This window comes from Typha angustifolia, chromosome 8 (genome assembly GCF_048772165.1).
Source record: "Typha angustifolia cultivar Huaian chromosome 8, ASM4877216v1, whole genome shotgun sequence".
Taxonomy (NCBI): Eukaryota; Viridiplantae; Streptophyta; class Magnoliopsida; order Poales; family Typhaceae; genus Typha; species Typha angustifolia.
In genome coordinates, this window is record NC_133246.1 from 8823978 (window position 1) to 8896066 (window position 72089).

Here is a 72089-nt window from a genome sequence, read left to right on the forward strand (position 1 = left end):
TCAGCCCACCACGCTTCCCCCACCTTGCTCTCAAGGTGAAAAGTAAGGGAAACGCTCCAAGATATCAGTCTCCAACTCCCATATCGTCTCATCAGATGACTTGCCAAGCCACTCAACTAGAATCTCCATCTCCAATCTAGTACCATGTCATCGTCGGCGTCTACCAAGTACTCGAACTGGCTCTACGATCTCTATCTCCTCCAATGGCTCCGGTAGAACCGATCCAACAATCTCATGATCTCCAATGCGCTCTCTCAATAATGAAACATGAAAGACAGAGTGCACTCTCGACCCCTCTGGCAGCTCCAAACGATATGCAACCGGACCAATACCCTCTAACACCCGAAACAGACCGAAGTAATGATGTGCTAACTTTTGGTTTCGCATCAGACGTAAGGTCTCCTGTCGATACGGTTGCACCCTCACAAACACCCAACTACCGATGTTGAACTCTTGTTCCCTATGGCTACGATCATAAACTTGCTTCATGCGGTTTTGAGCAAGTTTAAGATGAGCACGCAACCTCCTCAATGTGGCGTCTCTATCCATCAATGCTAAGTCCACCTCCGTCCTATCTGCCGATGCCACTAGATCATAAGCGCGTAACGTCGGAGCCGTGCGTCCATACACCACCTCAAATAGAGTCATGCCAATGCTGCTATGGTAGGCGGTGTTATAAGACCACTCCGCCCAAGGTAAGAACTTCAACCATCGTCTCGGCAGCTCTCCAACAAAGCATCTCAAATACTGCTCAATGCCTCGATTAACAACCTCGGTTTGGCCGTCTGTTTGTGGATGGTAGGCCGAACTGAAATTCAATCGAGTCACTTACAATCTAAAAAACTCAGTCCAAAAGTCGCTCATAAATACACGATCACGATCCGAGATAATCGTGCGTGGCATGCCATGTAATCGAGCAATATCTCTAACAAAAATTTCAGCCACCGTCTTAGCTGAAAACGGATGTGATAATACCGAAAAGTGCGCATACTTGCTCAATCTATCAACCACCACGAAGATAGTAGAATAACCATGTACCAGTGGAAGACCTTCTATGAAGTCCATAGAAATATCCTCCCAAACATAGTCCGGTATAGGTAAAGGTTGTAGTAATCCGACCGGTTTCAAAGTGGTTGTTTTAGCCCTTTGACAAACTTCGCAAGCACGGACAAAACTCCTCACATCCCGTCTCAATCCTAGCCACGTGCAACTCTGAGATATCCTCCTATAAGTCCTCAAGACACCCTCATGACCAACCTCTGGAGTTTGGTGAAAGTGCTCCAACAATTTCTATCGCAATACATTATTTGCGGGCACTCGAATGCATCCGCGGTCCAGCAGCAAACCGCCTCGATTCTCCAACTTGGGATGGTGCTCCGTATCATCCATCACCTCCTGCAACAATCTCAAAATATCTGGGTCAGATGTACATGCATACCTCAGCTCATCAAGGAAGGGAAAGGTAGGAGATGAATAGGCTGCAAGCTCGGCGGTATCGGGTTGGCGCGATAGTGTATTTCGCCACTCTATTTTCCGTTCCCTTCTTGTATTGAATTTCATAATCATACCCCAGCAATTTTGTGACCCTTCACTGCTGTGCCAGAGTGTGTATGCGCTGTCCCATAAATTATGGAAGGCTCCTCTGATCTGTTCGAATAATGAATCGTCTACCGATCAAATAAGGCCTCCACCTTGTCACCCATGTAGAATTGCTAGCATCTCTCTCTCATAAGTCGATAATTGCTGAGATTTTTGCGATAAAGCCTTACTAAGATAGGCAATGCAACATCCTTCTTGCATTAGTATAGCTCCTATGCCAACACACGATGCATCACATTCAACAATGAATTCTTTGGTGAAGTCTGGTAGCGCTAGAACGAGAGCCGTCATCATTGTTGTTTTCAGTTTTTCAAAGGCTAAAGTGGCTTCATCCGTCCATTTAAAAGAGTCCTTCTTCAACAAAGAAGTGAGAGAAGCAACGATCTTGCCATATCCGGCGATAAATCGACGATAATAACCAGTCAGCCCCAAAAATCCTCTCAATTCAGTGATAGTAGTAGGAATAGGCTAAGCAGTCATACATGCAACATTTTGAGGATCCGTCGCTACACCATCCGCTGAAATGATATGGCCTAAATACTCCACCTTTGGTACTCCCCATAGACACTTAAATTTCTTGATCTTCAATTGGTTTTACTCCAACAAATTCAGCACGTCAAACAAAGGCGGCTAATGCTCCAATTCAGGCCTGCTATACACCAAAATATCATCAAAAAATACCAAGACATACATTTGCAAGAGAGGCTAAAATATATCATTCATGAGGCCTTGGAAGGTAGCCGGAGCATTAGTGAGACCAAAAGGCATCACTCGGAACTCCTAATGCTCGTTCGGAGTCTGAAATACCGTTTTGTGCACATCTATCGGGTGAACTCTAATTTGATGATACCCAGCCCTCAAGTCAAGCTTACTAAATATAGTTGCCCCTGTAAGCTCGTCCAGCAACTCCTCGATAATCGGAATGGGATATCGATCATTGACGGTAATAGCGTTTAGTACTCGGTAGTTGACATAAAAACGCCATGTCCTATCCTTTTTTCGCACCAAAAGCACTAGGGATGAGTATGAGCTATGACTTGGTTGTATGAGGCCTTGCTCCAACATCTCGGCTACCATCTTTGAGATAACTTTTTTTTGCACATGTGGATACCGATATGGCCTCACGTTCGCCGATGCAGCCTCGGGTACAATCTCTATGCGATGGTCCGCCGCTCTCCTCGGTGGCAACTCCTACAGCTCCTCAAACAGTCCAAAAAAGTTATCTAATAAATTGGACAATTCAATTATAGTACATGAACTCGTTTGAGGCTCATCTCCTGTTGGTCCTAACTGAAGAAGATAGGCCAAATCAGACGCACCAAGCAGCCCCACCATAGGCTGCATCGCAGGAATTGGCAAAGTCCGTACACCATCAAGCCGCACATCTTTCTTTCCTTGTTTATACTTCATCCACATGCTCCGGAAATCAAATATGACGGGTCCCAAATTTGTAACCACTGAGCACCAAGGACAACGTCCGCTCCTCGTAGCGCCAACGGATACAAGTCCACAATGATGTCGTGTCCTTACGCCCGTATACCGACTTGGCGACACAAGCTCTCAGCCCTAAGCTTCGTGCCATCTCCAATAGCAACGTCAAACCCCTTAATCTGGTTCAGCATCCAAACCCAATCTCCTCACTAACCCTTTGTCTAAAAAGTTGTATGTACTCCCCGAATCAATGAGGATGTGCACACAATGCTTTCTAACAAGTCCATCTACTCATAGCGTCCTCGGCGCAGAAGTACCCGAATATGCATGCATCGATATTTCAGCTTGGATATCTTCCTCAACGCCCTCCTCAACGGTCTCCTCATGGGTCTCTTCTGGACACTCTCCATCATCATCAATCTCATCATCCTCCTTAGGACCAATGATAAGCATCACACTACCGATCGGTTTAGAACACCGATGACCGGGGGTGAAACGCTCATCACATCGAAAGCAAAGGCCCTTCGCTCTTTGCTCCTCCACCTAGGCAGGTGTGAGAGTTCGAACGGGGGGTCTAGTGCCTCGTCTAACATCGGAAGAAGGTCTCAAAGGTGATCGTAGTCTAGTAGTCGCAACCACTGTTTTTGAAATCATAGAATTTGCAGCCGGCGTTCTAGGTGCAAACAGCACATCTCGGTTGCCCCAATTGGTTTTCGCTGCCATCTTTAGAGCCCTATGTTTTTGTTCCGTCCTCACGGCTTTCTCAAAGGCCTCCTCAATAGTAGTAGGACATAGAGCATGAACATCCGCTTGTATCTCTTCTAGCAGCCCTGAAATAAATGTACTCATCAATGTATGTTCAGCCCACGGTGGCTCACAACGACTACTAACTCTTTCAAACTCAGCTTGGTACTCCAATACGGTAGTCCTTTGAACCATCTTGCTTAATGTGGCAGCAAAATCTTTATAAGCCGCTGTCCCAAATCTGCGTGTAATCCTCCTACAAAAATTAGCCCATCCGGTAAATCCACCACCACGAATAATTGATCTATACCAATGCAATGCCATTCCTTGGAGGTGAAAGCTTGCCATCTGGACTTTTGCATCTTCCGTTGTACCTTGACAATCAAAATATTGTTCAACTTGAAACACCCAATCTATTGGATCACCGCCTTGGAATTTTGGAAAGTCCAAACGTGCAGTTCTCCCCTGAATAGCATTGTCAGGTTTGCGAAAGATCCTTGGTACAGGTCTAAACCTTTGTGCATGTTGATCACCTTCTCTAAATCCTCGAGCACGTCCATCACCATCCCCATAGGGATCAAGCTCATCCTCATAGTGCCAATCCTCCTCATCGACGAAGCGCACCGGTGTCTCACGCCTCTCGGGTTCCACCACCGCTGGTCTTGGGTTTTGTAACGGAGGTGGGGGATGATACGAAGGCATAGGTAGGAGGGGATCATTGACACTCATATGACGCACCTGGACCTGTGGGGTATCGATTCAATGGGGTCCCACCGCTGGTCCTTCTTGAAACTCCATTCGTCGTCGAGGAGATGATAAACCCAATCGATTCATGACATATTCCTTAAATTCATTATGATCCTTTTGTATGTTGTCAACTCTATGAAACAATGTTTGGAACAAGCCCCTTAGTTCATCCATATTCGAACCCATAGACGTTGGTTGACTTGGTCCTGCCGTGGTTGCTTCAAGGGAATCGGCCTCACGATTAGGATCATCGTGTATTGAGTCCTCCTTTGTCGGTGTGCTCTCCATAGGTCTCCTTGTTGATGTCATCTTTCTTGTTTCAACCATTAATAGAGGTCTGAGGTTCGCCTGTTCTGATACGAATTGATAGTGCTCTGATACCAATTTGTTAAAGCTCGGATACCAAATTGATGGGATCTAAACCAAAAGATCGGCTACGGAACAATTCCTTAAGATCTAAATTTATTGTAGGAAGCAGTCCGCGCAACTGTAGAAAAATATTCATCAGATATTCTCCAGTAGTTAGAAAATTATGAAACTAATTGGGTTAGATCCGTATCTTCCTAATCAACAACGTTTGTATTTACACCCTTCACAGATTCAAACTGTACCGGGGACAAAAATACAGAATAACGTGGGTGATGGTGGTGGTGACGAGTGGAGTGGATGTTAGGGTTATGGATGGGTATGGAGATGAGGGTGGATTGTGGAACTGATTAAGGGAAGTAGACGAAGGGAACGAAGTGGCCGAGATCCTAAAGAAGAGGGGTGACTCGACAGTCGAGGGAGATTAGAAGCGAGGAGAAACCTTGCCAACAGTAGAGGTGGAAGGATGGTGAAGAGGGAGGAGGGAGGAGTCTAGAGAGAAGATAGGAGGCAAGAAATCAAGAATCCAATAGCCATATGAAGTTGGTTGCCATTCACATATTTATAGAGGCTAGCCAAGAAATCGTAAAACAATATGAAATCCTAATTCTAGAGGATTCCCGTCGATTGCGTTCGAACGCGCCCGATCACGTTCGAACGCACTCAAAAAGCTCCTTCTCTGGATTTGTGAACGCGACACAAGCGTTCACAAGTCGTTCGAATGTGGGCGTTCACAAACGCGGGCGTTCACAAGGCGCTCACAAGTGTTCGAACGCGACTTCACCTGCGTTCGAACGCGACTTCACCTGCGTTCGAACGCGACCTCCAGGAATTTTATTTTAATAAAAATAAATATGTAATGCAATAAGAAAAGATCCTAACTAAGTGTATTAGAGAGAGAGGGAGAGAAAAGGAAAGAGGGGAAGTGAGAGACCTCATCGGCGGCAGCAACGTTTTTAGGGGAGGTAGCGACGGCCGGCAGGCCGATGGGGCAGCGGCGGTAGAAGTCAGAGAGTGGGGGAAAGAGAGTTCGAGAGAGAGAGAAGAGTGAGAGAGAGACCGAAAGAGAGAGAGTGAAGAGAACTAAAAGAAAGAGAGAGGCGGTGGGAAGAGGGAAGTCGGTGGTGGCGATAGGGTGGGTCCTGCTGTAGCCAACTAGCCGAGCGAGCAAAGCATGGCGCCCCATGGAGCGCCAAGCTGCATGGGTGGCGCTACATGTGTGGTCGGCCATGTCGTGCCCAAAATTTAATTTAATTTAATTTATTTATTTATTTATTTAATATTTTTAAAGGATAGGTTGTTACATTTTCCTTCCCCCCTTATAAAAATTTCGTCCCCGAAATTTAAATCACATTGGTATTGCAAGAAAATCAACATATCTAGTTCCACTACCTTCTATTTAAACCTGTAACTCATGTTTCGTTTACTAATTTACTCATTAACTCCTAACACTACACAACCATTAGTAACTTTCATATAAGAATAAATTCCTAAATCAATCAGGTAATCATACTATATCCATAGACATTGATTATACCACTAGTCTGCAAGAAAGAACGTACACTGATTCTACAATATAGAAAGTGTTGTTATCTATTAATTATATCATGTTCTACTCCAAAATACCTCAACCTGTCCAATTCTATCACTTTTTCTGCTAACTACCACCATATAACAACGTAATGCCATAATCACCTATGACAATACAATACAACCTATTTAAGTAAATTATCTCTAATCTACTGAATGAATACTCTAATACCTAAACATGCTCAAATCCATCAGTATTATCACTAATACTTGGTAGAACAGTAATTATATATTATACCATGGAATGGTCAAAACACTAAATTCTAACTTCTTTTCCAAAATACATTTCTCGCTCATTCCAATTTTCACCCATACCCACTCTACTATCATTAAATACATAGAAATTATTTTGCTCCTAGACATTAGTAGGAATTCTCTTATCCAAAGATAGACTGCTCATATACTTAAACTATCATGCAAATTAATAAATAAATCAATAGAGATCACACCTATCCATATAAGACTGCAATATCACTTGTATTCATAATACATTCTTTAAAATAATATACAGCATATTTGATCCAATCTGTCAAAGTTAATCATAATGCAACATCAAACAAATTTAGACACCCTTCTGATTCTCCACATTATCTTCCTTCTTAATCTGCAATATCTGAAAGGTTAAATTCAAACTACCTCAAGAAACATATATGATAAAATTTATAATGATCTTTCTATCGATCATTTTTTGTATCCAAACTATTTATTCTTCGATTCACGTAATTCCAATTTGATCATTATCTATTTAATTACTATCATTACTAGTATATCCACCAAAATATCACTTAATGATAACAATATTCAGATCCAACAACTATCTACTGAGTTCTACTAAGTAATTAAATAATCTCTTCAATATCTTGATAGATATAATGCTCAATTCATAATATTAATCCATTGCCACACGAATATTTACTAATTCATCATACTTGATCTTTAAGAATATCTAAACATAACTTAGACAAATCCACAAAAATATTGTATAGGAACTAAAGCTACTAAGATTAATCTTCCGATTTGGTCATGCTATTATGATCTGCCAATAAAATAACTAACACTAACTGATTCATATAGATCAGAAGACATTCAAAAATATAAATTACAACCTTACTAGTATATCTTCCATTTTACTTTAGATCAACTCACTACCTTAACTTTTCAATTCATTAAAAGATCAAAAAAAAAATTTCTTTTTAACAACTATAATGGAACCAATCATGAAATCATTATCTTCCAATCAAATATCTTTATCTACAGGATGGACAGGACTCGTCACACACAGATACACTCCTATGCATATATAATCATGACATCATCAAATAATACCTACTAACATATCCATACTCATATAATCCAATACCAAATAAATCATACTATTAACCAAATAAACTTGTTAACATATGAATATCCAAGTCCATAATAATATACACAAGGCCACTACATAATTTGACATGACCCACATAGGCCACGATAAACCATCAAGATACAACTAAATAACTAATACACAAGGACACTATAATCTGACATGTATTATACAAATCATCGTCTATTATAATAAAGTACAAATATAACAAACAACAATACAACTCAATTTCTATACAAATTACCATCTATACCGACTCGCATCTATAGCTCACCTCATCAATCTAAATATCTTCTCGGAATATCTCAAGTCGCTATCACGTACCACATATCTGAAGGGATTAATAAAGAAGTAAAGAAAGTCATGAGCACTCAGTGAATAGACCTTATCCCGAATCAGTGATGCCAAACAAAGAGTAAACCATATACTGGATAATATGAATTAGAAAGAGCATTATGTCATGAATAAGTATATGAATGTATCCTCAATAATATATAAATGAAAAGTAGATAACATGTCATAATTAATAAAAGTATATAATCCTCGATAATGAATAAATAGATAACCATGTCATACTATCATCATAACTCTCTCTCAAATATGACACGATGCATATCAACCATGACCAATTTATTGTACCAAATGCAACCATATATAATGTATATTGACCACTCGATAATAAGATAATCAAATGATAATGAAATCATATGTATTTCTCAACATCTCAGTCATCAATATCACCTCTATATGTCATCATCATACTAGACCACTGTGCACAGTCAACATCCAGTACCCAGTCTCAATATCATGTCCAAAGGCTTAGAGCATACTCTGTCACCCGCAAGAAGTATCTCAAATATAACAATATCTTGCCATCTGCTAGGATATCAACATCCATCCAGACCGAGCACCCTTCTAGTTGATAGAAACCTCATGAGGATAACTCGCCACATATACCCTAGCGAGCGACATGTGTTTGAATGTCTGCTACACACACAAACTAACGACCTTAGACGTAAGGCCAACAAAATCGCGACTATGTCGAACGATCAATCATCTACCAAACGTGTCCTAACCCTCGCACCCACTCTGGTATCCTCACGCTTTCTATCAACTATCCTATCAATTACATTTCATACTTTCCTTCTAAATGACATATCACATGCGTATATCCAGTACGATAACAAGTCAATGCATAATAGGAATTTAGGTGGAACAGAAATCAAGAGAAAAATGATGCAATGTAGTCTCTAATCATGTAGTCAACACATGCATACCCATCCTAATCTACTACATGCATACTCATGCTACAGATCAACTGGACATAAAATTATAACAATATAATCATCTCTCATCATCTCTATTTATCATCATTATACTCATATCCAAGATCAGCCTAATTATATGCATGATAAAAATATGCTCAACTGTAATTATCTCTAAATAAAGTCATATAATCATGCTAGAGGCTAAAACATGCATGTACATAATATATAATATAACTTAATTTGAGAAAGACGTCTAGGGGATAAGATTACTCACCCTTGATCAAAAGACAGAAACCACGTATCCCTCACATCCACCAATCAACCGAATGATAACTCATCACTAGCAAGGTCTACGGGATCTCAAATAAGGGAGTTCGGAATATGAAAATATTTAAGTAACATAAAATTAGTTGTTTATTCGATTATAATCCGTTCGAGTAAAATATGGCATTTCATTAGGTTTAAAATTGATTAGATTCATAAAATAAATTTAATTATGATATAATTAATATGTTATTACCATTATTTATATTTATTTACTAAAATTCCTAGTTTGCTGATTATAGAATAAGTAATAAGTAAATAGTAATTTATCTCCTTTCTGTAAATAACCAAAGAGGACTATATATATATGATTTAATAAAAATCTAATTATAAAAAATAATATTATTAATACTTATTTTGTTATACGTACTTTTATTTTAATTAATCATAAATTATACGCAAAATAGTCATTAACCTATTATACAAAAATAGTATTCCATTTTATATAAACTATTAGACAATAATAATATACTAAAAATGGTTATATAAAATATAAAATATAAAAATAAATGTAAGATTATTATGGATGAGACTACATATATTAATCTAGTAAATAATAACTAAACTATAAATAAATTTATATGCAATATTTATAATTAAAATTAATAAATTATTATACTAAAAATACTTAGTAAAATTATAATAGTGAGTGTAAATTATTAAAATAATTAATTATCTAAATAGACTAATTTACCTAACATTAGAAAACAATTATATAAGAAAACAATAATCCTCTTTGCTACAATGCTGGACTTGGCCCAGCACTATCTGCTATAGTGCTAGGCCGAGCCCAACACTATTGTAGCAAGAGGAGGAGGGACGGAGAATGGAGAAGAAGAAGAAGAAAGAAAGAAAGAAAGAAAGAAAGAAAAGAAGGAAGAAGAAGAAGAGAAAAGAAAGAGGAGGGGAGGGAAGTGCGAACTCGGGCCGGTGGGGAGGGCACTGGCCACTAGTGGCCGACCAACTACCGGCCTCTCACCAGCAGCTCAGCTCCGGCGAGCCTAAGCCTAAAGCAAGAAAGATAGAGGGAGAGAGAGGGAGAGAAAAGGAAAGAGGGGAAGTGAGAGACCTCACCAGCGGCGGCGGTTCCAGGGGAGGTAGTGGCGGCCAGCAGGTCAACAAGGCGACGGCGATAGTAGTGAGAGAGAGGGAGAAAGAGAGTTTGAGAGAGAGACCAAAAGAGAGAGTGGAGAGAAGTAAAAGAGAGAGAAAAAGGTGGTAGGGAGAGGGAAGTCGATGGTGGCAGTGAGGTGGGGCCTACTGCGGCTAGCTGGCTGGGCAAGCGACACATGGCGCCCCCATGCAGCGCCAAGCTACATGGGCATGAGGCTGGCTACGTTATGCCCAAAATTTAATTTAATTATTTTTTTTAAGAAAAGGTTGTTACAACATGTATGTATACTCATGCTAGAAATCATCTCAATATAAAGTCATAACAATATAATCATCTCCAATCATATCTATATGTCATCAGCATAGGGGGATAAGACTATTCATATCTGATCAGAAGACACGAACCACATAACCTTCTCATCCGTCAACCGAGTGTCAACTCATAGCTAGTAGGGTCCATGGGGTCTCAGATAACAGGTTCGGGGGTTCGGGATCTATAAATATTTAAGTAACATGAAATTAGCCATTTATCTAATTAAATCCATTCGTGTAAAATATGATAATTTATTAGGTTTTAGAATTTCTACTTATAACGAGTTAGATTTATAATTATAAATAAAGTACAAGTATAGATAAAAATCTAATTATGATCAAGTTATGGTTTTTCTCACGTCATCTTGATTAATTAAGGACTTTGTAGTCTTTACTTTATAAATAAATAAATAAATAAATAAGCCTAGTATTTCATTTGTTACAAAATAATAATATATAATAATATATAATAATATATAATAAATTATTGGAATTAGTTAAAATGTATATCATAAGAATATTAGTATATAAATCTAATAATTATAATTTACAAATCTATCTATTAATCTAATAGAAATATAAGTAAGTAAATATAAGTTTTACCTATATTTATGTGTAATAGTTTATACTAATTATAATTAATGATAATCATACTAAAGAATTTATATTAATATTACAATAATTAATATCTAAATATTCTATTTGCATTAATTAAGAAAGAAATACCTAACTAAATAAATAAATAAATAATGAAATAAAATAAAATAAAAGAGCTGTCGCTAGTGCTGGGCTCGGCTCAGCACTGGCCTACTATAGTGTAGGGCCGAGCCCAGTACTGTTACAGAAAGAAGGGAGAAGAAGCTGAGGAAGAAGAAGAAGAAGAAGAAAGAAAGAAGAACGAAGAAGAAGAAAAAAGAAGAAGAAAGAAGAAGAATAAGAAGAAGAATAAGAAGAATAGAAGAGAAGAAGAAGAGAAAAGAAGAAGAAGGGAAGGAGGGGCGCCGGACTAGCGGGGAGGGGCTCGGCTACTGCTAGCCAGCCGGCGGCTCGACTTCGATTAGCCTGAGCCCAAGTGAGAGAGATAGAGAGACAGAAAGAGTTAGAGAGAGAGAGAGAGAGAAAGAGAAAAAGGGAGAGAGATGGAGAGAGAAGGGAGGGGGGCACAGATCAGATGGTCGAAGGCAAAGGTCATAGGGGGGAGAGAGAGGGGGGAGAGAAATAGAGAAAAATAGAGAAAGAGAGAGGGAGATAGAGAGAGAGAAGGAAGAGGAAAGAGGAGGCTCACTAGCGTCGATAACACGACGGCAGCGGCGGCGGGTTGGCGGTGGTAGTAGTGAGAGAGAGAGAGAGAGAGTTTGAGGGAAAGAGGAGAGTGAGAGAGTGGAGATAAGAAAAAGAGAGAGGCGATGGGGAGGAGGGTGAACGACTTCGGCGGTGTCAAGGCCCACCGCGCCAACTGGCCCGGCCAGGTTGGCTAGGCAGACAACTAGGGGTGCGTGGCTTCCTTAGCTCGCCCATAGCTGCATGGCACGAGGCCAGCCATAGCATTGTGTCATGCACCAATAAATTTTTTTTTAAGATAGGTTGTTACATTATTTGTCTAATAGTATGATTTATCTTTGTGATGGATTATTTGTTACATTATCTTTGTTTATCTTTGTCACAAGTGCATCTAATGCTTGATGTGATCTTGATATCAATGGACACTATTTAAATATAAAGGAGAGGAGAAGAAGAGGAAGAAGGGGGCTTTTCCTATGTGTCTAAAGGGATAGGCCAGACGAGGAGATTAGAGACGGCGTGGCTGTGGTGGGAGAGAACAAGAGAGAAAGGGAGGAGAAGATTTAGAGACGGCGTGTGATACACTTAGTTAGGATCTTTTCTTATTGCATTAGGTGTTTATTTTCATTAAAATAGAATTCTTGTAGGTCACATTCGAACGCAGGTAGAGTCGCGTTCGAACGCCCTTGTGAATGCCCGCGTTTGTGAACGCCTTGTGAATGCCTGTGTCACGTTCGCAAATCCAGAGAAGGAGCTTTTTGAGTGCGTTCAAATGCAATCGGGTGCGTTTGAACGCGATCGATGGGAATCCTCTAGAATTAGGATTTTATATTGTTTTAGGACTTGTTGGCTAGCCTCTATAAATATGTGGATGGCAACTAACTTTATTATGCTATTGGATTCTTGATTTCTTGCCTCCTATCTTCTCTTCAGACTCCTCCCTTCTCCCTCTTCACCATCCTTCCACCTCTACCGTTGGTAAGGTTTCTCCTCGCTTCTAATCTCCATCGTCTGTCGAGTCACCCCTCTTCTTTGGGATCTCAACTACTTTGTTCCCTGAAGAATGGCTAACTCCGCTGGTCCGTTCGAATCACAAATCATCGTCCGATCAAGTATGGTCTCCACTTGGTCACCGCATGTAAAATAGCAAGCATCTCTCGCTCGTATGTGGAAAGCTATTGCGACCTATCTGATAATGCCTTGCTGAGATAAGCAATAGGTCTCCTCGGATTGTATAAGAATAGCCTCAATGCCCGACCCGGATGCATCACACTCGATAACAAATGGCTTTGTGAAATCGGGTAGCGCCAACACTGGAACGGTTGTCATGGCGGTCTTCAGCTCCTTAAATGCCTTCGTTGCTGACTCAGTCCACTGGAAGGCATCCTTCTTCAGCAATGAAGTGAGGGGTGCCGCAATCTTCCCATAACCTGCCACAAATCTATGGTAGTACCCTGTCAGGCCATGGAACCCCTGCAACTCACGAACCATCGCTGGTTGTGGCCACTCTAGCATACATGACACCTTGCTTGGGTTAGCTGCTACGCCCTCTGCCAAAATGATGTGGCCGAGGTACTCTACTCTACACTCTCCCCAAAGGCATTTGCTTTCCTTCACCTTTAGAGAATGATCCACAAATGAACTATGTGCTCCTCTTAGGTCCTGCTATACACCAAGATGTCATCAAAAAATACTAACACATACCACCTAAGGAGTGGGTGGAATATGTCATTCATCAACCCCTGGAAGGTCGCCAGTGCGTTTGTCAACCCAAACGGCATTACTCGAAACTCGTAGTGTCCGTCATGAGTCCGAAATATCGTTTTGTGAATGTCCTCTGCTCGCACGCGAATCTAATGATAGCCGATACGGAGATCAAGCTTGCTAAAATATGACCCTCCTGTCAACTCGTCCAGCAGCTCCTCTATGATGGGTATGGAGTACCGATCCTTGATGGTGATGGTGTTTAGCGTGCGATAGTCCATGCAAAAACGTCAGCTCTCGTCCTTCCACACCAGCAGCACTGGCGATGAATAAGAACTTTGACTCGGCTGGATAATACCCTGCTCCAGCATCTTAGCAACCAATCTCGTTATCTCCTCCTTTTGGATGTGAGGATAACGGTAGGGCCGAACATTGGCTGATCGGACCCTTGGAATGATCTCGATCCTGTGATCGGCGTGTCTCATGAGTGGTAGTCCCTATGGAAGCCTCAAACAAGGAAGCAAAGTCAATCAACACAAGCTCCAAATCATCACGTGTACCTGAGCTAGGAAGGGTCTTACGTTCGGTCGATGCAATCTGGAGGAAGTATGATGGCTCGCCAACTCGAGGAGCTCCAATCAGTGGCTGGAGAGTGGGGCTTGGATACGTCCAAACCCCGTCAAGCTATATGACCCATCCATCTTACCAAAAAGTGAGCCGCATTTGTGAGAAGTCGAAGGTCACTTGACCAAGGCTCTGCATCCACTGGGTACTTAAGACCACATTCGCTCCTCGAAGAGCCAATGGATACAAATCCACAACGAAGTTGTGGCCTTACACCCGGATGGAGACGCTCCTACATATGCTATCAACCCGGAGTTTGGTGCCGTCGCCGATGGTCACCTCAAAGTCAATGGTGGTTTCAACCTCAAGTCCAACTCTCCGTACGAGCCACTCGTCCAAGAAATTATGCGTGCTTCCTATGTCGATGAGAAGGCGCGCACACTGTTTCTTGACTAGTCCGTCTACTCGTAGGGTCTTCGGGACGCTTGTGCCAGAATAAGCATGCATGGATATCTCGACCGGTACCTCTTCCTCTAGCTCCTCATATGTCTCCTCCCTAATCTCCTTATTCACCAAGCCATCACCATTAAGCCCATCAATCAACATAACACTGCCCATTGTCCTTGGCATAACAATGACCCAAAGTGAACCTCTCATCGCATTTGAAACATAACCCCTTGGCTCGTCGCTCTTCCACCTGTGCAGGTGTAAGAGTGCAGGCCCCAAGGGTTACTCCACCTCCTCGTACTCCTGGCACAAGCCTTGGAATGGCCCTCAGCCCTGTTGTGGCTGCTGGTGCTCTACCAACCGTACTCGACGTGCCAATCACCTTAGTGACCGTGGCATAAACCTGTTGTTCAAGCCAAGCTTGTTAGCATTCCTCAAGTCTTCAAAGGCCTCGCTCAAGGCCCTTAGTCGTAGAGAAAGTACATCAGCCCGGACCTCCTCGCATAACCCAAAATAAAAGTGCTGATTAGGATTTCTTATGGCCATTGTGGTTGGCACCGACTGCTGATTCATTCAAACGTAGCAGCCGATGTCTTTTGGACAAGCTTTGATAGAGTGGCATTGTAGTCCTCAAAGCCTATGATTTCGAAGCGCCTAGATAGGGCATTTACAAATGCCGGCCATCCATTGAACACTTGGTGTGCGCCCACGGATTGATACCAATGCAATGCTGCGCTGATACAATCTTCCCTTGGGCTAAGGTTCGATCTCTCCAGATTTTCAAATTTGGACAAGATCTGACACAGAACTTTAAAAATAGATCCCGAAAGTTTCAGCTATCAGATTGTGATAGGCTCTGATACCAATTTGTTAAATCTCAGATACCAAATTGATGGGATCTAGAACCAAAAGATCGGCTACGGAACAATTCCTAAAGATCTAAATTTATTGCAGGAAGCAGTCCGCGCAACTGTAGAAAAATATTCGTCAGATATTCTCCGGTAGTTAGAAAATTACGAAACTAATTGGGTTAGATCCGTATCTTCCTAATCAACAACGTTTGTATTTACGCCCTTCATAGATTCAAACTGTACCGGGGACAAAAATACAGAATAACGTGGGTGATGGTGGTGGTGACGAGTGGAGTGGATGTTAGGGTTATGGATGGGTATGGAGATGAGGGTGGATTGTGGAACTGATTAAGGGAAGTAGACGAAGGGAACAAAGTGATCGAGATCCCAAAAAAGAGGGGTGGCTCGACAGTCGAGGGAGATTAAAAGCAAGGAGAAACCTTGCCAACGGTAGAGGTGGAAGTATGGTGAAGAAGGAGGGAGGAGTCTAGAGAGAAAATAGGAGGCAAAAAATCAAGAATCCAATAGCAACATAAAGTTGGGTGCCATCCACATATTTATAGAGGCTAGCCAACAAATCCTAAAACAATATGAAATCCTAACAAACCAACTAAACCAGTATTCCTTATCTTCTCCAAATACCTTTTGGATTAAGCTTTCATTTTGTCATAGATATATTCTGAATCTGGAGAAGTCATGAATATCAAAGTTGTAGATCTAGAGGTTGTTGACCTTATTCAACTAGTTTGATATTATTTGGATATGTGTCGAATATTCTACAAACATTTTTCCAAAACTGCGCAGAGTTGGATTTAGCTAATTAGATTGTAGCCCCGGAAAAGAGCTTTCAAACAAATTTAGTTTTAGGCAAATCGGACGGTGGAATCTCGAGATATCTTCCAATTAGTAGACGAACGTCAGGGAGTCCATCTCTAGATCTATGGATGGAGGTACGAGATCCTTGGCGATAGTGGAGGATGGTGGACCAGCGGTAATGGGGTGGCACCGATGAATAAGTGGAGGTGGAAGGATAACGGGTGATGGAATGGGTTAGGGCAAGATGATAGATAGATTGGAAGAAGGGGGAAGAGTGGGTCGCGCCCCTAAGGGACTAGGGTGATTGGCCGGTCAAGGGAGGTTAGAAGCAGCAATGCTAGGGAACGAGAGAATGAGAGAGAAGAAGACAAAGAAGACAATAGCAAAACTCAATTCATTCAATAATGATTCCATGGTTACTATCCACACCTTTAGAGGCTAACCAAACAATTCAAAAATGACAATTATTAACCCTAAAATAGTAGATTTTCATCGACCGCGTTTGAATGCGTGAACGCACATTTTGTGTTCTTTGTATGTGCAAACGTATTGCAAGCGTTCGTGGCGTTCAAACGCACATTTTACACTCTCTGTATTTGCGAACCTGATGTAGGCGTTCGCAAGCACGTTCGAACGCAATATACAGAAAACTTATTTTTCCTATAAATTAAATATTAAAACAATAATAAAAGATACCCCTATAGTGTATCCATGCTTGAGACGACATCAGTGAAGCCTGAATTGTACCATGCGCCTTCCAAATATAAGCTTGCCAACAACACCTTGGCGTCTTTTGTTGTTCCTTGGTACATAAAAAATTGTTCAGCATAAAAAATCTAATCCAAAGGATTACCTCCTTAGAACTTAGGGAACTCGAGCCTTGCCGTTCTTCCACGCATAAGATTATCGCACCCCGCATCATACACGAGTTCAGGTCCAATGGTAGGAGGATGTAGAATCGATACATCGTTTTCTTGACGCCTCCGATCATCTCTCTCGTGGTGCCAACCGTAATCATCCCGATTCGGCCAACCCGCATCCATCGCGACACGGTTGGGATTTAGATCTAGACGTGCCCACTTCGCACCCCTTGGTAGATCATAAGGAACTTGGTAAGGTCCTCTAGGGCTGTTGGGTGGTGGCAACAAAGGTTCATTTTGGGCAAGGGTTGCCCTAGTTCCTAGTTGAGGCAACACCATCGCAGTTGGATTTGTTGGTGCTCTAATTTCTGGCATGCGCACGGTGGCTGCGAGGTTCTACAACTCTTCCCTCATGCCTCTCATCTCTTTTTGCTATGTCCGTTATAGATCCATCATTTGTTGGAAGAGGGAAACCAAGGTTGGATCCATATTAGGAGCCAAACCAGTCAAGGTCACACTCATGCTCGCATCCGCTCTACTTGCAAGCATTGAGGGTGTATTAGGTTCGGTCTCCATGGGCACCTCCATTGCGGTGCGTTGATTGGCCATTGCTCTTGTGGTGACCATGAGTCCAAGAACTGGTGGCTCTGATACTACTGATATGATATTGATATCAATGGAAAATATTAGGTATAAAGAAGAGGAGAAGAAGAGGAAGAAGAGGGCCTTTCCTATGAGTCTAAGGGGATAGGCCAAACGAGGAGATTAGAGACGGTGTGGCTATGGTGGGAGAGAACGAGAGAGAAGAGGAGGAAAATATTTGGGGGAAGGAACTCAATTTGTTCAATAATGATTATAAGGTTGCCTTCCACATATTTAGAGGCTAACGTAACAAGCAAAATAATCAAAGGAAAGCCCTAGAAAAAGTGTAGGTTCGCCGATCACATTCGAACATGGTCGAGCGCATTCAAATGTGCTAAATATGTTCAGTGTTTGCAAACGTATGCAGGCATTTAAACGAGGGTGTTCGAACACGATCGGACGCACTAAATGATACGATTCGGACTTCACTGACGTCGTCTCGAGCATGGATTCACTTTAGGAGTGTTTTTATTTCATGTTTTAGTGTTTAATTTCTATTAAAATAAGTTTTCTGTAAGTCGCGTTCGAACGCGGGTGGAGTGAGTTCGAATGCGGTTTGTGAACGGGGTTGTGAACGTGGGTGAAGAGAGTGCACTGTGCGTTCGAACGCACTGTGAACGCCTACATCACGTTCACAAATACCGAGAGGCGCGTTCGATCGTGCATTCGAACGCGGTCGAGCGAGTTCGAACACGGTCGGCGAAAATTATGTTTTAGGGTTAATTTGAGTTGTTGGTTAGCCTATAAAAGGTTGTGTAGGGAAACCAGAATTGATTATTAAAAATTGAGAATTGAGTTTTGCCTTGCCTCCTTCGTCTTCTTCGCTCCCGTTTCCTCAATCCCCGGCGACGCCGCTTCTAACCTCCCTCGACCGGCCAATCACCCTAGTCCCTTAGAAGTGGCCCTCTCCTCCCCCTTCTTCCAATCTATCCAACACTTGCCATAATCCTTCCATCACCCATAACCCTTCCACCACCACCTTTTTACCGGTGCCACCCCATTAACACCGGTCCTCCACCATCCACCATTACCTAGGATCTCGTGCCTCCATCCATGGATCCAAAACAGAGCATCCTGATGTTCATCCACTAAACGGATAATATCTCGAGATCCCCAACTCCGATTCACCTGAAACTTGATTTGTTGGAAAGCTCTTTTCAAGGGCAACAACATATCAAAATTTTACGTCGATCCGACGGCAGTATCTTTCGAGATCTTATTTCAAAGTTCCGTGCAAGATCAGTCCAGATCTGAGAATACGGAAGAGATCGATCCTTAGCCCCAAAGGAGAGATCGTATCAAGCGGGTATCAGAGCTCCATAGCCCGAGGCGTGATCGTATCAAGCTTGGTATTAGAGCCACCGTTCCTCAGACAAGGGCTTCCTATGACGACCACCAGATCCATGGCCGCACGGCAAGATGATGAAGAAGAGATTCTCCCAATAGAGGAGAGAGAAACGATTGTAGGGACTTTCACCCATGGAATCGCCCGATCTAATCGGAATACGGAAGAACCTAGCATTCAAACCGTGTTAGGGTCTCTTTCCGAGCAAATGGACATCAATAATCAAATGATGATGGAGATGATGCGGGAACTACGGGCGACAAGGGAAGCAATGGTGAACGGGAAAGCACCATCGACCCCACGACGCGAGTCCACCCCCTTGAACCCACCGCCACCGGTTCAACCTTTGCAACCACAAGAGCCGCTGCAACCACCACCCTATAGGTAGAGGCAAGCAAGGATGGTTACACCAGGTCCAGTTGCGGGTGAACCCATCCGACGAGCAAACCACTATGGAGACCACCTTGGAGATCAAGATCCGTGGGCGGGTCAACACAATCCGGAACCACGGCGAGTTAATCAAAACCGAAGGAGGGATCATCAACCCTTCATGGTGCATCCTCCCCCGGTTAGACAAGGACTTGGACATGATCCGAAATGAGACAATGGCATCCGTGGACAAGTCGTGCGTCTCGAATTCCCCAAGTTCAAAGGTGGCGATCCGATCGATTGGTTGTATAGGGCGGAGCAATTCTTTGCATACCAAGGTACGGCGGAAGAATACAAGGTGACGCTTGCGAGCTTCCACCTTGAGGATGCAGCGCTTCATTGGTTTCGAGCAGCCAATGCCATTGAGGCCATCGAAACTTGGGCTGAATTTTGCACCGATATCACATGGCGATTTGGAGCATCGGGGTATGAAGACTTTGATGCTCTCCTCTCAAAAATAGTGCAAAAAACTATGGTTGGGGCATACCAAGAAGAATTTGATAGGATTAGTAGCCGATGTCATCCACCATGGACGGATCAGCAACTTCGCAGCACCTTCATCTCCGGGCTGCGGGGTGACATATAAGCCGATGTGAGGGCTTTAAGGCCTAGAACCTTAAAGGAGGCCTTAGAAGATGCGGTGCTTATGGAAGACAAACATAGGGCCATGAAGATACACCTGAAGCAGAGTTGGACAAGCCAAGGAAGCCGCAATCAATCCCAACCAACCGTAACGGCAGGAAACATCACCGGAGTACCAAGAGTTGCTGCTACAGTGGTACCTCCTCGAGCACCTTTGAAGCCATCCTAAGATGTGAAGTATGCACCTAGAGGTCCAGGACGAGCACTCACACCTGCCCAAGTAGAAGAAAAAAGAGCCAAGGGCCTATGCTTCCGTTGTGATGAGAAGTTTGTACCCAGGCATCGCTGCGCTAAACCGATGGGATCGGTGATACTAATCGATGGATTGGAGGAAGCTGAGGATGAGTTTGCAGCTGAAAGTGTAGATGTGGTTAGACATCAAGGAGAAGAAGCTGAGGAGCAACCTGTGGAGGACATGATAGCCGAAATCTCCCTCCACGCCTATTCGGGGACAGCTGCGCCAAAGACCTTGCGGGTGAACGGTGTAGTCAAGAAAACCACAGTGAGAATCCTGATTGACACCGGGTCCACCCACAACCTCATTGACAAGAGGCTCCTTAGGAAGATTGGGCTCGAGTCGAAACCCACGGAAGGGTTCGATGTGACGATCGGAGATGGTACCACATTGCGAGCAGATTTTATTTGTGGAGGTATGGAGTTGAAGGTGCAAGGCCAAACTTTCACATTGGATCTTTATCCATTAGCCTTGCGAGGTGCCGACATTGTTTTGGGGACTCAATGGCTTCAAAGCTTGGGGCCCGTAACCTTTGATTTCTCAAACCTCACATTGACATTTCGGAGGAATGGACGAAGGGTGCTGCTGGATGAAAATCAACCGCGGCAGGGGCCGACATTGCAACCACTTGTGGGCTTTTCTTGTGCAGGGGACCGGGCTCTACTATTGCAAATGGATGTCACTGAACCTAACTCGAGTCATTGGGAGGACCTAATCCAGATCCACCAACTGCATATAACTCGACCTCCCGAGCACAATCGGATGCACCAGATTTCTATTGCTGAACTGACATTGAATCAAGTGGTTCGACCACCCGAGACCAAGTGGACTCAATGTAGATGGACCCGAATTCCACCTTGGGCTAGTAGGAGTACAAGTATCCAAGCTCGACTGAGGATGAACCCCTTTGAGGCAATAATGGTCACACTCCCCCTGTCTTGCGTACCTACGATAGACTCGCGGCGACGGATAGGATCATGCTTGACTTGGAACTTGCTGATCGAGAATCGAGTGGCTAATGCTCTTTCGCGCCAACCGGACACAAATGAGCTTGCCTCTTTCTCAGCACCAACATTTCCTATACCTTCAGATATGTGGGGAACCAATGCAGAAGATCATACCATGGAGGAGCTTGAGTCAGAGTTCAAAGATCGCTTCCCAAATTTCAAACCTTGAGGACAAGGTTGCGGAAGCGTGGTGGATTGATACGATTCGGACTTCACCGACGTAGTCTCGAGCATGGATTCACTTTAGGAGTGTTTTTATTTCATGTTTTAGTGTTTAATTTCCATTAAAATAAGTTTTATGTAAGTCGCATTCGAACACAGGTCGAGTGAATTCGAACGCGGTTTGTGAACAGGGTTGTGAACGTGGGTGAAGAGAGTGCACTGTGCGTTCGAACGCACTGTAAACGCCTGCATCACGTTCGCAAATACCGAGAGGCGCGTTCGATCGTGCGTTCGATCGTGCGTTCGAACACGGTGCGTTCGAACGCGGTCGGGCGAGTTCGAACGCGGTTGGCGAAAATTATGTTTTAGGGTTAATTTGAGTTGTTGGTTAGCCTATAAAAGGTTGTGTAGGGCAACCAGAATTGATTATTGAATATTGAGAATTGAGTTTTGCCTTGCCTCTTTCGTCTTCTTCGCTCCCGTTCCCTCAATCCCCGGCGACGCCGCTTCTAACCTCCCTCGACCGGCCAATCACCCTAGTCCCTTAGGAGTGGCCCTCTCCTCCCCCTTCTTCCAATCTATCCAACACTTGCCCTAATCCTTCCATCACCCATAACCCTTCCACCACCACCTTTTTACCGGTGCCACCCCATCAACGCCGGTCCTCCACCATCCACCATTACCTAGGATCTCATGCCTCCATCCACGGATCCAAAACAGAGCATCCTGATGTTCGTCCACTAAACGGACAATATCTCGAGATCCCCAACTCCGATTCGCCTGAAACTTGAATTTTTGGAAAGCTCTTTTCAAGAGCGACAACATATCAAAATTTCATGTCGATCCGACGGTGATATCTTTCGGGATATTATTTCAAAGTTCCGTGCAAGATCAGTCCAGATCTGAGAATACGGAAGAGATCGATCCTTAGCCCCAAAGGAGAGATCATATCAAGCGGGTATCAGAGCTCCATAGCCCGAGGCATGATTGTATCACTAAACACGTCCGCTGTATTTGCGAATGTACGCAAGCATTCGAACGGAGGCGTTGGAACGCGACTCCTTGCGTTCGAACACCATCTACAGAAAAAATTTATTTTAGAAAGAAGCAAAAAAAATTCAACCCGAGATAACTAAGTCCCATCCTAGTCATATCAGTGCTTAGCGATCCCATTCATCCTGTCACGTGCGCCACATGTACCGTGTGGGCTTGCATGTGCCCATGCCGGGCGAGGGAGTTTAGGATTAATGTGTTTCATACTAGAAGTGTCGATACTAGATTCACTTTCGATCACTCCATGCTCCAAAAGGTCTCACAGAATGAAGTCCTCTTGCTCAAACATTGCACGTCAATAAACTAATAGGTGAACTAGACAGCTCCATGTTGAATATATTAAATGCAATGTTGATCAAACTCAATGGGAGGTAGATGTATTCATTGCCCTTTAAGCTCCTCCGTTGCTTCAAAACATTATAGTTGTAAGCAACAGATATATGAAAGCTCTTCTCCACTTGTGTAGAAAATAAGCTCCTAGAGAAAAGTGAACTCTAAATCTCTAAAACTTTGATCTCTTTTGAGTTTTAATTTGACCTCTGATATCCTTTAATGTGTGTATTGGAATGTCCTTAATACATTCTAGAGGGATTCCAAAAGAAAATACCAAGTTTAAAACAGTTTTAAATTGTCAAGAATTATATAATGACTCCTGTGTAATTTTCATGCTTGGGTGTGCACCACACTATTTGGGGTGTGCACGCTGAGTTGTTGATTTTGACTTAATTTTAATTCTGTTCTCTGTAGTATTTTTTGCTCGAGCATTCTTTCATAGAGTCCTATGTGTTGGCCTAACATTTGAACTAAATTGTACGTCATATTTTTTAAATAGTTTGTCTCCATGAACTTGCTATTACAATAATTTTCACTTCCAGTTATCTCAAACAATAGAAAAGAGAAGCATGAAGCAAAGATAACGATAGTCTTTATAAATGCATATGATAATTCAGATCATCAAAAGTGAATAATCGGAAAGCTGCTGCAAGGAGAAGTTGATGTGAAGATTGCCAAAAATGGCTATGGAGGATGTTTACCATGAGACAAATCTAGTTTTCTTACCGACGATAAAAAGAGGAGGCCAATAATGGAGGTTGAGCCTTACAAGGCCCAATCGAATATGCTTACCGTATTAAAATTCTAGTAGAGTTGATAGATACCTTACTCATAACCAAGAAGATCATGAGTTCAACTCTAACCCCCAAATAATATTGTAAAAAAATTATTTAATAATTAATAATTTGATTGCTTGACTTAATTCGATTGATGACTCGACAACGCAGTTAGCTTAGAAGAATAGCTTGACAACACAATATCAGGTCTCGACGGTATTTAGTTCGAAGTAATTATTCAACGACGTATATGACTTGAAGCCTATACTAAACAGCTAAAAAACTCGATGGAACCTAAATTGCCTCTGTATCTAGAAAGTCCAACCCATATTTAACATTCATGCTCATAAATGATCAAAGAAAAAACACCATATTTTTTCACTAAAACTTTTGCTGCTCCACAACATTCAGGTAAGGATATTCTTGGATGGTTGAACTGGCCAAAAACTCCAGAACAAATTATATGAAACCTATTAAACATCATATACATTGACTAATTGCCTTACTGGAATTTTAGGATACACAAGAAAATAAACCAACAGTTGTCAGAGTACTTGGTTGAAATCAGCGAAAATAATCCATCTGCTACAAGTGTTGTTGACTTGCTGAACTGCCAGCTCCACAGCCACTTACTGAAATCATAGTGCAGTTTGAGAATCTAAAAATGAAGGAACAAGCAAAGAGAAAAAAAAGATTTTAAAATTATATTTGACTTGAAAACAGAGGTCACAGAAATTGCCGGCATGTTTGCGATATGAGACAAATATTCTGATAAACTATTAATTCAATACCGTAGTATTGCGAGTACATACAAATGGACAGCAGTAACTAGAACAAAGTTCTAGAATGATCGCATGAATCTAAGTTGATTCTATAGCTTTCTCCAAGTTGTTGCCCAAGTAGCACTTAAACAGCAAACATCTAGCTTATAATTTCATAGAGACGGAACGTAAACTAAAAGTACAGGATGCTGCCAAAAGATAAAAGTGAACCTAAGAATTATTTTGACTATGTGAATAGCTAAAGCTATAAAATATAACATCAACTGACAAGCTAGCTTTCTGAAGACTGTCTATCTACCTTAAAATATTAAAAGCAACAAAAGTGAAGGTCGTGCTTGGGTTTGCCCTCGGAGGGAATTCTACCGTACTCCATGCTATGTTGTTGATCCTGCGGAGCCTACCTTGTTCTTTAAATGTATGAAATGCTAGATATCTCTATCAAATAAATAAATAAATATTAGATATCCAAATGAAATTCTAAATGTGCAAAACTGACAATCTAATCATACAAAGATAGGGTCACAGCAATATTTTGTGCCCAATGATCTTCTGGGCACATGATATGTCATCCAAAACCTAGGCATGTCATAGAAATCTGTCATATGCAGGCAATCCCCACACTGCTGGAGTAAATGGAAGAGTGAGAGATGTTTGACCAATCCGTGACAAGGGTCTCTTTCAGTGGCATTGCTCTTCCACAATGACTACTAGCAGGGGCCAGGTGGGTCACATGACAAACATAAAGGGGCAAGGAAGAACAAAGTTTCGGGATTTAGGTATTTAAAATTTAAACTTCCGCAGTTTCAAGTCTGGAGAACTTACTATCCCAAGCAGACCCAACTATTACATAGAAGAAAGGGCTCAATAACCAAGACTAGGGTTCTTAGCCATCACCCCGTTACATGGCTCATCACCAGCAAGCGCAGTGACTATAACATGGCACTCATTCAAGCAAGACTAGCTCTGCGTATTCCAATTGGTAATATCTTGCCTCCTCTTCCCTTCTCCCACAGTTTTCCCTGAAACATCTATGTTCCTGGTGGCTCCACAAGTTGTAAACTAGCTTTCAAAGCTTGGTTTGTTTCCAGCACTGTATGTGCCAAAATTTCCTTGCTTCAAAGTTGGTTTCTTTAGTTAGTGCATCATGCTAAGGTTTTGTGCATGGAAAAAATACCAAGAACTTTTGAGGAGTTGACCGAATAGTGCCTCCTCAGAAACTTGTTTATCCAAATAGTCTACTCCCAAACTTAATATCAAAATTGGTCTATTTTGAACACATCAGCTGCCATCCAATGCTTCCGACAAAAAAAGCTAAGCTTGTCAGCATTATATGTACTACATTCTTTTTAGAAACATGTGTTGAGGATAAAAAAAATTATTCCTTCTTGGCAAAAAAAAAACGTTAAACTTATCAACATTTTATGTACTTTATTCCTGTTAGGAACACGTGATAGAGAATGAAAAGATTATTCTTCAATTTGAATTTACCTATTAATTGGATAAACTAGAGAGATATATCATATTATATTTGGACAAACTAGAAAAGAAAATATTAGATTCAATACGTTCAAGATAGAACTATTTCGGTAATAAATTTGAGAGGTGTACCAATTGCGTAAATATGTTTGTGAGCAGGGCTAGTTTGGTCAAATATTCTAAATTATTGTAGAAAATATTTTACATACAGATATGTATAAGAGTTAAGATGTCATGCTGATTCTTGCGAAGAGCAAAGGATAAATAGTCTTACCTTCAGCTGAAAAGTCTGTAATTAGAGAACTATTGGTATTTGATGCCATTTTGGTAGGATTATTTTGACTCTTTTGCCGGTTCCTGAGTAATATTAGCCAGAACTACTCAGTATCAGAAAATTAGCAATGCCTAACCTCATGGATGAAAAGTTGCTTGTCAGTACAAACAGAGACAAGTAAAACAAGAGAAAAACACCACAATACAATGATCCGTTCATAAACATGACCTCTAACAGTAGTAAGCATCATTATAGAAACAATCTCAAGAATGACAATGTCAACCGCTGTTAGTAACAATCTCAAGAATGACAATCTCAACAGCTGTTAGAAACAATCACAAGAATAGTGTCAGCAGCTGTAAATCAAAAGATACACAATCACATGTTCAGGCTTATAGTTTACATTCAAAATATGATTGTTTTTCAGTAAAATGACAGTGCAATTTTTGTGCTGTTTGACTGACTTATATTATTCATCATTCATGTGGCCACTAGCATCATTCACGGAGATTATTGGCAATTGGCATTTTCTAATACATTCTTTCATGAAAAATATGTACAATTCTAGAGCTAGCTCTCACTATGCAGTAGAAATGACAAATGGAAGTGAAGGCAAGTTTGGAATGGTTCTCATAAGGTGCCAAAAGTCCTCAAGAGACCATCAAGATTGTAATTAAAAGAAATTTACATATACTTTCACTATATTGTAATCCAAACCCTCATTTTACATCTTTGAGGATTTTATAATTTGTAATCCAAACCCTCATTTTTCCCCTATAATTTCATATGATAACTTTAGTTGAAAAAAAATTTCAAAATATCAACCATTTTCAAATGGAAGAGAATTAAAAAATTTCCAAGGGTATTTTAATTATTTAATTAGTAGAGTTATATACACTATAAATTTGGGTTAATAGTAGTTATTTACAAAGTAATAATAGGGTCTAAATATGAAAATTAGGAAAAAGAGTAGTTATCAAATCTTCAAAGACCGGATATTAATGTGAAAATGATAAAAATATAGGACGTGATTTGAAAATTTCTCATATATGAAAATAGAAATTGATCAAATGAAGCTTGTAGCACTTGAAGTATTACTTGATCCATGAATATATGAAAATAGAAATTGATGATTATCAAGTAGAACAAAATGCACAACCAAATATAATGCACTTTTGGTTATCATTATGAGTGTTTTAAAAAGCATCCATAGCGACCACCATGGCGGGGCAGCACATCGACAACCCCGCAAACAGTGATGGCGGCCAAGCCGCCTAGTGTACTTGGCGGGTCGCCAAATTGCGTGGCAGAACACCAAGGCGCATAATAGGCTAAGCGGCCTACTGAATGTTTTTGAGTGTGCTAATCTATTACCATTTAAAAAACTAACCTAATCGTTTTCACTGGCCTCACTCTCGATTTGAGCCCTTACTTTTGATGGCCTCCCTCCCTTGACCTCCCTCGATCGTCTCTAGTCTCTCTCTCTCTCGATCTCTTTGAGCGGTGGCGAGAAATCGATACCAACAAACAAGCATAACCTTCCCTTTCACCGGCAAGCAAGCAAATTGAGGTACCCTTCTTTTCTTCTCTTTCTTCCCTTTCACTATCTAGGGCCACCTCTCTGTCTGGCCACCGAGAGTGAAAGGCCGCCAAGGTTTTTTTCCTTCCCTTTCTCTGTTTCACCATTGGCTCTCTTGACTCTCTAGTTTCTTCACTGCTACAGTAATTAACACTTAATTGCTAGTAATGAAAGGGTTTGATTAATTAACTAAAGAAGAAGGAAGCATTCTCTGTTTCTCTACTTCTTTAGTTTTATTTAATTCTTTCATATTCACTAATTCACTGTCCTAATTCCTTACTTCTTAGTGATTAATTGATTAACAAATAATGATTATTGAGCTAATTAGTTTGCTGATCGCTAGAGAAGAAAGTTGATAGTATTAGTTTTCTAATTAGTAATTTAAATGTAGATTTCTTTGAATTGTTTCACTATCAAACACTAGAACTGTATTAGTTTTCTAATTAGTAAATATTATTAATCTGTTGTGCCAGAGGAATCAATTGCTAATTAGTTAGCTAAAGAGATTAATTAATGTTATCTATAATTCACTAATTCTTTCATTGTCTTCAATCTTGATTCTTTAACTCTATTTTTTTTTACTATTAATCTAATATACTAATTAGTTTGCAAATTAATCAATTATTCAATTACTTGCTAATTAGTTTGTAAATTACCCAATGGCCTTAATTTTACATACAGAGTACAAATAATCATATATAGCCACTAATTCCTCTCAAATAGCGTCTCTGACTAGGGTCTACATCATCTGAATATTTTGTGCCTATTGGCTCCAATGATCTAGGTTAAAATGTGGATACTTTTCGAATAAAAATAAAAATGATGCCAAAACAGTGAAATGTAAATTCTATAGGAATGTCACTAAGCGAGGAATTAGTAAATTTAAAAGCATATTGCTCATATTAGAGGTGATGTTGCACCTTGTCTAAAAGCTAATGATGATGCCAAAAGAATTATCAAAAATCATCTAAAGGAGAATCAAAAGAAAAAAAGAAGAGAAATCAAGAGAGTAGAACTAAGGGCAAAAGTAGATATATGCAAAGAGAACGAAGATTTAGAAATTTCATCTGTTGACAGTAGAAAACCAAGGACTAAAGGTCCTATGGATAAATTCACCTCTATAAATCTAGAAATTGCAGTTAGAAAACGAAAAAAGATGGTACAAACAAACATAAAAGATTCTTTTGCAAAAGAAGAAAGAGATAAAGTGAACAACTACTTAGCTCACTGGGTCTACAAATGTGGCATCTCTTTTAATGCTATTAATGATGAATTGTATGAGCCACTTTTGAAAAAGCAAGTGAGGCTAACACACATGATAATTTAGAGAACCAGAGGATTGCATGAAAAAACATTGCTACTCAATTTTGACTGATGCTTCGACAAATCAAAAAGAAAAAAGCATTATGAATTTATGTGTTAGTTGTGAGATGAGGGTTAATTTTCTGCATTCTGTTGATTGCTCTAAAGACACATACAATTGAATACATCTATAATATTGTTGTTGATAGTATCAAAGAAGCGGGAGTAGAAAATGTTCTCCAAATTGTGACTGATAATGTTGCTGCTATTTTAGCAGCTACATAGTTACTAAAAGATACATATCCTCTCATAAACTAGGCATCTTGTGCCGCCCATTGTATAGATTTAATGCTAGAGAGCACATCCAAGGAAGGAAGGATTAAAGGTGGCAATTGAATGTGGGAGAGGTCATGGTATATTTATGGACATCATAAGATATTAAGTATGATGCGTTAATTCACACAAAAAAAGGAGATCATGAGATCTAGGGTTACAAAATTTCTCACTTCTTTTCTTACATTATAGTCTTTGGAGAAAAAAAAATTAAGACTTATGTTTACTTCTGATGAATATTTAATATGCAAATGGTCAAAAATTGCTAAAAGAAAAAGAGCTTACTATTCTTAATAATCAATTTTAAGGACAAGTGTCATTAGCAATTAAAATTTTATTCTGTAACAACCACCTTCAAAACCTCACAATAACTGCGAGTCTAAATCCAAAAACGAAACTATATTTTGACTCACGAAAAGAAAGTTAGGGTGCGCGCAGATCTCCAAAATTAAGAGGTAACTCAAGATCAAATAGTTAGATGGTCGAGTGCTATTGAGATTGAGATAGATTCAGGATGGATCATAGAAAGAGGAAGCCGAAGAGGCATGGTGGTGATCGACCTAGAGTTATGGTATGGTGATGGAGATAACAATAGTGAAAGCCAAGGTAGTCGGTAGGAAAGAGATAGAGAAAAAGTAGGGTCGTTTCTTAGGGTCAAGGGGACACGGCCAGACAAAGAGGAAAGCAGCAATGAAGATCCTAGATGGTGGCTAGGGTTCTAAAGTTTGGAGGTAGTCAAACATGGAGAAAAAAGACGATCTTGCAAGTGAATTTCAATAATCTAAGATAATTATCCAAATGCACACAACTATTTATAGGTGACTTACTAACTTGATTAGACTTGGCAATAGGATCGAAAAGACTCGAGTCTTATTGCCTAACATAAGAAAAAATACTTAATTAAAACACTTAAATTAGAGTTCATCACCATCGAGCGTTCAAATGGCCTTAAGGCGTTCAAACGCTAATTTATTTTTTTGGGAGCATTCAAATGCCTATTTAATCTTCTTCTCTAGGGAGATTGCGTTCGAATGCCTGAAGGACCGTTCCAGAACCAATTTATTCTGCTTCTCTCGGAAATTTGCATTCGATCACCTAATCTCAAAATTGGGCCCTTTAGCTGCTAAAATTTTATTTCCTTCTAATCAACTCCTATCTAACCATTACAGTCCATCACGCTTCCCCACCTTGTCCTCAAGGTGTGAAGTTAGGAAAGTAGTCTATTATATTAGTCTCGAACTCCCAAGTAGCCTGATCAAAAGGTTCACCATACCACTCAACGAGCACCTCCGTCTCTAATATTCTTTTGTCTCTAATGACGCTATGCTAGCACACGAACTGACTCGACCCTCTATCTCATCCTTTGGCTCAAGCAATATATCTCTAACAATCTAATATGTGGCGATTCTCACTTTTAGTAATGAGACATGGAACACCGGATGCACACGTGTTCCCTCTAACAAATCCAAAAGGTATGCAATCGGTCCAATCCTCCCTAACACCTTGAAATGACCAAAGAAACGATGCGACACTTTCTGGTTTCGTACTAGCCTCAAGGTTACTTGGCGATAAAGTTGAATCTAAACATAAACCATGTCACCTACATCATACTCTTGCTCACGATGCCCCGTATCGTAGATTTGTTTCTAGCAATTTTGGGTTGTTCCCATGTATGCTCGCAGCCATCGTAGAGTCTCATCTCTGTCCAACAGCGCTATGTCTACCTTCGTGTGGTCCAAAGTGGCCGGTCTGTCAAAACTCGTAAATTCGATGCGATGTCAGTGCGGCCGTAAACCACCTCAAGCAGCGATATTCCGGTGTTGTGGCTAAGAGGTATTGTATGATCGCTTAGCCCATGGCAAATACTCTAATCGTCTCGGACGATCTCCCACAAAACAACAAAGATACTATTCAATCCACCGATTTACTACTTCTGTTTGCCTGTCAATTTGGGGGTGATATGCCGAGCAAAGATCCAAATGAGTCCTATGCAATTTAAAAAATTTCATCCAAAACTCACTGATGAACACTCGATCACAATCTGAAACAATAGTTCACGGCATGCCATGAAGTTTGGTGACATTTCGGACAAATGATTCAACGATTGTTTTCGCCGAAAAATGATATGCCAAAGCTAAAAAGTGAGCATACTTGCTCAACTTGTCCATTACAACAAATATTACTAAAAATCTACGTACTAGCGAAAAACCTTATAAGTCCATAGAAATATCTTCCCATTCTCAATCTGAGACCGATAAGGGTTGTAGAAGTCCAACTAGTTTCAACATCTCCAATTTTGCTCGTCGGCACATCTTGCACCCCTTCACATGAACTCGTACATCCTTCTACATTCTAGGCCATGTACAGCTTTGGGAGAGCCGCTTGTAAGTCCTCAAGCGCACTCATGGCCCACCTCTGGAGTGTTATGGAAGTGTTCAAACACTTGTAATCGCAACGAAGCATCTGCGAGCACTCGAATACACCCGCGGTCCAATAGGATGCCCTCTCAGTTCTCTAACTCTGGATGGTTCTCCAAATCTGCTGCTATCTCTTACAAGAGACTGTTAATGGTTCGGTCAACCACACTAGCTCTTCTGAACTCCTCGAGGAAGGGAAAAATAGGGTTTGAGTAGGCAGCAAGTTCAGCCCCTTTGATTTGGCGCAATAGCACGTCCACCACCCGATTCTCTATGCCCTTTTTATATTGTAGATTATAGTTGTACCCCTAGAGTTTGGTCACCCACCGCTGTTGCGTCGAGGTATGTATCTGCTGACTCATGAAGTAGGAAAAACTCCTCTGATCCGTGCAAATGAAGCGATGCATGATTAGATATGGTCTCCATTTGGTAACGATATGGATAATAGCCAACACTCCCTTTCGTATGTTGAAAGTAGCTGTGATCTTTCAGACAAGGCTTTGCTCATGAACATTATAGGTCGGCCTTCTTGCATAAGAACAGCTCATATCCAAACCCCTGATGCGTCGCATTCAACCACAAAGCCTTTGGTGAAATTCGATAGCACTAAAATTGATGTCGTCATCATTGCTGATTTTAGTTCTTTAAAAGTAACAGTAGCTTTATCGCTCCGTTCAAATGCATTCTTCTTCAATAACACCGTTAGGGGTAAAGTTATCTTCCCATACCCAGCAATGAAAGTTCGGTAATAGCCCGTTAACTCAAGGAATCCTCAAAGCTTGCGCACGGTCTTTGAAAGCAGCCAATCGAGCATAGAAGCAATTTTCTCGGTCAACCGCCACTCCTCCACTTGATATCACATGGCCCAGATATTCCATCTTTTGTACACCTCATAAACACTCGAACATCTTCACACATTCAACGAATTTGCCTCCAAAATTTTTCAACACTTCATGAAAGTGTTGCAAATGCTCTTCAAAACTCTGACTAAACACTAAAATATCGTCAAAAGATACTAAGACAAACCGACGTAGGAAAGGTCTGAAAATATCGTTCATCAGACCTTGAAACGTCGCTGGAGCATTGGTTAATCCAAATGGCATCACCAGAAACTCAGTGTCATGGGTGCAAAATATCAATTTGTGCACATCGGCGGATTCGACCCGTATTTGATGGTATCCTGCGCAAATCCAACTTCCTAAAGTATGCCTCCTGCAAGCTCATCCAAAAGCTCTTCCATCACCGGTATTCAGTATCAATTTTTGACAGTGATAGAGTTCAAGGCTCAATAATCGACACAAAACCACCATCCGTGGTCTTTTCACACCAACAAGACGAGAGACAAGCAAGCACTTCTAGTCGGCCGAATGATGCCTTGATCCATCATCTCCTTCACCATCTGTGTGATTTCTTTTTGGACATGCAGATACTTATAAAGGTCGAACGTTGGTAGGTGTAGCCTTGAGAGTAATCTGTATGCGATAATCAAAATTTCTAAATGGTGGCAACCCCTTTGGTTCCTCAAACACGCCAACAAATTCAATTAGTAATCAATGCAATTTAGCATTTATACCTAAGTTTGGGTTTGGCTCAGGGGTTGATGGAGCTATGAGTAGCCTTTGGTCTTGGTAGACCCATCATGGACTACAAAGTAGGGCTGGACAACGCTTCAACTCCATCAAACCGCACCACCCTATCGTCTCTCCTAAACGTCATCCACATAGTGCTGAAATATTAAGTCACCAATCCTAGGCTCTACAACTATTGTGTGCCTAGGGCAATGTCAGCTCTAAGAGGGCAAGAGGATACAAATCGACAATAAGATCATATACTTGAACCCTTATTCCCACCCAACGACAAAGACTTCCCGCCTTCAACTTCATGCCATCACCAATCACCACATCAAACATTGTTGTCAGCTCCTCTTCCAATCCGAGCCCCTTAACTAACAGTTGATCTAAGAAGTTATGTGTACTCGAATCAATAAAGATAGGTACACATCACTTCTTGGTCAAGCCGTCCACTCAAAAGAGTTTTCGGCACGACAGTACCCAAGTACGCATGTAAAGATATCTTCACCGATATTTCTTCCTCCTCGCACTCTTCTTGGTTCAGCTCCTGATTCACTTCTGGGCATTCTTCCTCAGTAGCAACATCCTCTTCGAGGTCCTTTTGACCATCAATGAGCATTACGCTACCCATAGCTCGCATACAGCAGTGTTCGAGTGTGAAACGCTAATCACATCTAAAGCAAAGACCCTTAGCCCTTCACTCCCCCACCTATGCAAGTGTAAAAATCCAGATAGCAAGTCTAATACTTCCTCACTCATCTTATCATGCAACCTATAAATCCAACGCCCAAGGTTTTTAATGAACCAGTTCAGTCTTGGGAGAGTTTGAACGCCTATTTAATCTTCTGCTCTAGGAAGATTGCGTTTGAACACCTGAAGGGTTGTTCCAATGCCAATTTATTTTATTGCTCTCGAGAAATTTGCGTCCAAAAACCTAAATGGTCATTCAAACACCAATTTATTCTACTGCTCTCGAAAAATTTGCGTTGCCAATCCTGAAATTGGGTCTTTCAACTTCTAGAACTTTATTTCTTTCTAATCAACTCCTATATAACCATTACACACTCCTTGGTTAAGTTGCTTCAAATTATTGATGACAAAAGAAAGCCACCAATCGAATTTATATATAGTGAGTTAAAAAATGCTAAGAAGAAATTAAAAATATTTTCAATAATAATGAGATTTCTTCCAAGCCTTTTCTTGATGTTATTGATCAATACACAAATAGAAAGCTTGATACATATCTCTATACTGCTGCATATTATTTAAATGCATACTACTTTTATAGAAATTGCGATGAAATAGATAGCGATTTAAATGTAATAGATGGTGTTCTTAGCTGTGTTGAGAACTTCTACCTAGATTTGTTTATTCAAGTGCACATTACAAATGTGGAGATGAAAGCATATAAAAATGCTAGTGGAAATTTTGGGAGACTAACAAGATTGGCAAGAGAAATCAATAATGATGAATTCAACCCAAGTATATTTAATAGTTTAACATATGTAATAAAACATGTCTTTTAGTCTTATGTACGTTAGTATGTTAGTAAGTTATTTTCTAATTTATATAGTTATTAGCTCATAGGTGGAGTTTATATTCCTTATCTAAAAAATATGACAATTAAGATTCTTAATTTGACATATAGTTTGTTAAGACGTGAAAGAAATTGAAGCTCATTGGAATGGGTAATATATCATTGTATTGATTAATTTGTCAATTCTAAATTATAATTGACTCATATTAATTTCATCTTTGTGTTCAAATTCAATCAAAGAAGAGTAATAGATTGGAAGTGAAAGGATTAAATGAACTAGTTTATGTATAATTTAATGCAAGAATAAAAAATTAAAAGATACAAAAGAGAAGGATCATGTGGCTTCAAAAAAGAAATAATACAATTGATTAGTTGGATAATGATCCTCAAGAGCAAGAGGTCTTCCCACGTGAAGGATTAACTTGGGAAATAGTGACAGAAGCATCAGGTGCATAAAAAATTTTATCATCAAAGAGAAGCGCAAGAGTTGCTCAAGCTATTACTAGTAACACTTATTCCACTTTTCTAGATGAGCAATTAATCTAGTTGGATGAGGAAACAAAGAATGATAAAAATATTGAACTAGAGCTTGATGATGATTATAACTTATTGACAAATGAAGCTCTACCCTAAGATTGTGAAGACTAGATTCTAGAGGTCTAGATTATGCGGACATTAGCGACATAGTACACGAACACATGTATCACTGCATTTTCTCCTTCAAGAAATAACTTAAGTTAATTATTTTTATTGTACATTTGCTACTTATAGTGTTTAGAATTATTTTTTTTTATTATACACCATTTCCACCGAGTATAAACAGCCCCGCCTATAGAGGACACTTGATATAGCCTAATTATCTCCCACTAGAGGAGAATGATGCGGACATCAATAATATATTACGTGGGCACATGTATTAGTGCAGTTCCTCATTTAGAAAATTAGTCTTCAAGTTAATTATTTTTACTATATATTTATTATTTATAGTATTTAAGGTTCTATTTGCTTTTTTATAATTGTTTAAGATGTTATTTACTTATTGTCATTTATAAGGTCTATACAGGCCAGCTTTTTACTATCGAAGTTTATGAAGAAATGAAAAAAAAAAAATTAGAATTATCTCCAATGTGAGTTTTGAGTGTAAAACCCTAGTTGAGAATAGAGGTGTGAAACCTCATTCTTTTTTTGTTTTTTCCACCATCATCGTTCCTAGAATCGTATTTCAATATTTAGCTCTTATTTTCCTATTAAAATCCCAACAAATCCTTCCCCCCTACTATATTCCAAATTTCAAATCCCTCCACCCTAACTGAACCCAATCCAACCAAAGACCAAACCCATTAACAAAATACTTCAAACCCAACCCCAAACTCACTTAAACCTATTAGCCACCACACCAGCCCATTAGACGTAAACCCAACCCATTTGCCATCCTCATCCCTCACCTCCCTTCAATCCATTTGACACCAAGCCCTAGCCTACCTCCATATCGCCACCGCCTCCACGCCATCTCTTCCTCAACGATGACGTCGATCTCCACTGACGACACCGCAGCCCTCCACTACCACTAGAGCCTTGATCTCCCGCCTCCTTCAAGCCACTTGACAACACCACCAACACTCGCCATCAACAACGCTGCCACCCTCTAAGCCGACACTCACCACTGACAACACCAACACCGACAACGGCACCTCAGTTTCCCGTTGCCACCTCAACGTTCACCAGCCGCATCGTCGTCTCTCCACACAAATCCCAATTGACTGGCACCATTGCCGACATTAGTTGCATCGCTCCACTTCCCTCGAGAGTGCCATCCATCACAAACCTTCCTCGACAACTCCCTCACGCGATCGACCACCACTATCGACGCTAGTAACTTCTTCATCACGGCATCCCGTTAATAGCTTGTCATCGATGCCTCTTCAACATCTCCCGGCAATCCCACGATCACTAATGTTCACTACCACCAACGCTGCCAGCAACCACTACTGTCGATGCTTCCATTCCCACTACCATCAACACTACAAATCAAATTTTATTTTCAGATAGTCGAGTATGCTTTTCTATAGTAATTATGATTTTGACTAAAAGATGAAGTTTGGTTTAATAGATATTTTCGGGTTATTCCTTTCTAGTTACATTTCTAAATTATTATCAATTCCTACTGTGCACAAATCATGAGAGAGATTACATAAATACTTTATAGGCTTTATGGGAATTATTACCAATTCCTACTGTGCACAAATCCCAAACTTATTAAGAAACTCGACGACGTTATAGGGTCAGCTAGGTATTTAGTTGTGATATTTGTGAACCTGTTATGATTGTGAATTGTGGATTGTAATTATGTTAATATTGCAACATAATGCATCATTACAAATTTTATATATACTATATTAGTATTAAAAATTACAAATATACCATATATGATTTTTTTTAATATAAAAAATACTATGTGTGGGGTGATAGCCCGCCATCAATGCCTATCATTCGCAACTGCATTTCAAAACATTGATCATTATAAGCAATGTTCTTGTAAACGGCATATGCTATTGTAGTCCCTTGATCACATTGTATTGATTACATCCGTAGAGGGCGTAGGCAAGGATAGCTGTGCCGACCGACACGGGGCGTACCGGTCGGCAATTGCCGTGTTGGCGGCGTACCAGCACGTGGCACGAGGATGCCGCACGGCACCCCTCCTAATGCATCGCCGCTCACCATCGACCTCGTCGACGAGCGGCGATCGATGAGCAATGGCGACGGCAACGGCGACGGCAACTACAATGGCAAAGGTGAGTATCTCTTTCTCTCATTCTCTTACGGCACGGCCATCGTTAAGCATAGGCATACCTAGGCTGCATAGCGAACATGTAAGAATGATTCTTTATATTGCATGCTTACATGTAAGAATGATTCTTTATATTGCATGCTATAAATGATATGAACAATTTAATAATGTCACTTACAACTTAAATCTTGGACATAAAATTTATGTCGGTAGTATTTCTAGTTCCACTTTTGACACTTAATTGTTATAGATAGAAAAATTGCTTCTTGCATTAGCTTAATTGGAACTTTTGCATTATCTTTCTTTATGGTGCAACATCCAATAGGAAACAGAATTATGAACCAGTCTGCATTTTCTTCTTGATCCCTTTATATTTTGCTGACATTTTTATCATATATAAAAAAAAAAATTCTATTAAATCTAATACGGAGAGTATATCCGCCAACAAAGGATCTGGCTTATTGCATAGGCCTCTTCAGTATCTTGACTGGTTGTATGTCAAGGTTGTCCATAAGACTATTGAGAAGAGTAAACTTTATTCAGAACAAAATCATAAACAAATCAGAGAGCGAAAAGATTTTAACATCTATATGCTTAAAGGAATTTCCTTTTACCTAGAAGAGGAAATATATCTTTCAATCACTTTCTCATCCTCTTCGTCAAAGGCAAACCACTTGTCTTTGTTTGCAACCAGTTCCCAGTTCTCACAATCTGAAATATACTACTTCAAATCAGTATGTTCAATTTCAGCTGCAAATGATTAAAGTAGAAAACAAAAGAACCTTGAAGCATAATTTTCAAGCTATTGCAATGGCCTTCCAGTTTCCAATATGCTTGTCCATTGCATTCCAAACGGATAGGCTCTGTTCTCATAGCATCTCTTCTTTGTTTCTCTATGATTGTTTCCATGAAAAAAAAAATCAAAGGAATAAATTAATTAATAGGTAGCTAAATGACACTCTCTTATGATATAAAAACAGGCATGGTAATTAAAAGTAGTGGTTGTACAACCAAAAGGATTAAAGTTTGACAGGAGAGGAACAACTAGGTTTTGTATCATATTAACACAAAATTGCAATAATGCAGACCTACATAAACTGGTAAAGTCCACAAAAGTATGAGGACAATTTTCCTATTCTTCATGCTAATAATTGACTGTAGGAGATAGATACTAAAATTATTCTTTCGTTTCATATTTCTGAAAACATATAGAAATAGGGTTCCACTTTGGCCCAGTATTGATATAATACATCTGAAATCAATTTAGTCCTCATTTGTCCCACCATCCTCCAAATTGGCCATTAATCTAGAATAGGAATATTTGATTCCACAATTTTTCATCATTCCCAATTTCGACCAATCTCAATCCCACCCCAAAACTAGTTTATTCGGTGGGGTATCAGCCAGATCAGCTAATACTCGATCGGGATCAAACAAATTTCGGCTGTTTCAACCGAGATAAACCAAACTAAGAGAGACAGAGAGAAAGAGATGGAGGATACCAAGAAATAGTGTAGGCAGAAGGCGGACGCCAAGACGGTCTAGCATTTTTAATATTTAAGAATCAAAAGTAACTATGTATAATATATAGAATTATACAAAAACCTTTTAATAGTTCAGGCCCTTCAGGACACCAAAATTATTAAGGCCTACGTATCAATATATGTCAGAAGAAAATAAAATATAAAAAATAATGAGAGATTAGTCTTTTTGATGTGATGAAAATTAAATGCATCTCATTCCCTTCTATTAGACTCATGTGTCCAATATCTAAATATTCGAAGATAAGTGGAGGGTAGTGTCCAACTAGCATACATTGAGATAGGTGATGGTTAACACATGTTTAGATTTTATCACTGCTATAGCAGCTAGCATACAGATTTTAGACTCCATCATTGCCATTATAGCAATAGGAGAAGGAAGGCAATGAGAGAGGGATGTTCACTCCACACCGTCGCACGGGCCCAACCTCCACGCTACCGTAGCTCCATGAACCGACCTTCATGCCGCTGCCACCGCACAAGCCCAACCTCCACGATGGCACACCAGCCCAAGCTCCATGACGGTCACACAAGCTATCTTTGCTCACTACCCAATGTTAGGAGAGGAAAGAGCTCGAGAGGGAGGAGTCAAGAGAGGTCACTAGTAGCCACCTTCACTGCCACCGACCGTGGAGATTTCTTTTTTAGGGATTTGCTATCGAGCGAGAGAACAGTTGAGCAAGTTAGTTATTTAAACCCGAGCCACTTACAAAATTCAAATGGCGGGCCACAGTGCCGGCCCGCCTTATCAGGCCACTCGCCTAGTGCTTTTTAGTGCCTAGGTGGCCTGCAAAGGCAGCCAACCGCCTTTTATCGGCGTCAATCCACTTAGCAGGGCAATCGATGCGCCGATCTTTCCGCCTTTTAAAACACTAGAAAGAAAGGGACAAAGAGAAAAAGAGAGGCTGAAGAACTCATCAAAGAGAGGAAATAAAAGAAAAAATTACATATCTAAGGTCGACGAAGCCAGATCTACGTCGAAGGAGTTTATCATAAGTTGAGAAAGCCGAATCTATGTCGGTAGAGTTCATTGGACATAGATAGAGATTAGAACTACGTCGAAGAGGAAAGATAAGAGTGCTTGGGATATTGGGGGAAAGGAGATGGAGAGATTTCGAGGAATCGAGTTTTTTTGAAGTGAGAGAGTGAGAATAGAAATAAGGAGATGGGAAAGAGAGAGCTAGTGGGAGTTACTGAGAGAGGAAAAAAAATTTATTTGTATGAGGACGGAAGGAGGGCGTGTGAGTGATAGAAAGGGAAAGAGATATTGAAATTAAGAAAATAGTATTTTTATTTTTATTTTTATTTTTTAGACTTTATATATGAATAATTTATACGTATATCTTATTATTATTTTTCTAAAACTTTTCTTATTTTTCTATATGATAAAAGTTATTTAAAAATACAAGCCGATATAAACAACTGATTTCGATCCCGATACTTAGAACCTTGTAATTTTCAATACAAAAAAATTTGTAAAAAATATGCAATGGTCACTCATCCCTCTCAGTTTTATGTTTTTGATGCCCTCAAGTGAAACGGAAAATTCACTATATAATAACTAGAATATCAGCATGCAAGATACTGTAGCTAATATTTTATAAAATGAAGTGCAACAAAACTCCATAACATAAGGGATGGACAGTCAAAGCAAAGACTAGAAATTAGAAAATGATTTTAAAGATCATCTTCTTGGCCCAATGGTAAATTTCTTTAAACCTTAAAGATTTCCAAACACATTGTGATGGAAAGTTGTTGAAGGAGAAAGAAATAAGCAAAGATTCTACCAAGGGACAATTACACTTAACTTTGGACAATGAAAGGAGGAAAAGGAATGCTAAAGTTACTTTTTAACTTCTCTTCTTTATATATATATATATATATATGGAATAGAAAAAATCAAGGCGGCCCTGAGATATTCATTGCTTTTCTTTCCATTCTCGTTACTAGTATCTCAACCAATTACACCCAAAAGAGATTGTTATGCCTCTCTTCTCCATTATTGTATAGCTTTTTATGTGAGAAACTGATGTAAAACAACAGGAACGTTAGGATTCTAGAAATGATAATAGTTAAAAAGAGAAAATGAATAAAGTTTTATACCTCCATTCTCAACCCAGGTTTCATACCCAAAACTCACACCGAAGATAAATCTCAAAAAATTTCACTTCTTTATAAATCTTGATTGAGTAAAAAGAAGGCCTATACATAAACCTTACAAATGACAATAAGCAAATAGCACTCTAAACAATTGCAAGAAAACAAATATAAATAGGTGGGACTTCTTAATAAGGTTAAGCATTATGAATAGCAAATGCATAATAAAATAATTAACTTAAGACTAATTTTAAGAATGAGAAACTACACTGATACATGTGCCTGTGTAATATGTCACTGATGTTCACATCATTCTCTCCGAGTTGGAGAAAACTCGACTCTGTCAAGTATTTCCCCTACAGCATTCATATTGTTCTAGTCTCACAGTTAATGACACTACAAGACACTTCGATTAAGTCAATTATCATCGCATTCAAGGATAGGTTTCACACCTCCACCCTCAAGCTAAGATTTTATACCCAAGTTTTTTTTATAATAAGACTTATTCTTAATAATTTCGAGCAATGGATTGAGACTTTCTTCATACTACTCTAACCTATCGAATTCTTACTGTTCCAGTCAAGCCAAGAATCATCATACTTAGGAATAGGTTTCACACCTTTACTCTCAAGCTAGGATTTCACACCCAAATTTTCTTGATGTCAAGACTTGTCCTTAGTTTCAGAAAAGACACCGATCATATACAAGAGAAAACATCAATAGGGACACGACAATAGTGGATAGGTGTCGGCGGCTACAAACAAGCGACAATAAAGAGTGGAGCTCAGAGAAGATAGTGTTGATGATCGTGGAGAGTGATGCTAGCTATGTTGGAATCGGTAAAGCGCAACGCTGCAATGTTGGCGTGGTGGAGAGCACTACTAGTTGTGATGACGTAGGTGGAGAAGTTGATGGTTATTGGGAGTCTGGTAAGGAAGGAATTAGGTTAGGGTAGGTTTAGATATGTTGAAGTTGAAAATAACTTATGGATAACAGGTGAGAATGGGGCTGGGGTTAAGGCTAACGAGTCAAATTGGATTGGGTGCTAATAGATTATGAAGTTCCTTGCCACCAATTTATAGATCTTGACAATGAGATTTGCTCACATGCAATATCTGCATGAGGAACTCTTATAGAAAGAAAAAAGGAAACATTCAAAATCCTAATAGTAGATATGAGCAATTATGGTAACATCCACTATTTTACTACTATGTAAATGCTCACTCATATTTTCATATACATATATATATAAGGAAGAAAAAAAGTAGAGTAAAAGCAATCAAACATCCATGATGACAAGAAACTAAGTTTCTATAAAATGATACATTAAATCATAGCTATTTTGTCAAGGACATGTTACCTTACTATGTTATCCAAGGTTCCCAATTTCGATCGATCCCGATTGGGATCAATCGAAATGGATCAGGATCGGCCCAATCATGGCCAAAACCAGCCAGTTGGCTGGGGTTTCGGCCGTTTCGACTAAAACGGGTGGGATCCAACCTGGGGTCATCAATTATTGATGTCCCCCCACCCACCTGACCTACCTCTCTCTCTCTCTCTCTCTCTCTCTCTCTCTCTCTCTCACCGGTCTCTTTCTCACCGGTGACTGAATAGATCTCCGGTGACCTCGACCTATGGCGACCTCAGGTGAGTTTTTCTTTTATTTTCTAATTTCTTTCTTTCTCATTTTTTTCAATTACGCACCTGCTGCTGCATAAGCAGCAAGTTGCTGCTTCACCACACCACCAGCAGCAGCAGCATGGTGTTGCTACTGAGAACTTGAGAGGGGTGAAAACTGAAAGGAAGTAAAGAAAAAAATAGAAAAAAAATTGAGAGGGTTTCATACTTTTATTTTCGTAAATTTTAAATTATTTTATATTGTATTTTAATTTTTGTTTATGTTTTTTAGTTACAAAGTTAAAATATCAATGGCTCTAAAAGAGAAGTCATATGAAACCAACATTGGGTGGCAATATTGTAGCACTATTGAATAAGATAAAAGTCGTGTTAAATGCAACTAGAATGAAAAAGAAATGAATGGTGGTGTCAGCCGTTTAAAAAAACATTTAGCTGAAAGGCAAGAAAATATAGCAACTTGCACTCAAGTGTCCTTGAAAGTTAGAAAGCAGATGTTGGCTCATCTAATTGGCAAAAAGAAGAATAAACAGGACATTATAACCATATTCTTTTCAATATAGTTGATAACCCTTATTATCACACTATGATAGATGCTATACGATCAACAGGGCATGGTGTTCTACCTCCTAGTTCAAATGATATTGCTATTAAATATCTTGACTCAAAGATAAATGAGCTTCGTACTTACATTGAGATATTTAAACGGTATTGAGATGAATTTGGTTATGACTGGTGGAGTACATAAAACAGAAGAATTAATTTTTTAGTGTACTCAGGCATGGAGACAATATTTCTGAAGTCTATGGATGCTACTGCTCATTTCAAAAATACAGATTATATTTATCAATTGATGAATAAGGTGGTACAAGAAATCGATGAAAAAAAAGTTGTCCAACTAATTACTAATAATGGAGCTAATTATAAAGCTACTAGAAATTAACTTATGATAAAACGGCATCATTTATATTAGACGTCATATGCTACATATTGTATTGATCTAATATTAGAGGATACTACAAAAAAACCTGAAATTGACATGGTCATATATCAAGGTCAGAGGTTGACAAATTTTATATATAACCATGATTGGGTTCTTAATTAACTTAGATAGATGGCTGTTAGTAGGGAGATCATCAAACCCGGTATCACTAGATTTACCACTCATCTTTTAGCCTTAAAAGTATCATGCGTTACAAAAATGATATTATACGGATATTTACATCACAAGAGTGGTCTATAAAAATTAAGAATATAAAACTTAAAGATAAATCTTTAGATGAAACTTTAAAAAATATAACTCTTGGAAATACATTTTTGGATGATATTACAATTGCCACAGCAGTATTTGAGCTTCTTATTAAAGTATTACAACTTGTAGATGGTGATGATAAGTCTGAAATAAATTTCTTATATGAGGCAATAAACATAGCAAAATAATCAATCAAAAAAAATGTGAACCAAAGTTATAAGAAGTGGAGAAAGATGATTGATTTTAAATGAAAGAGACAACTACATAGAGATATACACGTTGCTGGTAGACATGCTTTTAAGTTTTAATTTTTAATTTACTAATTTACTTTAATTTATGAAAATTTAAAAACTTGAATGCTTATAAATTTTAAATTTCTACAATATATTTTCTTAATCCAATATTTCAATTCTCTACAAATATCAATAATGATAGTAAAGTCTTGTTGGGAGTTAGAAAAGCAATCAGTAGGCTTGTGCTCGATATTCATAAATACATCCTTTGCAATAAAAAAGAGTTATAATTTAATTAAATATTTTTATTATTTGTTTTAAGTTTTAATTTTCAATAAAATCAGTATGCAATAATATATTTCTAATTTTAGATGGAGAGATAGATTGAAAGCTGGGCAATTCAGTACTACTAAAGTTGTTGCAGCTATATCTCATAACATTCCAGCTAAATGGTGGTCTATCTATAAATAGAAAAGGCACCAAATTTGACACCAATAGCAAAGAAGATTTTAAGTTAAACTGTCTTCATCACAGAATGAAAAAAATTGAACTACTTTCTTCTTAATCCACACAAAAATACGCAACCGATTGACAATAAAAAAATTTGAGAAGTTAGTTTTTTATTATTATAATATGAGAATGAGGAGAAAAAATTTAAGAAAAAATGCAGAAAATAAAGAACTGATTGATTTAAATTATGTTTTTGATTAAAAAGACATGTTGACTCTATGGATCAGATAAATAGAGGACAAGTTATTAGATAACAGAGATAACCCATAGTTAGATGAGATATTGGGGGGGACCACGACGAAGGCAAAGGCTAGTACGAGTTATTCAGTAGCAAGAGATAGTATACCTACCAGTACTAGTCATCATCATCATCCCATCGACATTTGTTGAAGAAAATTAAGAAGACATAAGGATTGAAGACAGAGAAACTAAGGATGTATATACATATCAATAATATACAAGAATGAGAGATAAGCATGTCAACATAAAAACCTAATTTAGAAAGTCCTTTTGTTATGTATCTTTCTTTAGATCCTCTTTATGTGCTATTTGGTATATTATCTTTCAAGATAAGACTTCAGTCTAGCCAATATGACCTTTTCTATTACATTCTTTTTATTCTTTAGGCGTGATCTCTAAATTGTGACCTATTTCGTGAGCATGTATGCACCATGTGGTGAAATGAAACATTCAACTTATCCCAGCTGTTGTCGAACTAAATCAAAACAAAAGATCTAGGTTTGGTTCATGATGGATAAACATGAACAGAATGGATCGAACAACTTCTTGATCATGTTATACAGACACCCATTTCAAAAGTTTGCTAATAACTTTCTTGGTTCTAAGTTCTAACTCATAATCAGACATTCAAGGTCAGAGTTACAGATTTTTGTTGGAATCTGGCCACAGCCATATATATAGTTATGGTGCATGGGTTTTAAGAGGTTGCAGTTTGGTACTTTATTATTGAGAAATGCCTAAATTAGTAAGAAACCCAAAACCAGTTTTCCATTTTGGTAAAAGCAAAAGAGATTGCTGACTTATATTAATGTTTTACTACATAGATATAGAGTTTATCAAAATGTCAACCAAAAAGTAGACACTAGGCTCTGAAGCTTCAACTTTCCATCAGAGCCAACAAGAGATAGATCAATTCCACATTTTAGTTATAGCAAGGCATTGCATAAACAATCATATTAGGCTATCATTGCATCAGAGCTTAAAGTATCAGGAAGCAATTTTTCAATCTCAAATCCAATTTCAGGTGACATGTAAGAGAAGCATTCAAATTCGATATAAAACATATGGGAGGCTTACCTAAAAGCAATGTCGTGGAAAGCACCCACCGTAAGCAGGCGACCACCCCATTGCATTGCGTATAGGCAGTATGCAAGTGCATATTTGCCTAGCATCTTAATGTATTAAAAGCATTATATATGATATAATATATATTGTGTAAAAGTTTAGTTATATAAACTAGTATGTATAAATATGAATGTATTGAATAATATGTGTAGATCATAGTACCATATTATATATACACCAAGGGCTGTCATGCCATAGGCACAGCTCATGTCAATCACTCGTCGACACGGTTGGCCAAAGCACGTGTCGCAAAAAGGACGGATATCTTTACCCTATCTTCATGGTTGCCTCTCCTTTTCTCCTATCTCCACCTCCTCCGCTTTTGCCTCCACCTCCACCCCACCTCCACTCATCTCAAACAAGTCCAAGGTTCAAAAAATTGGGATCAGCATTCCGGAAAACGATACATATCGACCGAATCAGCTGTATCGATCACCTAAATCGAATTGAACTTTTCATTACGTAAAATTCTAAATATTATTTAAAAATATAATAAAACTTCTAAAAGTTTAAAAAAAAAGTTTACCAAAAATAAAAAAAGAAAGAAAAACTATAGTGCAATAAAAATTAAAAAGAAGAAATTAGAAAGAGAGTGAGTGGAAGAAAATCAAACGAAAGAAAAAAAAACGATGGTGCAATGAAAAAGAAGAAAAGAGAAGAGAAAAGGAAAGTGGAGAAAAAAACTAAGAGAAAAATAAAGAAAAAAAATTAAAAAATTATATACCAAAGTTTGTCGGAGTTCGCCAAAGCTAGATCTCTCTGTAAGTGAAATAATGGTTATATGGTAAGGAGAGAGAAAAAAAAAGAAAGAAAGAGTAAGAGAGAGAAAAGAAAGAGTGAAAGAGAAAAAGAAAAAGTTTAAATCAGGCCTAGATCGAGATCGGGTTCGACTGATCCTGATCTAACAAAACATTTTCAGATAATTTAATTTCTAATTTTGATTCTCATTCTGAGATTGCTAAAAATGAGCTCACTGAAGTTTACAGTTAATTTAATTTCCAATTTTGAAGTATCAAGAAACCTTTATAACATAATTTGCCTGTTATAGAATATTTTATCTCATAATAAAAGCTTTTAAAGTTTTATTTGGTTCTATAAATAAACATGACAATATAAGAATACGTGTTACTGAGCTTAGTTGAACTGTACTAGCTTGGGGCCAAGTTCATCTCATTTGTTGATCAAGTTAATTGAGTGAGGAAATTTTGAGCGAAACTTTATGGAAACATAAAGCTACAAATAAACAAGGTCACTGATTTGACATCCCTGTAAATATTAATGCTAATTTACATGATGTAGTTAAATATGTTAGTGTATTGAAAGGCGGTTGTGAGTTGCGGGCGGTCACCTCACCGCTTACCGTCTAAGCAAAAGGCGAGCACCAAGGTGTCTGGCAATTTTAATATTAAAAATAAAAAATAATTCTATATGATATATATATATACTAATATAGGATTTATAAAATTTTAATGGTGCAATTCGCAACCATAAAAATAATAAATACAAATTTATAATTCACAAGTATGTATGCATATTTCATTAACATCTTAATAATAAATTACCACGATCAGAAATAATATTGAAATGCATCAATAATTGGTGGTTAGAAATACATTAATAGTTGGTGGTTTCCAATATTAACATGAGAGCATGTGGCCTCTTTCCTACCAATTAAAGCACGGAGAAAGAAGAGAGAAAAAAAGAGCAGGTGGTTTCCACATTCCAATGTCATAGAGAAAGAAAAGAAGAAACAGAAGAGGATGAGATGAGGAAATCCACAGCTTAAACAAAAAAAATCCTCTGGTTGCCAACGTCGTCCGCTTGCCACCATTGCTCGACGTCTTCGAGCCTTTGCTTGACATTGCTGCTTGGAGCAATTGAGAGAGAGAGAGAGAGAGAGAGAGAGAGAGAGAGAGAGAGAGAGAGAGAGAGAGAGCAGCAAAAGGGTTGTTTTTTTTACATATAGTGGGCTAGTGGTTTGTTACTAAATCTAATCCACTTCCGACCTGCTTCCAACGGCTTCAAGTGCTTTTTAGCGCCAAGTGGCCCGCAATGACTGTTGGCTGCCTCATGTTGACGCCAAGCTACATAGTAGGGCGGCGAGAGCCACACCCCGCCATGGCGGCCACCAAAACCAATTTTCAAAACACTAAATACATGTCCACACCACTACATACATGGATGAACATATAATGCATGTATGTTTGACTATATGCAGCACCCTGTAGACATTTATATTTATACCTAGTGGATGTCATGCATATACTATATATGTATGTGAATTTTATAAATGTACTCAAGGATTGAGGGCTTGGAATCCTATTAAACATGGAAATAGACATGAAATATGAATACGCCATGATGCAAATATGTAGATATGACAAATCTTGAAGTATATATTTATGTCTACACATATATATTAGTGTACTTGTATGTACTTGCATTTTCTTAATTGAGGAATTATATATTACTGTTGAGTCATTATTTGTATAAGGAGACTCCAATTTATCCATTAAGAGAAGTATTGTTCATAACAGAAGGTTTGGTATATTATGTAAATATATTGCTAGCTAATATGTAAGATAAACAAGCAAATTCAATCTATAAATCAAAAGATAGACTATTGTAACATGATTTCTTGGTATGTATCATATAATAAACAAGTGAATTCAATGTTTTCATAAAGATAACCTTCTAAATCTAGTAAGAAATGAAACTCTCATTCAATTTGACTCAGATTGATAGGAATCTTGAAAGTAACCAAAAAATATTTAAGAAGTACCCGATAAGCATCCACAACATCAGATTTACTTTTACAAAATTGGATAGTTAAAAAAATTATCTGATATGTGTCCAAAGGTATCCTGCGAGGAGTGTATCCAATACGGTATTCAATATAGATATAGCTAGAGTATGAAAATATACATACTTTCTAAATTGAAGCCATGTAAAGGGTATCAAAGAGGTGTAACATACACACTGAATATAGATCAACCTAGGTGAGATAGAACTAGATTATCAAAATGCGCAAGCTAAGTTTAGCATGGGCTAGGCCAATTGCTCGAGCTAAGCCAAGTTTTTGGAAAAATAAAGTTAGTGTCCTTGTGGTTAGGAAAAGAACTGCAAGTATTTGGAGCTTGCTAATTTCATAGTGAAAAGCACAAGTACATAAGAGTTGCCATGTACAACACTTTTCATCATTGTAATCCATAAAGGAGGTTTAGACTATTTCACATTTCAATTGCAAACTTTGTTTATTCTATATGGTTACCAACTTGATGTCACATAAGGCATAAGGCATATGCCACTTCAAGGCATATGCAGTTATACCACTTGGTGATGGTAGCCTATGGATCATCCTGAATAAGGCATATGCCACTTAACAAAGTGGCTGGACCACATATGCATTTTCTGGTGTTATTTGGCGGTTTTAGGTAGTTTTAGTAGTTTGGATTACGCATGGGTGCACGTAGGCAAATAGATCAACATTAAAAAGAATAATGCTAGTATACAAGGTTTTAGGCTTCTAATAGGAGGAAGAAGATGATCCTAATTAGATAGTCATTTCTACTCTCACAATCTGCATAAGAATAAGTTGGGATCCACTTTCTTGGAACCGGATCTTCACTTACTCTCAAACAGATAACGAGATGTGCATGAGAATAAGTCAGGATTTTTTTTTCTTGAAAGCGGACCTTCACTTATGCTCTAAATGGTTGTGAGCTCACTTTTAGCAATCTCAGAATAAGATCTTCTTAAGCTCCTCCAGTTTTGCTCAAAAAAAAAATACCTGTGGGCTGTAGTTCAACTTGATACTAAATGAGAAAAGCTTAAGTTTTAGCTACCAGCTCGACCTCAACTGTACGACAACCTTTTACCTCCGATGTTTTGTTGTTTCATTATCATTCACTGCACCATGGTAGGACATATGCACATGCACAAATATTGCATCTGAAGTACAGATGCACATACACATAAACACATGCATTACATGCTAGACAATAATTTAAAGTCTGCAGGTTACAAAAACAAATGTATGTGGATTGCAAGATATTGTGAGGGCATGAAAAGAAAGAATCAGATTACAGTTAAATGTTCTTCTTGTCCAGTAACCTACAATCATTGTTTAGATGTGCAGTTGATTTATTCCAATAACATATCCTAAATATGTGCAAATTCGCAGAAGGTATCATTCATGTTAAACATATTTGCTGAAGTTCTTTTAACTCAGATTTTGACTATGATTGGGCAGAACAGTGGTAGTGAGCAATTTGCTTATGCTTAGTTGCTATAAGTAAATAAAGAGAAACTACAATTTGCATAGTAGTACATCACATCAAGCCACCTTGTACTTTGTGGTACTACGGGGAAAAAATTACAGGATTCACCAATTTCTAGATGCTAAGCTGTCATAATTAAATCCTTCCTTTATTTATCGCAGTCCATATGAAATAGCAGATTGTTAAGGACCTTTTCTCTCCAAAGAAAAGGAAAGAGATGATTGTGACGACTTATATAATTCAAATACAAGCCTGGAAAACTTATATAATAATCCATTAGAAAATAAATTTATTCAATTAAAAGTCAGATGCATAAGAAATCAATTTGGCTGACGAATAGAAAGCTTTAAAAAGAAAAGCAGCATTTGATAATCAAAGAGATCAAATAACAAGAAATCTAAAGGCATACTCTTGGGCAAAAGTTCCAATGTTTCTAGCATCTCAACATGAGCTCTCTCTGTTTCTTCCCTTATTTTGGATATCAGATTCCCATGCTCAGAGATGGTAAGAACAGCTCCTTCTCGCAGAGAAAGCATGGCTTTGGCCATATCATTCTTTAGCTTTTCTTTGAGATCCTTTTCCTACAAAAGAAGAAAAGGAAGTACCTTATTTACCCATAAGCATCAAGTCTATATGACCACTAACTTAAACAACAAACCTTTCTTCTTGCAAGAACAACTTTTTCCTTGGCGACCTTCCTTCTCTCTATTAATTTCATATTCTCTTCATCAATCCAACTTCTCATTTTTCTGATAAAGTGGATATGAGATTCTATGAATTATGAAAGCAACAAGAATGAAAAGGATATTAAAACAAACATGATGACAACCACTTACTCAGTACAAAGGGTCTCATCGCAAAGAAAATTTAAAACACTAAGTTTTCTAGATGGATCCAAGTTGTTGTATCCCTCCAACCCCTTGTTAAAGCAAGTCAGAGGCAGTTCCTTCAAAAGAAATTGTGATTCACCGATAAATTTGCCAAGAGCTTCAACCCATGCATCTCCACTGCCTGCTGCTGAGTATGGTAGAGGCCTAACAAGATAATAAGGATAAAACGTAAAAACTCACTATTTAAACTGACAAACAAATAAATAAGCAGTCTGGGACTTCAAGAAAAATAAGTATCACACCGTTCTCCCCGATCCTTCCAAATAATAGACAACAGATTAATATGGAATTGAACAATTGCTGAATATGTTCCCCGACGTCCACGTCCTCTTGCTATTTCTCGAAGAATAGATTCTGCTTGACCTTTATTCATATGAAGAACCTAAAAAATGTGAACTTAGTCACAAGAAAACAAGAAATATGGTACACTTGCTAAATCATGAACCAGGCAAGCAAGTAAGGTAGTATGAATGAGCATCATGTAATGAATAGAAAATCAATAACTAGCTTGCTCTCGAAACCAGATGCTTGGAACTTTGTGTTAGTTGTCATCAAGAAACAAGACGTGGATATTAGGATGATCATTTGACTGACTGCATCCTAAATTAATAGACATTAAAGTTTAGGCACATCAATGCATCAAACTCTAGCAAAATCATCAACACCTAAAGGCATCTTATTGCATGAGGCTCCCACCATTACAAGTTGAGGAAAGATGTATGCAATCTTACCCTCATTACTAAGCAAATCGTTTCCATGACTTAAATACATGAACTCATGGATGCAACTATGCATGGGGCTAGCTTTACCATCAAACCAAGTGATCCCTCTCAAGCACATAAAAAAATGCATTAGCAACAGTACGTTGTTATTATCAAGCACATAAAATGAGGCAGCAGCAAAATTTAGTTGGCATTGTTAAGCACAGAAAGTTGTCAAGGAGAACACTGTAGAATCCACTTTGAGTATAAATGGCATATTTTAATTGCTTAGATGACAATTGCATGGTTAGATCCTTTGAAGAGATGAAACTTCATTTCCGTGCCAGATTGTTTTAAGGATGGTTTGCTTGATGTCCACGAAACATATTGAAGGCTTTTCAACAGGAAATTTGAAGCATGTGATATCCCACCTGGGCTGGAATAAATCTTAACTAAGCTGACCATACATGCACCACTATATCCAGTTACAGATATTGTTGAATTAACATACCCATATTCTGCAATCTAAGACAAATGTAAGTTTATACCTTGGAAAATGCTCTACAGAACTCCAAGAACTGCAATGCTGGCCCAACATCTTCAGGCAGTAACTCAACACCTGCAACCTCCATTAAGCGAGTTCCTTGAGGCAGGATGGGGCCATTGTTGTCATGTTCCCTAAGGCGTTTGATAGCATGTTTCTTTGCCTTGCATTTCTTTGGCAAATGTTTACCATTGACATCATCAACCTTTCCGTTGGCAAGAATATTTGACTCATCACTATCATCACTCTTATTTGCATTGCTATCAAAGTGCTTACCAGAATTGGAAGAAGAAGATTTCACTTTGGCATCCTTACTATCATCAACATTTTCGGTTTGTAACTTGTCACCACCTAGCAGCCTCTTCCTCTTACTAGGACTCGCTGGAACTTCATTGAGGTCTATTTCTAGCATGTTCACCTTCTCTTCTTCCAAATATGTTCTGTTGCAATCAGTAGAATCCTTGACACCACTTTCTTTCTTTATCTTTTTCAGGACCTTCTGCTTTTCTTTCCTTTGACATAAATTATCATCCGTCTGGCCGACATTGTAGTTCTCCTTGTCACAACTCCTTTCTGGAGCAACCAAGCCCTTTGAAAACCAATAAAGACTCGTTATCAGGGACAACACAAACTGCATGAGTAAAGGCGGAAAGATTAAATGAACGATACCTTTTTAGAAATAGGAGAATTCTTCTGACTCGCATTTCTCATCAAATTTAAGACTTCAAACCCTTTATGATCCAACAATTCATAAACAGAAGAGTACCCAGTAGCCTTGGCAGCATGTACAAGTATTCCAGTTGGTTGTTGGCCTCTCTTCTTCCTACAAGAACGAAAAACCAAAACGTAAGTTCCACCTAATGTACTGGTTCACACTGTGATCTGGACAACTCACATGCAAAAACTGCAGTTGCAAATCCCGCGGCACTTGGGGCAACTCCAGCTATCCAAACATGCCACCTCTTCCGCCTTCTCCCCATACCTGATCCATTTTACACAGACGCTGTTCATTAAGCTATATTTCCATATAAAGTCAAATTGATGAGAAAAAAAAATGGGTTAAATTTATATAGAACCTATTAAGGAGGCACTTGTGGCAGAACTTAATTGTGCACATCTTGTTCCCCTTCATCCGCTTACAGAAGGCGGCGAAGTCCCTCGTCTTCTGTCGGCACTGTAAACAAACCAGATTCAACCAACCAAGATCAAAATTGGAAAAGAACAAACAAAGATTTCGACAAAACACGAGATGGGTTCTGTTCTAAATCATAGTCTGATACCTGATGACAAGTCTTCCCATTCTCGGAATCGTAGATTCGACCACCCACGACCCGAACGCCGGGATCTTTGGTGCGCTTGCGAGGCTCCGCCGAGGTTGGATCCTGAGGCTGCTGTTTACCGGGCGAGGAGAGGCGGCTCTTCTTGGTAATCTTGTCTTCGTCAGTGCCGACCATTTTGGTAGGAGAGCACGGGGTAACGGCCATATTATGACTGATCAAAAGAAGGTAGGAAAAGGAGGCAATGGTGGATTTGGAAAAGGGGGCTCAAATATCTTCGGGTTGTTTTCGAAGTGGCGCCTTTGGAGGGTTTAAGAGGGGGCTCTGCTCAAACTTGAAACTTTACCTTCCCTCCCTCCCTCACGTTGGCTCAATTTCGGGGAGGCGCCTGTTATGATGTATTATTTCCCGACTAAACAGGAATTCTTTGGTAAGAGAGTTTATCCGCGACGATTCAGAAGTGCTTTTACATCCCTCCTGGCTCTGGCGGTGCCTACGATATTATTTTCTCTGAGACACCTTTTGTTTGATGCGCCAAGTGGACAATTAGATCCGTATCTATTTAATTTTATTGGATTAGTACTCGGAATCAGAATTTAAATAGAAAGAAAATTCTAATGTGTACCTACTCCATTTATTATTAAATTATGTCGGTCTTAGACCCAATCGAAATTCAATTGGATAATAGACTAAATTTAAATTCCTCACAACTAAATATTGTAAGATAAAAATTATAATAATCTTATTACAAAGTAATAAATCACAATTGATAATCTCTTCCAAAATGACATAAACTTGAAAGCAAACATAATAGTAATACGAATAATTTATCCCTCCACCCTATCAGATTAATTTTTCCTTGGCATGTAGTGTTCGCTATGTCAAGTAGAAGATTGGGTCTGGTCTGCTCACCTTCATAGAGGATGCCAAGTTTCATGAAGTTCTTATCCAATCTGACTATTATTGCACATATACTCAATCTCTCATTAAAAAAAGGCTGATCGGATATGAGTCGTAGTAGTTTCCATGACTCAGCTACCCTTTTTATTTGACGACTTGGCCTATGGTGATTGCAATTTAGAGGGTAGAAAGGATCAACTTGTAGATGGTAATAGTGATGTAGATGGCATAGATGGGAGGGTCGCGTTCGAACGCCCTTTGCAAACGTCTGCAAGCGTTCGCATCGACAGAGAATGTAATTTATGCATTCGAACACCTATATACATTCGCATCGGCAGAGAACGAGAATTCCGCATTCGAACGTGATCGACGAGAATTCATTATTTCTAGGGTTATTATTGGTCTTTTTTGGCTTGTTTGGTTAGCCTCTTAAGGTGTTGATGGCATCTAAAAGAATTATTATGAATGAATATTGATTTCTATCCCTTCCCTTCCTCTCTATCCTAATTTTCCTTCCTCTTCATTCAAGTCCTAGTCGTGCGCCATCTCGACGCCGGTGATCTCCTAATCTCCCTCGTTTATCAAATCCTCCATTCTCCTTGGAATCTCGACCGCTTCTCCCCCCTCATCCTTATTTCCCTAACACCACAATTCATCCGTCCCATCACCATTAACATCCCTCTCCTATCATCACTATCACTCATCACTCATCACTCTCACTATCACCCCCACTTTTGCGTATTTTCGTCCTAATTGCAGTCAGAATCTGTAAAGGGTGCAAATACCAAAAACGTAGATTAGGAAGTTGCGAATCGATCGCCCCTAGTTTTGTAATTTTGTATTTACTGTAGAATATTTAGTGATTATTTTCTTCCAACTACGTGGGCTGCTTTCTTGCATTTGACCTTGATCGGGTAGTGGATGGCTCGATTCATAACAAATGATGGTGCTAATGAATAAGTAGATTGATATTTTAGAAGTGAAAATAGGGGAGTAGTTGGTCGGCCTTATAAGACTAGGGGGATCGATAGACAAGGGAGATTAGAAGCAAGATGAGACCGTTCCAATATGAGAGGCAATAGTGATTGATGAAAATGGAGGGAGATTAAGGTCGGTGGCCAAGTTGACAGGTGAGATAGTAGGGAGCAGCAAAGGCAAAAGTCAATTAATCCTTCATGAATGCATGCATAACCACACACACACATATATATATATATATATATACTTGTCTTAAATTGACTCAAATTATGATTTGTTTTAAAGGCTTATATAACTTAATTGGATTTGTTTTAAAGACTTACATACCTTAACTAAACTTGCTTTAAGAGCTTACATGACTTAACTATACTTGTCTTAAAGACTTACGTAAGAGAGAAATATGAACTAGAAATAAACATGACTTAGCTAAACCAGTCTCGATATCTTCCTCGAATTAGTTCTTTGTTTCACTATAGATAAAGTTTATATCTAAAGATACTTGAATATGAAAGTTCTAGATCATTTGATATGAACGAATCAGATCAAATCATATTAAGGGGACATTGGACTTGATGGATTAGTCTAGTTATCTTAATTATTATGTTTATGTGGTTTAGTTGTAATAACCTATCTCAAAAAAAAAATTGCATGGCCATAGTGTGGCCGGCATTATGTCAACCTAGTGCTGGCGTGCATTGAGGGCACCACGCGTCCCCAACCGCTAGCTCGGCCAACCTAGTCGGGCCAACTAGTGCAATAGGCCCCGCCGCTGCCACAACTGCCGCCATTCTCCCTCCCTACCACCACTCTCTCCCTCTCTATCTCTCTATATCTCTCTCATACTCTTTCGCTCTCTCTCTCTCAAACACTCTCGTTCTCTCCCTCTTTCTTTCTTGCCATTGGGCTCAAGCTCATCGGAGTTGAGCCACTATCGAGAGGCTAGCCGCTGGCTAGCTAACAGCGGTTAGTATGCTCCTGCCCAACCTAGATTTGCCCAGTAGCAATCGGTATGCTTCCTCCTAACCTAGATCCGCCCTCCCCTTTCTCCCTTCTTCCCTTCACCTTCTTCTTCTCCTTCTCCGTCTTCTTCTCCCCTCCTTTTCTTCTTCATCTTCTTCTTTCTTTCCTTCTCTCTTCGTTCTCCTCTCTCTTTGCTGCTATCTATAATGTCGGGCTAAGCCTAGCACTTAAGCAAGGATAGAGCTAGACTGTAACGCCCCCGCCCGGCATGGCACGTGCACGCCCACGCGGCCGCACGGCACGCGCGACGCACGCGACAAGTCGGGCGGGGCCCGTCACGCACGGATACTCTCCTGTGTACATATAATCATGACATCATCAAATAAAACCTGCTAACCTATCCATGATCATATAATCCATCACCAAATAAATCATACTCTTAACCAAATAAACCTGTTAACATATGAATATCAAAGTCCATAATAATATACACTAGACCGATACATAATCTGGCAGGACCCACACAGGCCACAACAAACCATCAAGATACAACTAAAATAACTAATACAAGAGTACACTATGATTCGACCTATATTATACAAATCATCGTCTAATACAATAAGGTACGAATATAACAAACAACGATACAACTCAATGTCTGGTTAAACTATCTTCTATACCGTCTCGCATCAATAGCTCACCTCATCATCACTCTAAAATATCTTCCCAAGATATCTCAGATCGCTATCACGTACCACAAATCTGAGGGGTTAGAAAAGAAATAAAGAGAGTCATGAGCAAAAAGCTCAGTGAATAGACCTTACCCCGAATCAGTGATGCCAAACAGAGAGTAAATCATGTACTGGATAATATGAATCAAAAAGAGTATCATGTCATCAATGAGTATATGAATGTATCCTCAATAATATATATAAATGAAAAGTAGATAACATGTCATAACTGATAAAAGTATATAATCCTCGACCATGAGTAAACAAATCTCCATGTCATACTATCATCATAACTCTCTCTCAAATATGACACATGATGCATGCCGACCATGACCATGCTATGATATCAAATGCAATCATATATGATGCATATTGACCACTCGATAATCAGGTATGTCAGATAATAATGAAATCATATGCATTTCTTAACATTACGATCATCACCGATATCTCGGTATAATACCATCATGCTAGACCACTGTGCACAGTCAACACCCGGTACCCGATTTCAACATCATGCCCGCAGGCTCCGAGCATACTCTGCCATCCGCAAGGAGTATCTCAAATATAACCATACCCTGCCATCCGCTAGGGTATCAACATCCATCTAGACCGGGCACCCTTCTAGCTAATAGAAATCTCGTGAGGATAACTCGCCACATATGCCTTGGCGAACGGCATGTGTCCGAATGTCTGCTGCGCACACAGACTAACGACCTCGGACGTAAGGCCAACAGGATCGCGACTATGTCGAGCGATCAATCATCCACCAAGCGCGTCCTAACCCTCGTGCCCACTCGGGTATCCTCACGCTTTCTATCAACTACTTCTCCTCTACCGCCTTCCTCTCTCTCTCTCTCTCTCTCTCTCTCTCTCTCGCCGAGGCCGGTCGTCGCCGTCGCCACCTCCACGAGCGCCGGTGAGCTCTCTCTCTCTCTCTCTCTCTCTCTCTCTCTCTCTCTCTCTCTCTCTCTCTCTCTCTCTCTCTCTCTCTCTTTCTTGCCCGAGGGTGGCTCGTCGGAGCCGAGCCACCGGCGAGAGGCCGACCGCTGGTTGGCCAGCAGCGGCCAGTGCCCTCCCCGCCGGCCCGGGTCCGCAACCGCCTCCCTCACCTCCTCTCTTTCTTCTCTTTCTCTTATGTTCTTCTTCTTCTTCCTCCTCTTCTTCTTCTTCTTCTTCCTCTTCTTCTTCTTCTTCTTCTTTCTTTCTTTCCTTCCTTCTTTCTTTCTTTCTTTCTTTCTTTTTCTCCTTCTTCCTCAACTCCTTCTCTTTCTTTTTGCACAGTGTTGGGCTCGGCCCAGCACTGATGGCAGATGTGATTAATTTATTAATTAATTAGTTTATTTATGTTATTTATTTAGGTATTTTTCTTCTTAATTAATGCAAATAGATTATTTAGACATGAACTATTTTAATAATATTATATATCCTTCAATATAATTTTATTAATGATAATTTTTATAATTAATGATTAATTAGGTATAAATATATGTAATACTTATATTTATTTATTTATTTACATATCTATTAGATTAATAGATAGATTTGTAAATTATAATTATTAGATTTATATTCTAATATTCTTATGATCTACATTTTAAGTAATTCTATTAATTTATTATACATTATTATTTTGTAACAAATAAGATAATGACTACATAGTCCCTAATTAATCAAGATATAATTTAATTATAATTAGGTTTTTATCTATATTTATATTTTATTTATAATTAAAATCTAGCCAATCATAAAAATAAGTAGAAATTCTAAAATCTAATAAATCATCATATTTTACTCGAACGGATTATAATGGGATAAACAACTAACTTTATGTTACTTAAACATTTTCAGATCCTGAACCCCTTATTTGAGATCCCGTTGTCCTTACTAGCGAGAAGTGTCACACGGTTGATGGACGGATGTAAGGGATACGTGGTTTGTATCTTCTGATCAGTGTGAGTAGTCTTATCCCCTAGATCCTTTTCTCAAATTAGGTTATATTATATATTATGTACATGCATGTTTTGGCCTCCAGCATGCTTATATGACTTTATCTAGAAATGATTACCGTCGAGCATATTTTTATCATGCATGTAATTAGGCTGATCTTTGATATGAGTATGATAATGATATATAAAGATGGTTGGAGATGATTATACTGTTATGGTTTTATGTTGAGATGATCTCTAGCATGAGTGTGTATATGATAGACTAGTAGGAGTATGCATGTGTTGACTATATAGTTGGAGACTATATTGCATCATTTTCTCTTGATTCTTATTCCACCTAAATCCCTGTTATGCGTTGACTTGTGATCATACTGGATATATGCATTTGATTTGTCATTTAGAAGGAAAGCATGAAATGTGATTGATAGGATAGTTGATAGAAAGCGTGAGGATACCCGAGTAGGCGCGAGGGTTAGGACGCGCTTGGTGGATGATTGATCGCTCGACATGGTCGCGATACTATTGGCCTTACGTCCGAGGTCATTAGTCTGTGTGCGCAGCAGACAATCGGACACATGCCGTTCGCTAGGGCATATCTGGCGAGTTATCCTCACGAAGTTTCTATCAACTATGTGGGGTGCCCGGTCTGGATGGATGTTGATACCCTTAGCGGATGGCAGGGTATGGTTATATTTGAGATACTCCTTGCGGATGGCAGAGTATGCTCGGAGCCTACGGGCATGATGTTGAAATCGGGTACCGGGTGTTGACTGTGCATAGTGGTCTAGCATGATGGTATTATACCGAGATATCGGTGATGATCGTAATGTTAAGAAATGCATATGATTTCATTATTATCTGACATACCTGATTATCGAGTGGTCAATATGCATCATATATGGTTGCATTTGATATCATAGCATGGTCATGGTCGGCATGCATCATGTGTCATATTTGAGAGAGAGTTATGATGATAGTATGACATGGAGATTTGTTTACTCATGGTCGAGGATTATATACTTTTATCAGTTATGACATGTTATCTACTTTTCATTTATATATATTATTGAGGATACATTCATATACTCATTGATGACATGATACTCTTTCTGATTCATATTATCCAGTACATGATTTACTCTCTGTTTGGCATCACTGATTCGGGGTAAGGTCTATTCACTGAGCCTTTTGCTCATGACTCTCTTTATTTCTTTTCTAACCCCTCAGATTTGTGGTACGTGATAGCGACCTGAGATATCTTGGGAGGATATTTTAGAGTGATGATGAGGTGAGCTATTGATGCGAGACGGTATAGAAGATAGTTTAACTAGATATTGAGTTGTATAGTTGTTTGTTATATTTGTACCTTATTGTATCAGACGATGATTTGTATAATATAGGTCGAATCATAGTGTACTCTTGTATTAGTTATTTTAGTTGTATCTTGATGGTTTGTTGTGGCCTGTGTGGGTCCTGCCAGATTATGTAGCGGTCTAGTGTATATTATTATGGACTTTGATATTCATATGTTAACAGGTTTATTTGGTTAAGAGTATGATTTATTTGGTGATGGATTATATGATCATGGATAGGTTAGCAGGTTTTATTTGATGATGTCATGATTATATGTGCACAGGAGAGTATCCGTGCGTGACGGGCCCCGTCCGACTTGTCGCGTGCGTCGCGCGTGCCGTGCGGCCGCGTGGGCGTGCACGTGCCGTGCCGGGCGGGGGCGTTACAAGTATGATGATGACATATAGAGCTGACATTGATGACTAAGATATTGAGAATGCATATGATTTCATTATCATCTGATTACTTAATTATCGAGTGGTCAATATACATTATATATTGTTGCATTTGATATCATAGCGTGGTCATGGTCGGCATGCATTATGTGTCATATTTGAGAGGGAATTATGATGATAGTATGACATTGAGATTTGTTCATTCATTATCGAAGATTATATACTTTTATTAGTTATGACATGTTATCTACTTTACATTTATGTATTATTGAGTACATATTTATATACTCATTCATGACATGATGCTATTTCTAATTCATATGATTCAGTACATGATTTACTCTCTATTTGGTATCACTGATTTGGGGTAAGGTTTATTCACTAAGCATTTTGCTCATGATTTTCTTTATTTCTTTTCTAACCCTCTCAGATATGTGGTATGTGATAGCGACTTGAGATATCTCGAGAAGATATTTTAGATTGATGAGGTGAGCTATAGGTGCGAGATGGTATAGATGATAGTTTGTATAGAATTGAGTTGTATCGTTATTTGCTATATTTGTACTTTATTGTATTAGACGATGATTTGTATAGTACATGTCAGATTATAGTGTACTCGTGTATTAGTTTAGTTGTATCTTGATGGTTTGTCGTGGTCTGTGTGGGTTCTACCATATTAGGTAGTTGTCTAGTGTATATTATTGTGGACTTGGATATTCATATATTAAACCTGGTCGATAATATGATTTATTTGGTGTTGGATTATATGAGCATGGATATGTTAGCATGTATTATTTGATGATGTCATAATTACATATGCACAAGAATGTATCTGTGCGTGACGAGCCTTGCTCATCCTGTCGTGTGAGCTGCACGTGCCATGTGGGCGTTACAGTCTTAGTCTGTGGATCCCAAATAATCAAGTAGCTTTTTCGTCGGGGGATGAGCGATCTACTATCAATCGATGAGAATCAACCTATTAAGAGTGTTTAAACTAGAAAGTAAGGGTAGAATGATGTAGACCTAGCGATACTCGATGACGTAGGGTAAATGCGTTCGTGAATGATGGCTCACGAGATTTTCGCACTATGGTGCGATGATGTGGAGCTGTGAGCTCGGAGGGTTGTATCGATGTGAGGTACTGACCTCAGTGGTGGGCTTACAATTGGGGTTTGTAGGAGCATACTACTGATCATGCTGTTCGCCAGGTTATGGGCAAGCAATTCTTCCGCTAGGGTCTACCCTCCCTTGAGGACCTGTAATAGAAAACATACAATACATAAAGAATGAATAAATTAACTATAATCTTATTGGACCATGCTTGCCATTTATTGACATGTGTCCATGTTACAATGAATATTGCCTTATATAGTGCACTTTCTTATATCTTGTTCTGAGTCGGTTGTGATATTATTACTAATGAATAATTAGGGATAGTACCACTTATTGAGTGTTAGGCTTATTTTGTATCGACATTGGATATAGATTGACTTACACTCTGGCAAGATGCCTAACAACAACTAGCTAGTAGGGTAACAAACCTTTTATTTTCCTGTTCTGTTCTAAACTTCAATTCAGGGATCCATATCCCCGTTTTGTCGCTACTCTAATCATGTACCTTTGTCGGGGATGTTTACCCCCTTTTTATTGCATTATGGATGGATTTGTTGTGGCTTGTAGGCCCATTTATGTTTTTTTACTTTAATTTATTTGGGTTCCTTATTTTAATGGTCGCTTTTAAATCTCTATGTGACCTTCACGTGAGAGGTAAGCCCCGTGAGAGCCACGTGGTGGTATAAGTGAAACACCCACTTCCAAAAATCACGTGTTCCTTACGTGGAGAGATTCACGTGACTCTCACATGACCTGTCAATGTAATAATTTCACAAAGTATCTAAGCTAAGTCTAGATATACCATAATAATCCAAGTAAATAATCCAAAATTATAATTATCATAGGCAAGCCTCTAGGAATACAAGTCCATACACAAATTTTAAAGCATAATAACCCTCATAGGGGCTAAAGTCCAACTAAGAATTACAGAATAAACAATGCTAATAGGAAAATAAATCTGCTACTCCTCGATATCCACGTCCTCCATAATTAGCTCTGAAATATTTCCACCAAAATGACGGTGAGCACATGGCCCAGTAAGTATAATCCAATAGTAATCTATGAATAATGTATTGTGCGATGAATAGATATGCATGCCCATAATTAGCAACATTTTAGGTAAAAGTGTACAGTGTAATTTTTAATAAACTTTCATTTACTCATAACACACATGAGTGTATATTAACATCATATCATAACTCAATGTATAAAAACCCACAAAGCAACCAAGTTCATAATGTCATATTTCATGAGGCAAACATAATAACGAGGGGGACTAGTCATTTAGCGGTATTATCGCCCGTATATGCCTGGTGACATTGCATATAATCGGTTATCTGTGGCCATTAGACTAAGGACCATAGTTGTAGGCCCATCCTCAACATCATCACCGCTATAATAAATCATCGTATGGAGCAGAATCATTACTTGTAGCTGAATCATTGCACATAGCAGAATCATGCATACGGCGGAAAAGAGTTTACAGCTCAATACACGCTCTGACCCTACGTTCTCGGGGTACCACTAGAGCTATAATCCCTACCTCTCAAACATCTTATTGATATCACCCTAGGCTAGTCTCCAAACAGGGCAGTTTAATCACCTGAATGCTTCACTAGCTAATGACCTGTAGACCGCTATTATAATACTATATACACTCTACCCTTAACCCCAGGTTGAGTAGGTGAGAGGGTACTGCCTACTTGGAACTAGACTAATAATGGTACGTGCATGTGGTGCCATGACTTCTACTTGGAGCGATCAGGTCATCGTTAAGGTTGGGGATATGATGGCCATTGTCCTAATTTGAGCTCGGGGTTGGGTGGCTCCTCCCAATCGAGATCTGCTTATCATCCTTACCAGATAGGCAGTTTTACCTCCGGGTCAGCTCCTTTTAGTGCGAGCTACCATAGTTTAGGGGGCATCAGCCGGGCTTTCTCTCAAGCTAGCGTTGGTGGTCCCGTGCGGGGCTTGTTGGCTGCCACTAGGACCGAGCTCGCTCCTAGACTATCTGGGACGCGAGGGTGTTGTAATTGTGGCTAGAAGGGTCACATGTCCAGAGATTGCCCTCATCCTCGTCGTCCCACCCTATGCTTCCTGTGTGGCCAACAAGGTTATCTTCATGATCACTGCCCAACGTAATTTGCCCCCTCTTCCCCGCTTGCTACTACTTCGATTCCCAAAGCCTTTCGAGCCTCTTCGCTTGGCGGTCGACGTTGTGGATCTGCTAGAGCCAGCCCATCACATCCAGGTAGAGGCCCTAGCATTGGTTGGGTATTTGCTATGACAGATATGGATACTTTGGCTTCTAATGAGGTCGCTACAGGTTAGTGACCTTATTTTCTCGGCTTGCTAATGTCTTGTTTGACCTGGGGGCCATGCATGAATGTTCATTTCTTACACTTTTCTGCCTTATGCTGACCATCCTATCGAATTTCTCGATGAGCCTCTCTTGATATCCACTCCCATGGGGGAGCATATGAGATTAGTCATGCCCTCCATCCTTGCGTGATTGGCTTTGGCGAGTGGGACTTCCTGGTGGATCTGTTGCAGTTGGAAATGCAAAATTTTGACAGTATTCTAGAGATGGATTGGCTAGTGTCATACCATGCTAGCATTGACTGCTTCCGAAAGGAAGTGGTACTATAGTTGGGCAGGGGAGCGATTTGTCGGATTCTCAAGTCACGCCCAGGTCTCTTGGTTCGCATCTCTTTTGCCCTCTAGACCCTACAATTGGTGTCGGGCTATTGCTTCAGCCCTTTTTCCCTGGAGCAGCTCCATTTGGTGGGCCCTTCTCTTTTACGGATGTGGTTGCGGTCCATAAGTTCCCAGATGTCTTCCTGGAAGATATTGAAAGGCTACCCCTTGGACTCGCCAAGTCACCTTCATTGTAAGAGTCCGAATTTAACTTGGTCAAGGGTTAGCCTCTATATAAATATGTGTGGGGAGCAGCCCTAATTATCATTAAGCAAGGATTATTTAGCTAAGGCTTATTGCCGCTATCTCCACTCTTCTTCTCTTGGCCGTCAGTGCAACGCTCCCCACCTCCAACCGAGGAGCCACCTTCTTTCGTTGGCAAGGTTCTCGACCAGCTTCTAAACCGCTTCTTCTGTCGGCACAAAATCTGTGCAGGGCTGCACCTTGATACGATTTCTCTCGAAAGTTTCTTTGTGTTTCAAACCTTAAGAGACTTGCAAGGACTAGATGTGATCAAGCCCGGGCTAGAGAAGATAAACTCAGACCCCTCTTGATGGATCAACAAGATTGGGCTTCACGACCTCGACCTCTAGCTTGAAGGGATTGAATCCACTATGCCACAGAGTTGAGCATGTAGAATTTCATAACATGATAGGATGGATTGGACTCGAATAGAATTCTAGGGCAAAGAGGCCAAGCTAAATCAAGAAGGCACAATATGGAGACAGAGTTGCTGCTTGAGTGTCTATGCCAACCGAAAGACGAGACCACTTTGGGAGTTGAAGTCTTACATCATGATGACTTCACACGTTGAGGACAAGGTCAAATGGAAGCATGGTGGATTGATGTGAACCGAGTTGGATTGGATCCATTTGCGGCACATTGGGCTTATATGGTCGAGCCCATTTATCTAGTTTAGTCGTTTACCTTTTTTAGCAGCTGTCATGTTAACAGCCATGAACTCAAGTACTTGCTAAATTTAGACTCAACTTATTAATTGGTTAATTGAGTCTAGTTAAGTCAATTAATTGTTTTAATCGAGTCATAAGATGTATTACGAATTCGAGTTCGTCTTGGGCTAGTCGAGTTGTATTGGTTGATTGAGTCCTTATCTAGGTTGGTCTTGGGTTAGCCTTTATAAATATGTGGAGGAAACTCTAATTTCGTTATTATCTCATTATTAGATTGCTTGCCGCCCCCTATCTCTCTCTATATCCATCTCTACACCGTCATCTCCTTCACGTCCCTCCTTGCCAACCGTGCCACCGTTGCTGGTTCGGTCTCCTCTAGCCTCGAGCCTCCCTATTCTCCTTCTCTACTCCTTCTTCAACCTATATTCTCTAACCTACATTAAAGAGCAAGTCAAATCTGCACCAAAACAGCCATCAAGGGCAACAAGGTGCAAATCGATCCAAGTAGATAAGATCTCAATTAATTGGGTTGTATCACCCTCCGACCTTCGTCCACTATTCCAAGGATATCTTCCAATTTGGCCATCTAATTGGGATAAAATCAGATTCCCTAGAAAGGTCTCTCCTAGGGATATGTTATATTAAGGTTTCACATCAATCCACGACTAGATCTACCAACAATTCTCTTGAAAATTCTATGCGGATTTTTATCTAGAACCAGTTGTGAGATAGATCAAACCTTTCCAAGGGGAGATTGTATCATCAGCCAAACCCCAACTGACCAGCCCTACCTCAAACAACCACAAACATTAGAGGACAACTGCGAATGATCGGTTGATGCCTCACACCAACGGAGATTGAAGATCGATGTTCAAATGTCCTATGCTTCTATTGGCGAGTTACCCTCATGTGATTTCTTAATTGGTGGGGTACCCGATCTGGATGGATTTTGATATACCCTTACCGTACGGCATGATATGATTATGACTAAGATACCCTTAGCAGATGGCAGGGTATGCTTTGAGCCTACGGGCAAGATGTTGAGATTGGATACCGGGTGTTGACTGTGCACAGTGGTCTAGTATGATGATGACATACAGAGATAGCATTGATGACTGAGATATTGAAAAATACATATGATTTTATTATTATCTGATTACCTGATTATCGACTGGTCAATATACATCATATATGGTTCATTTGATATCATAGCATGGTTATGGTCGGCATGCATCATGTGTCATATTTAAAAGAGAGTTATGATGATAGTATGACATTAAGATTTGTTTATTCATTGTCGAGGATTTATATACTTTTATTAGTTATGACATGTTATCTACTTTACATTTATGTATTATTGAGTATATATTCATATACTCATTCATGACATGATGCTATTTTTTATTCATATTATTCAGTATATGATTTACTCTCTATTTGACATCACTGATTTGGGGTAAGGTTTATTTACTGAGCCTTTTGCTCATGACTCTCTTTATTTTCTTCTAAACCCCCAGATATTATGATCGTGATAGCTACTTGAGATATCATAAGGAGATTTTTTTAGAGCAAAGATGAGGTGAGCTATAGATGTGAGATGGTATAGAAGATAGTTTATCCAGATATTAAGTTGTTCTATTATTTAATATTTATTTGTATAATACAGGTTAGATTATAGTGTACTCATGTATTAGTGATTTTAGTTGTATCTTGATGGTTTGTCGTGACCTATATGGGCCCTGCCAGATTATGTAGTTGTTTAGTATGGTTATTGTGGACTTAGACATTCATATGTTAACAGGTTTATTTGGTTGATAGTACGAATTATTTGGTAATGGATTTATATCAGCATGGATATGTTAGCAGATTTTATTTGATGATGTCATGATTATGGGCACAAGAGTGTATTTGTGCGTGATGAGCTCCACCTGACTTGTTTCGGGTGCCGCACATGTTGTGTGGGCGTGCATGTGCCTGTGCCGAGCAAGGGCATTACAATGACTGTCCATAGGAGGAGGTACTCTTCTATCAATCGACCGTAAACGAGAATGTCGTCAAAAAACACCAAAACATACCCTTGAAAAGTATCGTTCATCAACCCTTGAAAAGTTGTCGGGGCATTGGTCAGGCCAAAGGGCATTACAAGAAGCTCGTAATGCCGTCATGGGTTCGAAAGGCTGTCTTGTGAGTGTCCGTTGCTCGAGCCCTGATCTAGTGATAGTCGGCCCACAAATCTAGCTTGGTGAAGATGGTGGCACCGATTAAGTCGTCCAATAACTCCTCGATAACCAGTATCAGATATCGGTCCTTGCTGTTGAAGGCATTTAGTGCTTTGTAATCCATGCAAAATTGCCATGAGTTGTCCTTCTTCCGCACTAGGAGCATCGGCGAAGAGTAGGCGCTAAGGCTTGGCTGGATCAGCCTTGGTCCAACATCTCTCGTATCAGCCGTGTGATCTCATCCTTTTGGGTATGTGGATACCAGTAAGGCCTCATGTTTGCTGGTCCGGCTCTCGGTGTCATCTCGATCCGATGATCATGGTCTCGGATCAGTGGTAGTCCATGTGGCTCTTCGAAGACTTGATCAAACCCTTGGGTAAGTTAGCTCAAATCAGCGGCTATTGTGTTACTTGGGTTCGGTTCTTCCATGATTGAGACTAACCGCATCAACAAGCCACTGCAGCCGGCTTGTGGTAACCCTGTTAGGGTTTGAAGGCTAGCTAGGTTCGGCCGCAACCCTTTGAGTCGAATTGGTCTCCCCTCATACTCAAAATCCATTCGCATCATGCCAAAATCAACTAGTATTGGGCCTAGGCCCTGAAGCCATTGAACTCCTAGGACCAAGTCAGCCCCCTTGAGTGCCAAAGGGTGCAAGTCCAACCGGAACATCTCACATCGGTCCGCAAGATTGTGCCATCTCCAAATGGCTACACCAAATCCGATGGTTAGAGTCACCCCTAACCTAATTTGTAGCACCAACTTCTCATCCATAAAATTATGTGTGTTGCCCAAGTCAATCAGTATCTCAACTTGGTGATTCTTGATCGAACCTTCTACCCATATGGTTCGGGGTGCTCGCAAGCCCGAATAAGCATGTAAGCTCAACTCAGCATGCACCTCATTCTCATGGTCCACGGCCTCCATATCCGCTACCAACCTCTTCATCGCTCCACAGCTCCATTTCGCCCTCCTTGTCTCCTCCGAGAAACATGATCGTTGCAGGTTGTTTACCACACTTGTGTCCCAAAGCAAACTTCTGATTGCAGTAGAAGCATAAATCCTTGGCCCTATAGCAGCCCAAATTCTAGAAAAGGAGATCTGGATTTGAAAGAGTTGCAAATGCTTCTTGGTATGGTAATTCTTTTGTTTGTGGTCGAAAGAGGGTGGCCACGACCTGGTGGAGGAGGGCGGCAATGCAAGTGTAGAGGAAAATTTCAGAGGTGTTGGAGGAGGCTATTTAGATTATGGCTACTCCTAGGGCTAAAACTAGCTGATTTATTTCAAAATGAGGAAAAGAGCTACACACCACAATTTCTAGGTGGCTAACTCCGAATAGGCTGTTTAACCCTTATCTAGACCGACTAATGCTAGTAAGCAAACTTAGACCAACTAGGTCTAATAAGCAAATGCAACAGACCATAAGGTCTTAATTGAACAACTTAAAGGAAATAAGCAAATCTAAGATGGATTGTGTGTTAGTCCAATAGTATATCAAGTGATTTTGCTTGGTTAGGCTAGATCAGCTTGGGCTTGGGTCATAACACTCCACAACGCTTCCATTCACCTTGTCCTCAAGGTGAATATTCTGGAAAGCCTTGCATCAGCTTTGACTCCAACTCCCATGTCGGGTCCTTAGCTGGTCCACCGATCCACTCCACTAGGACTTGGGTCTCAAGTCGACCTCCCACCAATGTTGTTCGCTTGGCTAGAGTCTAAAGTGGAACTAGATCCTGATCTTCTATGATAGGCTCAGGAAATCGATCCAGCACGACCTTCTCAACTCTAACTCGCGCTCGTATAGCCGACACGTGAAATACAGGATGTATCCTCTCATCATTGGGCAAGTCCAATCTGTATGCTACCTCACAAATTCATTCCACGACCTAGTATGGAACGAAGTAACGGTGAGCTAATTTCTGGTTGGGCACAGATCAAACTGAGATTTGTCGATATGGTTGTAGTTTGACAAAGACCCAATCTCCTACAGCAAAAACTTCATTCGTGCTTTTGCGACCATAAACTTGATGCATCTGATTCTGAGCTCGAGTTAGATTTAGCTTCAATTTTCTAAGTTGCTCGTGCCACTCCATTAGAGCTTCTTCTACTTCTGTCCTCTCTGAATGCCCTTCTGGAAGATATGTCACAAGAGTAGGTGGTTGTCTTCTGTAGACAGCTTCAAAAAACGTGACACCAGTAGCAGAATGGTGGCCGGTGTTGTATGCCCACTGTGCCCATGGGAGGAATTCTAGCCATCTTTGTGGTTGCTCTCCAATGTTGCAACGTAGATATTGCTCCAAGCAACGATTAACTCTTTGAATTTGCCCATCAGTTAGACGAGGCAGAGCTAATCTTCAACTCGATCCTTTGGAGACGTGCCATTTCAGTCCAGAACTTGCTGGTGAAGGTAGGATCTCGGTTGGACACAATAGAGCATGGAACCCCATGGAGACTAACCACTTTGCATATAAAAGCTTCCACCAATGTCCGAGCTGTGTAAGGGTGACTCAGCGCGATGAAATGCGTGTATTTGCTGAGGTGATCAACCACAACCATGATCACAGATTTTCTCTGAACGGTTGGCAGACCTTTGATGAAATCAAGTGAGAGGTCCTCCCAGATCTGATTTGATATGGGCAGGGGCTGCAGCAAGCCAGCAGGCTTGGTTGACTCAGTCTTGACCCATTGGCATGTATGTATCACAAGCCTTGACATAGGCTCACGTATCCTTCTTCATCCCTGTCCATCTATAGTTGTGTTTAAGACAGAGATAAGTTCTAGTCACCTTCATGGTCGGCTACTAGAGAGTCATGGAAGTAGCTGATTTCTCTTCTAAGTTCAGCATTTGTAGGCACCATAATGCGAGCTTGGATCAGAAGCAGGGGCAGACCTTTTGGATCAGAAGCTTGGATCTCAATGAGGTGGTCACAAGCTCGAACCAGGGGCAGACCTTTTGGTTCTTCAAATACTCGTCGGTAGGCTTGCAAGATAGAATTCAAATCAGCCTTAAGTTCATTACCTGGTGCTCCACGTCCTTCTCAGGTCGAAACAAGCCACATCAACAAGCCATGGCAGCCAGCTTGTGGAAGTCCTTTTAAGACCTGAAATGATGCTTTTGGGCTTGGTTTGATCCCTTCTTGTTGCACCTTCTTGCCTTTGGATTTGAACTTTATTCACATTGCACCAAAGTTCTAATGTGATGGGACCGAGCACTTGGAGCAATTGGACTCCTAAGACCCGATCCATCCCTTCGAGAGCGAGGGGGTACAGATCAAGCTCAAATTCGTACCCTTGTACCAGGACCTTGACTTGCTCATATTTTCCTTTAGTCTTAAGAACCGTGACATCTCCAATTGCGACATCGAACCTAACAGTAGGAGTTATGGTCAAGCCCTAGTCAATCAAAATCTCAACTCGGCTTCATTTGATCATTCCTTCTGCCCATAGTGTCCTGGGAGCACATGAGCCCGACTCAACTCAGCGTGCATCATC

The 72089-nt window shown here is 39.6% G+C and overlaps 1 protein-coding gene across 4 annotated transcripts; it reads right to left on the reverse strand.

Annotated features, from left to right (window-relative positions):
- Window positions 1–24355: 24355 nt before the first annotated feature.
- On the reverse strand, window positions 24356–54889 carry LOC140765835 (uncharacterized). Of its 4 annotated transcripts, none has more exons than XM_073105092.1 (13): window positions 54398–54889; window positions 54194–54291; window positions 54013–54099; window positions 53787–53940; window positions 53122–53706; window positions 52115–52254; window positions 51819–52016; window positions 51641–51731; window positions 51392–51563; window positions 38849–38959; window positions 38681–38777; window positions 26537–26619; window positions 24356–24662 (listed from the first exon to the last, which is right to left on the reverse strand). In XM_073105092.1, the coding sequence occupies exons 1-13, from the start codon at window positions 54599–54601 to the stop codon at window positions 24643–24645; spliced, it is 2040 nt and encodes a 679-aa protein (XP_072961193.1). In that variant the 5' UTR covers window positions 54602–54889; the 3' UTR covers window positions 24356–24642. The 4 variants fall into 4 exon arrangements, with proteins under 4 accessions (XP_072961193.1, XP_072961192.1, XP_072961195.1 ...); XM_073105091.1 differs by having other exon boundaries at window positions 24356–24636; window positions 54398–54888; XM_073105094.1 differs by lacking the exons at window positions 38681–38777; window positions 38849–38959 and having other exon boundaries at window positions 24356–24636.
- Between the last annotated feature and the right edge of the window lie 17200 nt (window positions 54890–72089).

Excerpts from the sequence above, each read along its gene's own strand:
- LOC140765835 (XM_073105091.1), bottom strand. The coding sequence starts at position 54,601 with ATGGCCGTTACCCCGTGCTCTCCTACCAAAATGGTCGGCACTGACGAA. Across the intron at positions 53,707-53,786 it reads ATTCTCCTATTTCTAAAAAG|GGCTTGGTTGCTCCAGAAAG; the intron begins GTATCGTTCATT and ends TGGTTTTCAAAG. Across the intron at positions 24,637-26,536 it reads TACAGACTTTTCAGCTGAAG|TAAGTGGCTGTGGAGCTGGC; the intron begins GTAAGACTATTT and ends CTATGATTTCAG.